Genomic DNA, 72089 nt, shown 5'->3' on the forward strand with positions numbered 1-72089 from the left:
GCATATAGCCCGTATAAACCAGATAATTCAATTCCTAGTACCCAAGAAAAAGCTTCAAATATTTTGTGAGTTTTAACATAGTCCATGGTTGATAAAATCATCATAAGGTATGATCAATCAGTAAGGGAATACCACCTAATCTGCCAAAAAACATGATAAGATTTAGTCGTTGGTGAATATTCTGTGATGGCTATATCAATGGAAGGCCAACCTCCTTTAATAGAGTTATACCATATCCCAGGCCTAAAAACAACCCGTATAGACCATATAGAGGAGACATGAATATAGATATAAGGCTAAAATATCCAAATAGATCAGATAAAAGGCCAAAACCATACCGTATAGAGGGCCAAATACAGTCCATATACCCCAGATAATGCAAATTCCAATAACCAAGATAAAGCTTAAACCAATCTATGAGTTTAACAAAGTCTATTGCGGTAAAACTAGCAACATGAATGATCAACAGCAAAGAACATCTCGTTAGTTGTAGAACTACTAATCCCATCTAAGTTTTCAGTACATCTCGGCCCATCATCTGATCTGAAAAAAACAACCATGATTAGGGTCAGTAGTTGGCATCCCCAACTTGGTATTTATCATCGGAAGGCCAACCTGTGCTAAATAAAGAATACACATAGTACAGGTAAGTAAACCTATACAAGGCCGAAATAGAGCCCGTAATATGAGATACACCCAATTTCCAAGTGTGTATCATTGACAATTAGTTCCTTATGTTGCATCTTATGCATGCCTAAATGGAGTAGCTTGCTTACCCCTTGCTTAGCAATCCTTCCAAACAAAAAGACACTAGCCTTTCTTAGCTTAGAAACACTTGTTCAAGACTTCAATATATGCTAGTGATCCAAACCAGCCTATCGGCGTTTGTAGCAATGGTTTAAGCGAGCGAGAGAGAGGGGGGGGGATAGCATGTGTGCCCAAACAAATACGTTTCCAAGCTTTCACTCTGTTTGGCAAATGTTTAGCCATTTTAGCATACGGGCACCCACCTAGCCGGACACCATATTTTTAAAGTATTTGTACTCTTCAGATTTGAGGGTTTATTGTTTTTTAACGTTTTGATCGTAGGAGAGTGTTAGACCTTGGGGCGATGTGTTTGGTTTGTTATGTTGCAGTTTTTGTGACTTGAGTCATGATGGATTGCGATCCATGTACCTTGTTATAATGCTGTAAGACTTTGTAGACTTGTCTCTTTACGCCTTGTGAAGCTTCCCTTAAAGTTTCGTCACAATCCGAGTCCGTTTAGTCATTGAGATGGTGTGATGACGGAGAGCTGTGAGAAAGGACATAGGCACATTTTTCGATATGTACGCTCAAGCGGCCAAGTAGCTCCATCTTGTAATCAACATATCTTGTGATTGGGTAATCCAATTTCAATTCCAAAACTTGCATTGTGTTTCTCTTTCCTTGCTCTTTCAATCCAGTGTAAGCATTGCAGATTCCGGTGTGGTTCGCAACTATGCATTACGAGCCTAATCTTCAAATTTGAGTGCTTAAATCACTATTTTTTAATGTTTTGATAAAAGGAGAGTGTTATTAGACCTTAGGGCGACCTGTTTGGGCTAAGCTTTTAGATTTTTTGTGACTTGGGTCATGATGGATTGCGATCCATGTACCTTGTCAGACTTTGTAGACTTGTCCCTTTAGGCCTATGAAGCTTCCCTTAAAGGTTCGTGGACGATCCGGGTCCATTTAGTCACTGAAATGGAGTGATGAACAAGAGCGGTGAGAAAGGATGTAGACAGATTTTTCGATCATTGAGTGGTGATTTGCATGTTGAGTAGATTCATTTGCTTGTTAGGTTCACTTATTGAGGACTGACAACCTCAAAGAGTCTCTGTGCCCCATCTGAGTCACTTCCATGAGTATTTACATACTATGTTAGTGTCAGATAGTATGCTACAGATATCTTTCACAATGATCTGCTAACATTGGCACCGTTGTTGGGAAACAATCCTTAGATTGTGAGTGACCTACTGCGTATTTTGAGTTTTGTTTTCTAGAGGCTAGTCTTTCCATTCTGTTTACACTTTAGCAAAAAAGTAGCTAAACGGGGGTTTAGTACTTGATAAAGTCTAGAAATCGGGGACTTACGATATCTATTCTTGAGAGGTAAAGAGAGTTGTGAGTGAGATAGGTAAAAGCATTTCATTCTTTGATTTTTTCATTACTTTCAAAGTGCTATACCAATTTCGTTATGACTTTAATTTGCATTGTTTTGTTTGTTTTTGTTCATAGATTTGTTTTAGTACATAGGAGTAGGGTATGTAGAAACTATCACCATCAAATTGGGCTAAAAAGATCACAACAAAAGGGATTGAAAACCATATTTTTGCCATAACCACCATAACTTTGAAATTTTGAAAATTTGATGGTAGAGACGTAAAACCTGAACAAAACACAAAAAGTTGGTGATCAAGGGCCTTAGAAACTCACCAGGTGCAATCTGGAATGTTTCATTAGAATCTATAGTCAAACATGGATCGCGATCCATGCACCTGAAAAGCCATTTTTGCATAAAAGTTATTAGTGGTACTATGTATCAATAGGACATTGCTTTGATAAAGTTTTGTTGCAAGAAAACTTCAAAATTCACATCAAAATTGGCTGATAGGACAATAATCACAAAAACAGGGATTTCAAACATAAAATTGGGCATATTTTGATATTCTGAGATCAAATTCAAAAAGTTTTGGGGAATAGTTTCAACAGGGCATAGACAACCAACTAACCAAGTTTCATATCAAAATGAGATCAAGCATGGATCGCGATCGATGTACCTCATTATAATTTTTTATTGAGATTTGAGCGATGAGTAGCTGAGACTATTTGAAACACTTTTCCGAAAATGCATATTGAGAAAAAGGTTGAAAAAAGTGGTCAAAAGAGCCAAAAACAGAAGATTGTCAAAAATTGCAAAACAGAGACAGAAATTCACTTTTGATTGGCAAAAAGTGATCCAAATTCAAAAAGATTTTGGGGATAGGCTACAAACATCATAGTCTACCTGCTCACTAGATTTCAAGTCCAGAAGTGATGCAACATGGATCACGATCCATGTTCCTCATTTGAGTTTTTGGACATAAACTATGTCAGTATGTAACAGAGACCATTGTGAGCAATATTTCCCAAAGCAAGGTAGCAATTTTTTTCAAAAAGTGGGTCAAAAGGGCAAAAAAAACTCCGAGGGGCTAAAAACCGCTAAGACAGACCTAGGTTTTCACTTTTGGTTGACCAAAACTTGTCCAAATCCAAAAAGATTTTGGGGATAGCTTAGAAATATCTTCGTTTATAAGTGGTTGAAATTTGGTGACAAAAGCTCTTCCCACATGGATCACGATCTAGTACCTTTCTTGAATTTTTAAGCCAAAACCTAGCCACCTTGTTCTACATGCTATTTCTAGCCTAATTCAAAAGTTTAATCTCATTTGGATATTAAAACCCAAGTCAAAATCCCCAATTTGTCCAACTTGTCCAAGTTCTATGAGCAAGTACAAGAATTGACCTAATTTCCAATCTAGAGGTCCAAACCCAAGAAGTTTGATACCATAGCATCTAGTAACGTGTTGATCCTAATGGTACCAAGAAAAGCCAATTTTGTCTTCAAACATGGATCGCAATCCATCTACCCATGGTGACAGCTTGGCCTAAAACTTTCCCAAAATGTACTGCATATACAAGGAAACCATATCTCCAAATCCAATTATGAAAAAAAATCAGCAAATTTGAGTTAAAGGGGCATCAAATTAGAAGACAAACTAAAACCCCAGAACAAACCTAGGAATGGGCATTTGACCTACCAAAACAATTTCATATTCAAAAATATTTGAGATATAGCTTGTAGACATAGAGTGTAACAAGCTCTCCAGAGGTCAAGTCTAGATGTAGTGGAACATGGATAGTGATCCATGTACCCAACCTCAAAATTTGGTGAAATTTGATACAGAGTCTATGCACGACCTTATCTAGCTACTGTCAAAATTTGACAAAGGAACATGGATTGCGATCCACGTACTTCTTCATAGTGAGAGAATCTGAGTTGATGAGCTTGTAGACATACTTGAGTACATCCTATATCTCAAGTTTGAGCTAAAAATACCCTCTCAAGACAAAGATACAAGCAAAAGTTCCTGTGTCATGGTCTTGAGAGTGTTTTGAGTGCTATTTCAAGTGCAGGTCACCAAAAATGCTCTAACTTTTGATACACAAATCCAATTTGAGTTAGGTAAAGCCAAGATAAAAGCTTGCAAGCAATAGGACACATTTTTAGGATACCCAATATTAATTTTCCATAGATCAAAGGGTCATAAAGACATGACTTTTGAGATACCTCACCAGGGACAAAAAGAATAAGTTACACTAAGCTAAGGTGGACTTGTCAAAGACTATATTGAGAGTGTTGAGTGACCCTTAACCATGAAAAATCATCCACCACCAAGGTTTTCTACTCACCTGGAAGAGAAGCATTTACTGATCAACAAACCCAACGTGAGATTTATCAAAACCAACAAAACCATGAGAGTTCCAATGGATTATGCTGATGAGGGCTTGTATAGGCTCTTAAATGGGGGTCAACATAATTTTTACAAGTGTGTAGAACCCAATGTTGCAGAGTTGAAAAACCAAAAGAACCTCTATGCATTCACGTATACAAATGCCCAAGACGTGCAAGTTTTGATGGTAAATAAATATGGACAAGAGTACAAACTTGTTGATCCAATTGACCTAGAAAGGTATACATACAAGGGTACTCCGATCTATACTTACTTTCAGCCAAGTGCGAGTGCAGTAGTGATGTTTGAGACCAAAACACAAGGATCTAGACCTAGAATTCCAAAAATGACAATAGAGCATATGTCGGAGAGGATATTCCTAGGATTTTCTCGAAGATGAGAAGAGAGAGCCAGAGACATCTTTGCAAGAGACCCCAAATTGATCAAATAGGTGACTGAACTTCTCAAGTGGCCAAATGTGTCAAGACCAAGTACAATGGGTCAAGGGATCCATATGTTCATGTTTCACTCTTCAAACAAGTTTTGAGAGTTGAACATATTGCAAATTTCCACACTCAATACGAGGGGTTTGGACTTACATTAAAAGGAACGGCCTTGCTGTGGTTTCAATCATTGAATAAATATGATTTTTCACACATATCACAACTCTTGCGCGAATTTGCTGAGGAGTTCTCAAAAAGGGGGATCGAGCACAACACAGTGTGGAAAATCTACGCTTTCAAACAAAGAGAGATTGAGAAAGTGAACGAAGCTTTGCTTCGCTTTAAAACAATATCTTGAGAGATGTCCAAAGAACGTGTTGCATCATATAAGCCCACATAGGGTAATTGTCCCCATCCAACCTGTCCTCAGCAGCAAACATCTTGAAGACATTTGTGTTGTTGTCAGCCATGGTAAATGTTGCACCTGATGTGAAAACTGCCCGAAAATAGGAGAAACGGAGCGGGAACAACATGTGCCACCATGGTAAATGTTGCACCTAATGTGAAAACTACCCAAAAATAGGAGAAACGGAGCGGGAACAACACGTGCTATATAGCACAAACCGTAGAAGACTATAAGGCACCTGTTATGCAAAAATTGGCATTGATAGAAATTCTGCACAAAATGACGAAATAGCCTATGCAGACCTGCCTGTAGTGGAAACGGAGGCCGAAATGAGCCCAAAATATTTGTTGACTTGCGACGAACGCTTGCCAAACCTCACTATAATCGGAGAAAGTGAGCAGGCGTGTGCTGGAGCAGCTAGCGACTAAGCCCGAGAGGACGTAAGCTGCTCTGATACCAATTGTTGGAATTAGGGTTGCAAAGAAACGCACACAGCTTGGAGAAGACGAAGGAGGCTCAAGGCACATAATAGAGAGTGTGTTACTTAGTGTGCAATGGAAATATAGATAGCCCTAGAGTGATGGGCGTATATACAATGCTCGGGAGAAAAAACCTCATAAAGAGGGAAAAATGCCCCGGCGGTCCTAGTGTGTTCACACACATCACTACCACATGTATATGGTAACAACAATGAATGTTGTGGGAGTGATAACTTTCTCAAGCAAATTTGAGGTAGAACCCACGGTTCCTATAAATCTAGAGCTCAATTTGAGCTCAAGAGGCTACCAGAAACGCACCCGTTAGAGAGGAAAGCAAAATACTTATTCAAACAGAAATTGAGAGTATAGCGATGAGGACTCAAAGAAAACCTTGGAAGGCCAAATGAGACAAAATGAAATTAAAAAAGGCAAAAAGGAAAAACCGCCCTAGAAACCGAGCTGCAACAAACCAAAGAGCAGTTGAAACAAGAAAGAGAAAATAAGAATCAAATGGAAGGAGCGGTATCTTCCAAGATATCATCAGGTGGTTCAGGCTTAGTGGACAAGGTGCTAGACCCTTTATAGGCTCTATTGTGGGTGTATGAGGCCAAAGTGAAGACCAACTAGACTTTGGAGCAAAGATGGTTGATATATTTGCATATAAATTTGAAGTACAAGGATTGAAAATGTGCGAACGGTCATAGAGACAGCTCAAGCTTTAATGGAACCAAAGAAACTAAACATCCCTAAACAAGAAGTTTTAATCCACAAAAGGGACGAGAAAATTGAGCACAAAAAAGACAAAATGAATGATCATTTAAATGAAGCCCAAAACAGAAACACCAGTGGACAATAGAGTAGTCACCAACACCACTGATGATGCAAGATCTCAATTTGTGGCACCTATCCTAGAAGTGGAAAAGCCATGGCCACAAGCCTTGTGCGAGGTGGTTAGGAGTGCAAACGATGGTAGTATGACTTTTAAGTATGGACATATCACTAAAATCAACATGGAACACGAGTTCTGTCGTGAAGATATACAATCTCTATATGGTGATGTTAGGTCTATAGCATCAAAAGAGAGCAAACCACACTCTCTATGGACTCTACCATCATATGCCAGAGAACATAAAGCCAAGTTTGAGGTTAGAGTGGTACCATCTCAGTGGAAAGCCACACCAAAAATGATGGATACTAAAATCTTGCATTAACTCATGTCTTCTCCTATACAATACACAACTACTCTCTCAGAGTTGCTAAAAATTAGACCGCATCTATAGGGAGAAGTGGTAAAGATATACAGAATATGGGATTGAAACTTCCTCTTCAAGATATTCCCTTAGATAATAAAAAGGGTAGAATGACACAAGATAATCCAAAGACAAAACCGATACATGTAAACAAGGTGAGAGACTACTGTGAAGGAGAAGAAGGGAACACTACCTTACCAATGAGCACAAAGGAGTCAAAACAATTTTCATATTTGATAGTGGGGCTAGAGTAGCCATAGCAACAAAAAGAAATATGGGAAAATGGGGGAGACTAGCTCTCAGAAAAACACAAATGAAACTGTAACTTGCAGATGGATTTGTAGAGAGACCTGTGGGTATACTAGAACATATTATAGTATCCTCATGCGGAATTGAGTATGAGCATACCTTTGCCATAGTGGACTTTGGAAAGGGCAACAAGTTTGATATCATTTTGGGATGACCATTCATGTGTCAACTTAAAATGGTGTAAGACTGGGGCTATGACCATCTCTACCTGCTACATAAGGATGTTACCACGAGGATTAGCATCAACGACCATAGTTACAAGGATGTTAGTCAAACTCTTATAGAGAAATTTGACTCAATTGCGGTCCATAAAAAGCAAACACCTGCCTAGTTGCTCACAACAAAATACATATTTGGATGTGTGGAGCGTTCGAATGCGGGAGTCTGATGAAAGAAGATTGCACTCTAGATAGATCAGTAGAGGATAAGGGCTACATTTGAGAGCCATTTCCTGAAGATTCATTTTAGTCTTTTGGATGGGACCAGATATTGGCTACTCTCTATGTGTGTGTAAATGAAACAACGCCTACAAAATTTAATGATGAGGAAGGCTATGGCATAGCTCCCTATTTTATGATAAAGTCATCGAAGGAAGCTAATGAAAATTGTGCATATGGAAGCAAAACATGTGAGACAAACAACTATGTCATGAACCATGGTACAAAAGCACAAACAAAGAAAGAAAAACAACCACGAGGATATGTCATCATTGACATACCTGAGGAGTCGACAAACATTGTTTCAAAGAAGCCGAATTCTAAAAAAGCACAATTGAAAGCAGAGTTTCCAAGTTCCACATCAGATTTTCAACAAACTCAAGATCATGAGAAGAACAAGATAAAGCCGAAGATCGGTTGTTGCCTACAATTATCAAATTTAGCATATGTGGAGAAACATGACTCAAAATTACATGTTTAGCTATGATAGATCCTTATGCTACAAAGAACCTAATGTCTTATGGCACATGGATAATGATGGAAAATTTCCCAATCAAAGAACTGGAAGAAACAATGTACTCAAGCTCTAAAATGCCTATTCCTAGCTTTGGCATGGAAAAAGTTGTACTCAAGCTGAGTACCTAGGAGTTCGAGGACACTTTCTACATAATTGCCTCCCATCGTATAAAAAAGAGTCTGGTTCTGATGAAAATTTGGATGAACATCTTCTTTCAACAAAAACAAAAAGGTTCAACAACAAAAAGTGAAATAGTCCCAAAAGCGCCTCAAATGCAGGCAAAAAAAGGAACAACCAGCCATAGCAAAAAAAGAGCAAACACGAAAGCAGCTCAACCTTGCAATTCAACTTTACCTGCAATGAGTCTCCATTAAACTCTTACATATCCTCTACATCAAAAGCCAAATCATCAACAATGCAATGGAAAGCCAAGAAAAAAGTTTATTAACCAAAGTTTCCATCACACCAACGACTCCAGAAAAAGCCAAAAGGAATTAACCAACTGTTAGTATCCAAAGAGCACATCAAAGTGAAAGACCCAGTTTGGATACACAAATCATAAGTTCAATCTCAACAACCAAATTTCATAGGGTAGGTACCATCAAATGAGTCAATCACTGCTCAAGGCTGCTCTCAAAGAAACACTAATGTTTTGACCAAATAGACTAATAGCTTGGACCTACTCACCTCAAGAAACAAATTCTACAAAGCCAAAGCCAAGCTTTCAATGGAAGACAAACACCTCAACTAGGAGAAAGAACAACAACAAAGAACAAAAGAAAAGACCTTCAAAGAAACAAGCAATGCAACAAGTATGGGTACCAAAGTCAGACGTCTACCAAGCTACCCAACAAAGACATGTGAAGCAACAGACGATTCTAATCAAGCTACTCAAAGCACAAGGATTTTATGAAGGTAACTCTCAAATATGTTTACCAAATTTAGTAGCTCAACTTGGACAAACTAAAATCATTCATGTAGCACAAGGCTCCACCCAAAGGCAAGCAATCACTTGTAATTGGGTAATTCGATTACAATTCCAAAACTTGCATTGTGTTTCTCTTTCCTTGCTCTTTCAATTAAGTGTAAGCATTGCAAATTTTGTTGTAGTTCATGAATACGCGTCTACAAGCCCATCTTCATATTTGAGTGCTTAAATCATTAGTTTTTGACTTTTTGATCACAAGAGAGTGTTATTAGACCTTAAGGCAGCCTGTTTGGGTTGTTTTGTTACAGTTTTTGTGACTTGGGTCATGATGGATCGCGATCCATGTACCTTGTCAAAATGCTATCAGACTTTGCAAACTTGTCCCTTTAGGCCTATGAAGCTTTCCTTAAAGTTTCGTGACAATCTAGGTCCGTTTAGACACTGAATGGCATGATGACCAAGAGTGGTGAGAAAGGACATAGGCAAAATTTCCAATTTATTGAGTGGTGATTTGCATGTTGAGTTGATGTGTTTGCTTGTTAGGTTCACTCTCGGTTCACTTCTTGAGGACTGACAACCCCAAAGAGTCTCCGTGCCGCATCCGAGTCACTTCCCTAAGTATTGACATATTATGTTAGTGCCAGATAACTATGCTGCAGATGTTGGTCACGGTGATATGCTAACACACTACTAAATACTCAAGATAATATAAACTATGTGGTAAAATGCATAGAAGCAACTATGAAGAGAGGTCAATTTTAGTCTTCTCCCTTGAAAACTTCGCTTATCGGTTAAACATGTTCTCCTTCAGTAGGAAATTCTTGTGTAGAGATTTACATTGTCTCACATGCTTTCATGCCCTAAATCCGAACTTTTTATGAGCTATGTGGATCATGTAATACCCTTTTGAATTAGTATGGATGATAGCTTGAAGAGGTCTTCAACTCTAGACTTGATGGGCAACACCTAGTATGTGATCAACCTTTTGATCAAGGGACTCATAATATGGATAAGAATATACATCATTGCTTGCCCCATGCATATATGGTTTGGTGAGAGATCTGTGCTTTACTCTCTCAAGCTAGCCCTCAATTTGGTTTTGGAAAATGAACGGCCATTGGTTGTCAATCTTGAGGTTCCCACCTTATGCAAGAGAGGGAGTGGACCTCGTTTGTATGCTAATAGAGGTTGCATTTGTGCGACCTTGTATATGTTGTGCAAAATCTATGCATGATTTTGTCTTGTATCTTATTGAGATTGTGTTTGTTACAATGTCTACTATTGCATTATGGCTGATATGAAAAGCTACATGCATGCACAATTTCATTGCGTGTTTCAACGGAGAGCCTTCCACATTAGCAAATACATTTAGTTGCATATAGGCATTAAACATTCTCTTAGGAGCTAATGGGAAAAATCAACCAAATTTGAAGATTGAGAGAAGCATTGTCAGTATTTTTCAAGCGAACGAAAGTCTTGCATTATGCAGTACACACATACACATACTCTGTCTATGTGTGTGTGTGTGTGTGTGTGTGTAGCTGTTTAACTTAAATAAATAACACACCAATGAACAAGATGTTCAAAAAGACAACTGGCTAAAGATGTCAAGGCAAAGATAAGTACATAAACAATACAGTTTTGAATCATAATTGTACAATATAATAAGAACGAAGCTTCATTCCAAAGGAATTTGTACAAAGGTATCAAAAACTATCCCAATTGCATCATTAAATGTTTCCAAAGTCAGATTGCAGCAAGCTAAACCTCTTTAAGCCGAGATAGAATTCTCACCTGCATCCATATAGTCAAGACAACAGATATGTTAGACTTGGCTACATATGGCAGGCTTCAAAGAATCTATCAGTTGTTATCCATGTCAAACTTAAAAAAATTTAGACTAGCTACTGTCGTGCATATTAAAAGTCTCCATCATATTTTTGCTAGAGTTACTCATATTTTAGCTTCTCTTTTATTATCTAATATCTATTAATGTAAAAAATGTCGACTAATCCATATTATTGTAAAAAATCTTGCAGGCAAAGCTTAGTTAAGTAATTTTATCCTTAAAATGTGTTTCGGTGTCAAGCCCTTCAAAGCCAAAAACAACTAGGATTATCATTTGACCAAGCTAGCCCTATCCAGAGACTCAATAAAAACCAGAAGAATGTATTGTAGATCACTTATCCTTAGCAGAATCCGTAATAGGCATATTTATCCAACAACATATACTTAAGTATCAAAACCAAAATAATCATCAGTAGCAGTTGGGTTAAATCACCAAGTTTTCCCAACACTATCATATATTAATATGATGCTATCCTGAGAAGTAATCTATCCAAGCAAAACAAGCTAGGACCAAACAACTATCATTATCAGTTGAGAGAAGCTATATAACTGCTATCTTGAGTCATTTCCCAAAGTAACTCATTTAACTCGGTGTCGGTTTAAGAAAAAAATCCACCAGAAAGTGACCCATAACATTTCGGTAGCATAACCAGTAGTGCCACCAAGCTTTCAAGATTAGATTAACTAGGGTTATTATTCCATCGAACATAAACCTGATGTTACTAAGTTAATCAATAATATGCAGCAGGTAATGCAATTTTTTCATAATACATTCCTATAATGAGTTTCCTTTGAAACTACAGTAAGAGCTGAACCATCAGTTCAAAAAAACTAAAAGCCAAAGAAGTAACAGCCAGAGCCACAGTAACATTATACACATACTGGTTAGAATCATATTTTATGCCAAAATTCAAGTGAGGTTTTTAAGGCAGTATCATCACCAAGAACTAGATGGTGTATAAAGACCATAACTAAACCAGGCAACCAAATGACGGTCAGTTAAGTCAAAACACTTTTCTCAAGTCATAATACCATAAGAAACTTAGGTATTTACAGCACCAGATCCTTATCCATGAGTGGAGAGCAGTTTTTAGAAGACCATGAGTAGAAAAGGATCAGTACCTCCTGCTAAATATAGGGATTTTTGTATTTACAGTTTTATCAAACCTGGACTAGAGCAAAGCCAGGCATCCAGGCAACAAGCAGAAGGTTCCATTTGTATTAAGTCAGAGCAAGTAGAAAAAACCAAAATCTATTTTATGTTAGCATCATCACTAGAAGTAAGTGAAGAACCAGACCTATGCCATATATCCAAGCAACAGGTGAAGTTTAGAAGTTTTGTAAGTCACAATGGTCTTCTCCCAAAAAATACCATAACAAAATAAGGTAGCAAAGCACAAAAAAACCCAGATATTTATCCATTTGTAAAGACCAATTAGATCATACCAGATCTGTATTATGGAAAACCAGATCCGGCTAATATCCAATCACACCCAAGATCAAGCCGAAGATAAAAAGTCTGTCTATAACCAGTAAGATCAGGCTAGATTATCAAGTGTTAACTCCATTTTTTCACAATTTTGAATGTAACATAAACAACTACAACTATCAGAATATGGCAGCATAACCAGTATACCACATTCCAGTAACCTATAGAATTGATGCCATTTATATGTCAAGCCACAAAAAAAAACTAGAGTGAGTGTATGTAATCAATACCAGGCAGAAAGAAACCCTTTATTGATGTGTATCTATTAGTGCTGAGGTTTATCAAACCATTTGCATTTAGCTAAGGAAAATCCCAAAAAGTACAGATTTGCTACATAATGTAAATACTCCATGGTAGTAAAACCAGCACCACCACCAGGCATTCGGCCTTATACTCACCATCAGTATCAAATACCAGAATAGTAACCATATGTATGACAGCTTTGATGTCATTTTCTATCAAAGTAGCAGAGGATTAGTATGTAAGCATTCAATACCAGGCAAGACGCCAAAAAATCCTTTACTGATGTGTAAAAAAACATTGTACCCAGTTCCTCCTTTCAAAAAATCCCAAAAGAACAGTTCTTCCAATAGTCTAAATGTTTAAAATTTTTTTGTTTATAATCAGATAACAGAGCATGAGTTCTATTCTAAGCATTGAGATAAAAAACCTATGAGCAGACGCAATCCCAAGTCATTCTCCAAGTTCCCAAGGGAGACCAAGCCTAAGTGAAGGGAAGAACCCCTCACCTTTATGTATTAGAAGAGGCGGGGAAGATTTCCAAAATATGTACTTGGTTGTGGAGGTGCTGCAACAGCCTGGCGTCGATCACAGACAATGAATGCAAGAGGTAGTACAACTAAGACAGATTCCATGAGTGGCAGGCAGAGAATCCGTGCCAATCCACCCCTCATAACGCGAGGTCATCAGAACGAGGCCGAGACTCAGTATGAGTGCCGCGATAGAGTGTAAAAAAAACCTAGTAGAAACAATCAAGTATGAAGCTGCTCGGTTAAGAGGCCAAATGTTGGGCACCTAGTAAGAGAGATGTTAGGGGGTTGTACCCACAAGCTAGCCCAAATTCCACTATAGTGGCTACTATCAACCCAAGTAGACCAAGTGAGGTTTAATTCATACCCACCATGCTAATTGTCTCTGTGGTATTCAATCAGCCATGCAAATGGCATAGTAGGCTAGCAATAAGTATCATTTCCAAGTTATTTTTTCGTGAAAATCTTTAGGCTATGGTCAGCTGCTGTGACAAAGTGTGTGTGTGTGTGTGTGTGTGTGTGTGTGTGTGTGTGTGAGAGAGAGAGAGAGAGAGAGAGAGAGAGAGAGAGAGAGAGAGAGAGAGAGAGACCTTGATTATTGAGCATATCAAGCTAAGCTATGCAACTTGTTTGAACTAATTCGATGCACTTCTGCTTGAGGTTGTAAATCAATGAAACTATAACGTGCTTGATATTCACTTTTGAAAACGCTATTATGTAGTCCCGATCCAAATTCCACAACCCAAGATTTTAGAGTCATCATATGGAAATTTCCAAGTTTATTTAAAAACCCTTTGTGAAAAATTACACCTGCCAAAACTTATAAGTCCACATACAAATCCTCATACATCAAAGAAGCTTGAAAAAAACTAAGACCAAGCACATTGACGTTTCTTGTTGATGGTAAAATCTTTGTGCCAAATTAAGAGACGGACTTCTAAGGTTCAAGTTAGACGTTCAAATTGTTGGGGTATAGGTGTCTGTGCCTTGCCCGACCGCCTAGAGTCTGGGCGCCCACTGACTTCTATACCTTATACATAGCATAAGTGTATAGGGGGCTGCTCACTCTTTGAGTCTCCCCACCCATATCTGTGTGTCGTGTCTCTCCTTCTCTCTCTCTCACTCTCCGTCTATGGTGCTCCCCGATCCCCTTCAATTGGTATCAAAGCTATGGTGACCGCGGAGAGCACGACGGCTTTGAGAGCTTCGAGGCGATAGCTCGCTCGCTCTCGACGGTAGAGAGATTAAGAAAGCTTGGAAGCTTTGTGAGAATGCAATGGGAGCTTGTGAGCTCAGTTGAGAGTGATGTATGCTCTTGTGGAAGCTCAGAAAGGAGTGTGGAAGATTGTGTGTAAGTGAAGGTGCTACCCTAAAACTGTGTGCGCAGCAGCACTGTTTTCAGATTTGTTTTTCTCCTTGTAGAATGCAAATCTGAGAATTCTGTTTCGAGCGCCCATCCGTTTCGACGTGGTCTACAACTTTGCAGAAGAAACTTTTTGCAAATTCCTCACCGTTTTGATGATATTCAGCTCAGACTGACTGTATACAGAAATTCCATATTTTCTGTTGTCGCATTGTGTGCGAGTTTGATGCACTTTTGGAACCACGGGAGATGCTTGAAGTTGAGTGCATAAATTCTGAGCTGAAGATGCAATTGCAGCTTGTGTTAAGCTTGTGGTTTGAGGGTTTTTTGGTAGATTTGGGCAACGAAGTACGGAGGCGTTTACACACCACCGAAGCAGTCTCTTGAGAGACGCAGGTTTTTGGAGCACACAGGTGGAGCTTCTTTCACTGGTTTTCACAGGATACTTTGGCATTGATTTTGTGCTTGGATTCATGGTCTTTGCGGATGGTTTGCATATGGTTATGGCACATGGTTGATGCCCATTATGTATGTATTTTGGCGAGCACTTTCAAGTGCCGGTAAGCTCTCTTGAGAGCATTGTTTTCACATTGATCAAGTTTCCGGATTGCAAATCTTTTGGCGTTTGCTTATGCGCAGTCACTCCGTTGATGTACGTTGAGCGCGGATTGCCATTGTATGTGAAAATGTGGAGCCATTTTGGCATTTCTACTCATTGGCATTGAGTAGTGTTATGGTTTATGGTAGAGATTGTACTTGAGTTTTTTGCTCAGTTTTCAGGGGAAATTCTGTCGGATTTTTCCCAGATTCTCGCCATAGTTTGTGATCGAGTGTTTACTCTCACTTTGACAGGTTTTGTCACTTTGGACATAGTTTTGTGTTTTTGTATCCACTCTCGCAAGAGTGAGGAGTTGTGTATCTTTCTTTGCTTGAGACAGTGGTTTGCTCTCGGGTGGGAGAGTCTTGTGATCTCGAGCATTGTTTGCCATAGTTTTGCAGAGCTTATGCATGTATATTGAGTGTAGTTTGATGCGCATTGATTGCTCATTGTATTGAGCTTGCAGGACAATGGTTATTTTGTGTTGATAGCCATTGTGCGTCAAAACTCTGGCGAAATTTTCCCAGGAGTTTTATGCGTATCATTTATGCGATCTAGGTAGAGATTGCGGGTTGCACTCAGCATTTGTGTGCGGTGTTCTCTACAGGTGGGAGATTTGTGCGTGTGTATGCATCGATACCGCACATTGTGGGCTTGGTGATTAGCTCACAGATTGCAGTGTGATACTAGAGCATGCGAGGCTTGTATTGACATTGCGGGAGCTCTATTTTGGAGTGTGTCTCACAGGTTTTACATTGTGTTTCTGGCCATATTTGTAGACAGTTTCCAAGTGTTGTTGGTGAGGTGGTTTTGCTATCTAGCTTGCTACTTGTGCTCATGGCAGAGACAGGTGATCGATCAGATTGTGACCTCTCACAGATGCGCGTGTTTGATGGGTTAGACTTTGCGGCATGGAGAGAGTGTATGCTTGATGCATTGACACAGCGAGGGTTGCATCGACCATTGAGTGGTGATGTAGGTAGACCTTCAAACATGTCTGACGATCAGTGGCAGGAGCTAGAGGAGATGGCACTATCTACACTCTCTTTGCACCTTGTGGAATCTGTATATGCTCTTGTTATGTATGAGACTACTTCGAGAGCACTTTGGCGCAGATTACATGATATGTATGATAGATCTGAGTCATCACGGACTCGTGTGAGACATGTACATTCACGAGCACGCCGACAGGTGACATGTTGGTATTGTGGTCATTCTGGACACGTTAGACAGCGTTGTTTTCGTCGTATGCGACATCGTAGGAGACATGGCAGTCTCAGAGATGTATGTAATGATGCCATGGACTCAGTTGCTTTGACAGTTGAGGCACATGTAGTGTCGGAGTATACTAGTGACGGGGATGTCACTTTTACCTCGAGCTATGCACGAGATGCTATACATGTGGATAGTGCACTCCCTTCGCAGTGGGTGCTAGACGCAGATGCTATGTTTCATGTCACGCCGCATCGTGCATGGTTTTGTAGCTATTCTAGCGGGATGCTTGGCAGTGTACGTTTGACCGATGGATCGGTGCATGCGATAGCAGGTGCAGGAGATGTGAGACTGTCATTACCGAGTGGTGCATCTTACTTATTACGACATGTGCGCTATGTACCAGATTTGACAGTGAGTTTGATCTCGATTGGTCAGCTTAGAGATTGTGGATGTCAGATTTCGCTACGAGAGCGAGATTTTGTGATGCATTTGGGTTCGCTAGTGATTGCGAGAGGTGCCAGGAGTGGTACAGGTTACCCATTGCATGTGGATCATGGGAGAGTGTCTCTGTGATCATGCAACCAGGTAGAGAGCGAGAGAGCAAGCGAGTCTCTTTTGCTCATGGGTTGCAGAGTACTTTGCATGGAGTGCAGAGTAGTGAGCTCGTTGTGCACACAGTTAGGGCACGACTTGAGCAGTCACATAGAGAGGTGACAGAGTCAGACATGCATGCTTTGCTAGTGACTGAGCAAAGCAGAGAGTCAGTTGTGCGAGATACTTCTATGCAGGATAGACAGGTAGAGCGGTCTTGCTCTAGTGAGTCACAACAGGAGGACGTTGTGCAAGAGTCTTTGCATACGGAGTTAGAGCATGAGAGCTCTAGTGAGTCACAACAGATTGAGTGGTCATGTTTGCAGTGGATGATTGCAGAGGAGGCTAAGACTTCAGCGATTATGCAATCATTCCTTTCTATGCTCGAAAGTGAGCATGGGGATATAGTTGTGCAGGATATGTCTTCCTGCAGACACCTAAAGCAGCTGGTTTGCTCTGAGGTTGCACGACAGGTTGATGCGTCTTTTGTGGACAGTCAGGAGATGCATGTGGCTGACACGCCTTGTCAGTCAGAGATGCCTATTGCCAGGGATATATATGTTGATGCATGCTCCGTAGAGCTAGCAGGGCCCGCTAGATTGCATCGGCATTCGGTGGTCTCATGTATGAGATGTTGATCTTGAGACCGGATATCGCAGCTGTAGTGGGAGCATTTGCAGTTGGGGTTGTCAGTCGTTTGTTGACTGATGATGGCATAGTGCACGAGGGAGATATGCAGGTATTGCGTACATACTTGCAGTACGTGTGTGGTACGTCTGGTGGTGTATGGACTTACACAGGAGCAGGACAGCCGGATGCACACGATCACAGCCAGCCAATGGGCATCGGTTGAGAGCGGTTTTCTCTCACCTTTTGTAGTCTTTAGACTAGGTTCTCTTGCTTAAAGGCACAGTCGCCTTTAAGTGGGAGGTTGTTGGGGTATAGGTGTCTGTGCCTTGCCCGACCGCCCAGAGTCTGGGCGCCCACTGACTTCTATACCTTATACATAGCATAAGTGTATAGGGGGCTACTCACTCTTTGAGTCTCCCCACCCATATCTGTGTGTCGTGTCTCTCCTTCTCTCTCTCTCTCACTCTTCGTCTGTGGTGCTCCCCAATCCCCTTCACAAATGACAAGTTGTACGTTAATTTGTTCCAATCAAAACACTTGCTCAAAGCTACCTCTATATACATAAGTTGATGGACATGGTATTGGTGATTGGAAGTCCACCGGGATCCCCTTTATTGCATTCGATTGGTAACCTTCCACTATCATGTCCAAACATATTGTCTCCTCTCCCTCATATTGTCCGGCATTCGTAAAAATCAGCCACCTTTGCATGGCAGCCATTACGTAAATTCTTATTCTCTCTCTCTCTCTCTCTCTCTCTCTCTCTCTCTCTCTCTCTCTCTCTCTCTCTCTCTCTCTCTCTCTCTCTCTCTCTCTCTCTCTCTTTGTGGTTGATAAGTATTTCGTAAGTAGAGGCAAATCCACAGATATGGTAGAAGTAGATGTGAAGGAAGGTCCTTTCTCTAGATGCCCTCACGTAAGATTTCACATGGAAGGCCTATGGCAGTATGCAAGATGATGACATCAATGAGAGAACTCTCAAGGACATTGCTAGTTGAGGGTTGTTTGAGAATGATGACATGCTTGACGGCGCTTTGGTCAAACGATGGAAGAAGGAGATGCGAGCAACGGGAGAAGGGGGAAGGGGAGGTGTTGGGGGTGAAGGGATATCAAGGCTATGAGGGACAAGGCGACAAGGGTAGGAGGAGGACTCTCTTCACGTATTCCCCATAATGGCTTCCCTTTGCCACCTTGTTACCCTTTATGCTCATCACCTTGCCTTTGCCTTAGAAACTAATGTATTTTATTTCAAATGAGCCTATATGTATGTGTGTGCCCACTGCCTTGAATGACTGGAGGATTGGTGGACATTTGTCCTCTAAGGCAACGTTCGGACTGTCAGGAACAAGGACTTGAGTAGGGGTTTGCTAAATACGCTTTGTTTGTGGATGGTACAACCTGTAACCTTTGCTTTCAACACTATAGCCAACAAAAATACATTTGACAACCTTATCATCCAATTTTCTGCGTTGCGTTTGTGTCACCAAAGCATATGCCAAACAACAAAAACACGCATGTGCTCAATAGAAGGCTTTCTATCATGCCATGCTTCATATGGAGTCATAGAGTGCAAAGCTTCCATGGGACACCTGTTAAGTACATAAGTGGAAACATGATGGCCTTAAGCCAAAATGAATGCGACAAAGCTTGACTTTTGACCATATATCGTGCCATTTCCCCAAGTGATCTATTCCTCCTCTCAACTACACAATTTTGATGAGGTGTATACGGCATTGTACATAGTGTTTTATCCCACGACTAGCCAAAGACATATACTCCCCCTTGATCGAAATGGAGGGTGCGTGCCCATAGTACCTTTTGAGACATTTTTAGTCATAGCTAGATATTGTTTGAAGCACATAAACACTTCAGAATTAGCTTTAAGCGGATATACCCATGCATGCCTTGAGTAATCATCAATGAAAGTCACAAAGTACATGTAATTGCCCAAGGAAGGAGTTTGCATGGCCCCACAAATATCACTATGCACAAGCTGCAACTTGCATGTAGCCCTAACTAAACCATCCGTGTGAAACTCTGGACGCTGCATCTTACCCAAAACATAGCCTTCACAAACATGTTTACCATGTGCTTCAAGAGGCGGCAAAGAAGCAACCATATCAGATTTTTGCAAATGCAGCAAACTGGCCAAATTCAGATGCCCAAAACGTGCATGCCAAAGTTTTGCATCTGAAATAGCCTTAGAATCCACAATTGCATTTGCAAAATTATGCCTGCACTTGTCATACAAAGTGAGCTTATACAGTCCACGGCATAAAATGTTAGATGCAATAATTTCATCACCGAAATTGAGATCATGTATTGTACGTTTGTCATCCATAAATTTGACCACAAGTCCAAGTCTAGCAAGTGTAGATATAGACAAAATATTCTTATGGATCCCAGGTACATACAATGCATCAACAAGTGTGAAAGAGCTTCCATTTGCAGCAGTAAGCACAATCTTTCCAACTCCCTAAATCGATAAGAGGCATTGTTGGCACAAGTGACAGTATTCCCACATGGGACAGACTTAAGAGAGGTAAATAAATCACGATGTGAGGTAATGTGCTTAATACCACACATGTGAATCTGCAGCAACTAACATACATGCATCATGGAAAACATGATCATAAGTATACTCTGCACTTAAAGCCCACTTTGCATCTACATCAACATCACGATCTCCTTTCACAGAAGACTTTACAATAACTGCACTTGTATTGGACCATGTAGTTGATCTAGCCTCTTTCTTCTTAGCCTCTTTTGCCTTCAGTTTTGGACATTGCTTGATCAAGTGATCATTGGCTTTATAATAATGGCAACACATCTTATTTTTGCCCTTATCACCAATATTTTGTGCTGCCAATAGAAGCATTAGGAACATAAGATTTCCACTCACAGAAGAACCATGAGAAGTGGTTACATTGCTGTTACCACCTTTTCTTTGAGCATCAATAAAAGCCTATTCAACTACACACTGTTTAGCCTACCTTGCAGCAGCAATGTGCATAATGCATCAAACTTGACAACTTTAGGATTTCCTTGGGTCATAAGTCTCCAAGTACTAGCAAAAGTCTGGTAAGAATATGACAAAGCATCAAGAATAGTATGCATAAGGGAACCGTCAGATATGATCACCTGCAGAAATAAGTTGTTCATTTATATCCTTGACACCACCAAGGAAAATATCCATTTCATCTTCCTCGTGCATAATCTTCGACTCCAGCTCTTTACGTAGCAATGCAATTTTTGCCTCATTGCGACTTGCATAAAGACTAGCCAGAATATCCCAATTGTTTTGTAGATTTTGTTGAGCGAATGTGAGGAGTAATAGTGCTCTTCACAGACAATGCGATCAATGCATGAGCATGCGCATCTCTTACATCCCAATGAGCTTGCTTAGCCGTAGGCAAAACAATTATAACAACAACAATTCTTGAAGCATCCTCAACATCACTTATATCCATAGAACCAGGAGGTACATCAAATGCCTTGCACAATGTTCCAAATGCCCTTTGACACAAGGACATGTTGCATCACGTAAGCCCACATAGGGTAATCGTCCCCTTCCAGTCTGTCCTCACTAGCATCAAACATCTTGAACACATCTATGTTGTTGTCAGCCATGGCAAGTGCCTGAACCTAATGTGAAAACTGCACAAAAAGAGGAGAAACAAAGCGGGAACAACACGTGATATGTAGCACAAGTTGTAGAAGACTCTAAGGGACCTGCTATGCAGAAAATGGCACTGACAGAAAACGTGCACAAAATGATGAAGTAGCATGCGTCAATAGTAGAAACGGAGGTCTGAATGAGTCCAAATGAAAATTTTGAGCAGACCGAGCTCTGCGACCTTGCCCAAAGTATTTGTCGACCTGCTAACGCTCGCCAAAGCTCACAAAAATTGGAGAAAGTGAGCAAGCGTGTGTTAGAGCTGCTGGTGACTAAGCTCGGGAGGACGCAACATACGCTGACACCAATTGTTGGAATTAGGGTTGCAAGGAAACACACATAGCTTGGAGAAGACGAAGGAAGCTCAAGGCACACGACAAAGAGTATATTACTTAGTGTGCAATGGAAAAGATAAGATAGCCCTAGAGTGATGGGTTTATATACAATGCACGGTGGAAAATGCCTCCTAGTGAGGGGAAAAATACCCAGATTGTCCTAAGTGCGTTCACACACATCACTACCACATGTATATGGTAACAACAATGACTTCAATAACCACGCGGGCTCCCTCTAACCAAAACTCCTTGACTATAACTACCCATAATAGTTTCTTTGCACATGAGCTCAACAAGCGACATGGCTTAATAAGGATAGAAGGAAAGGGAGGTGGAATTCACTATGCTATGGGTCAAACCTCTAATTCCAAAACAATATTCTCTTCTTTGGCTCATTCTCCACACATGCTACATACCAAAGATTGTTTGCATACACATAGAAAAGAGAAATAAGTTGGGGCTTAATACGGACAAAAGGCAATGGAGGTGAAAGCATGAAATCATTGGCTCCAAAGTCGGGTTTAAGTAATGGCATTTGCTAGCAATGCAACTCTGCAAAAAAATATATTTTTAACTTATTTATAAATAGGAGATACAAATTTTGAATCATGTTACAAGTATTAAATGCTCTGAGTTGATGTGGCAACTTATTCGTTTGGCAGATTTTATGGAATTCCCTACTACTCTTTGGGATGTTGTGCGTGCTGAATACTTATGGCACATTTGGATCAAAAGATGTAATAAAATATTTACCAAGAAACAACCAATAGGCAACGATTGGTTTTCTATTGTGGTGTTGCAGGCTTCTGAGATAAAAAGCAACCTTTGCAACTAGACCATTGTACGTCTCCACCACCTTGAGAGGAACATCAAAGCCGAAGAAAAGAGATGCAATGAGGAGTTGGCGGAGCACATGGATGTTTTTTGAAGCTTGCGCTTATGATTGGGAAAGCAAGTCGATGGAAGTAGCTGGTTGAAGTTGATATTATCTATACTAGTATAAAAGGGGGAGGGATTCCGGTCCCCCCTGCCACATGGCAGCTTCTCCTTGCTTCGTCAAGTGCATTCTGAAGACGCCCGGTGGCACAGGGATACACACACACACACACAGATATATATATATACATATATATATAGATAGATAGAGAGAGAGAGGTGTGCTCCAGTCCTGAGTCCTACAGGCTACCAGTTTCGGGTTGCGGGTCCTCCGTTCCGCTTGACTAACTCCAACTTGGGCTGCCCTCAACACGTACGGGCCTGCGAGCCACCTCCCACTGGCCACCAATTCTCTCTCCAAGTCCAAGTGGACAACGATATGAATGGATGGGTCTTCATGGCCTCCTCAGTCTGCACGCCGGCATGGTGATCAGAGGTGACTGCAGGCGATTCTCTCTCTCTCTCTCTCTCTCTCTCTCTCTCTAATATAATTGGAATTTGGTTCCAGCCATAACTGCACGCACCCTTTCAGGCTGCGCCGCTGCATGATATGAAGCTGAGACACATCTTCATGACCTCCTTAACCGGCATGGTGACGAGCTGTTCGGGAAATTTCATTTTACCAAACATACATTTCCAAGAGAAAATTTTAGAAAATTAGGTGATTCTCTCTCTCTCTCTCTCTCTCTCTCTCTTCAATATTGGTTCCAGTCATATAAATTGCACATACCCTTTCAGACTATGCCGCTGCTTATTAATGTCACTCTCAGTGTGGCTATGGCTACACGTGTTCTATTGAGTTGCTATAGCATGCGAACCAGTGTGCGGGAAAAATCATTTTTCCAAATATACCCTTTCAGACTCCGCCGCTGCTTATTATATGTCACTCTCACTGCGGCTATGGCTACACGTGTTCTATTGAGCTGCTATAACCTGCGACCTAGTGTTCGGGAAAAATCATTTTCCCAAACATTCTATTGAGCTGCTCTAACCTTTGGAATATGTGAGGCTCTTACATCGAGCAAGTCATGGATCTAAAAATAGAGGAGGTCGCACGCAAGTGGCCGATACCCAACGCCCGTTCGTTGGTGCATATTGCCGTTCCGAGGGCTCTTTTTCAATGATGCCCAATGTGTGCTTTGACTCGGCTGCAAGCTGACCCTAGGACCGCCAATTGTGTATTCTGCTTCCTATCTGCAATGTTGTCTCATGGAGAGCATTGATTATGTCGAACATGGTCAAGGTTAGGAAGCTCGACGCTATTTTCAGGAGATGCAGAGAGACGGCATTTGATGTTGATATGGGGAAAATTTTCACAATGATATTGTTAGGCAGGGGTTGAGAGAAAATATCATGCTTGGCATTGACTTGGTTGACATGTATGCCAAATATGTCAAATATGGTCGACTTCATAAAGCACAAAAAGTGCTTGAGGAGCTTCCTGTTTGGGATGTTGTCTCTTGGAATACCAACGGAGGGTGTCTTTCTAGATGCAATCAGCAGAGCAGCAATATCACTACACAAGCAAACATGGAGAGGAAGAGCACATTGCCTTGGTCCACATGTATGCCAAATGTGGTGCACTTTCGATAAAGCACAAAAAGTGCTTGAGGAGCTTCCTATTCGGGATGTTGTCTCTTGGAATGCACTGGCTGTGGGATATGCCCAACTTGGCCAAGAAGCTATGGGCTATTGGGCTATTTTTTGGTGGATGCCAAGTGAGGGTGTCTCTCTAGATGCAATCAATAAAGCAGTCCCAAGAAAGCAACAATATCCACTAGATATGCAAACATGGAGGGGAAGAGCGCAAGAAGTCATTGGCCAAGAAGCTCTGGGTTGTTTTTGGTGGAAGCCAAGTGAGGGTGTCTCTCCAAATGCAATCAACAAAGCAGTGCCAAGAAAGTAGTAATATCCACTACACAAGTGAACATGGAGGGGAAGAGCGCAGTGCCTTGGTCGATATGTATGCCAAATACGGTGTGCTTTGTAAAACACAAAAAGTGCTTGAGGAGCTTCCTATCTAGGATGTTGTCTCTTGGAATGCATTGGTTATAGGATATGCCCAACTTGGCCAAGTAGCTCTGGGCTATTTTTGGCGAATGCCAAGCGAGGGTATCTCTCCAAATGTAATTAGCAGCGGATCCCTAAGAAAGCTGTAATATCCACTACACAAGCAAACATGGAGGGAAAGATCGCAGTAGGTTCTCGACAAGATTTCTATCCAGGGGTACACAACCCATCGATGGAAACAGAGAGGTGAGAGGGAGCAAGGTCCATCCCTCAACTCCTAAACTACATGTAGTCCTTACACACTTGCAATACCCGGTGCTTGGATCATTTTGCAACCTTATTCCATGCAATGGACAATTGCCACGTGCTATTGTAAGGGACATCGACAACAACCACATAGTACTGCAAAACCACATTTGGTTGGTCTTCATGTTATGTGCCATTACAGTGAGGACATGGACCTTGCTTGCATTGATCCAATAATTGAATCATTGCTTGCAATCTGTATCCATAGTGAAGTGTGCTATGTGTACCTTCTCTATCATCAAAAACTAAGGATAGTCTGTGTGTGTGTGTGCGCGCGCACAGATGGGTGCATGTCAAGCTGCAGTGATTCTTTTAGTGGAAGAAGAGCATGGAGCGGACAAACAAAATCTTCTCAAGAAATTAAAAGGCCAACAACTTGATGTGATTTCAAGGTGATCTATGTGTGTTTGTCTGTGCACACGCATATATAGATTCACATTTTCGTGTAAATGCATGTGTCAAAGGTCCACTTGCAACCAAAGCTTGAATTTCTCTAGGGGAAATCAAGGACAAGGTAATGGACCCTCCGCGTCGGCTACAACTTTGGCTCAACAACAACTATTGGGGCGGCTGTAATTTGTGCCTCCTATATCCGAGAGAGAGAGAGAGAGAGAGAGAGAGAGAGAGAGAGAGAGAGAGAGAGAGAGAGAGAGAGAGAGAGAGAGATTATTTTCCTTGATTTGTTTTTAAGAAAAATTTCAAGAGCAAGAGGCTTGAAGGTAAGAGGGGCCATGCCGCCGCCAAAGGCAGCGCCGTTTTACTAGTATCCATAAAGCGTCTGATGCTTATGTTCAATTGTTCGCAAGTGTCCATGCAGACCACAATTAAACAAATCTGTATCTGTTTTTTGTCAACTTAGAGCCACCTAAGCGACCTGACAACGTGCGACCTGCATAGTGCACTGTTTTCATCTCTGAGTGGCGCATCACGTTGGTGAGAGCAGCATCTACCACCCGTAAAAGCCGTAGCTTGAGCGGTGATGCAGAGGTGACGAACGACACGACGAAAACTTTGCAGTGTAACAAAATCGGGATCGAATAATGAGACACTCCCGAGGCGAGTAAGTAGCCGACGCGCCGGTGGAAATGGAACTCAAGATCCAAGGGTGAAGATATAATCCCGCTTGCCGTAGCCACGACAACACTCAAGCTTTGTTGTCCTTGCATTGGGGCTTTTCTTTACTTGAATTAGGGGTTGCTGGGTCCTTCTACAGGACCTGGTTTTTTATTGGGTGTTTTACCCTATGCGTGTTCAAATGTATTAGCCCCTCTCCATCGGATCGAGCTTCTATTTGTCACGAACATGGAGCTCGTAAACATGTAAACTTTTTCTCTTTCTAATATTTAACGCATATTTTCCAAGAAAATGTTTACATTGGCGGTGCATTCAAGTTACACATTTGCTACACAAGGTCCCTCTCTCTTCTCTCTGCTGACAATACATACCAGGCCTAGGCTACATACCGCCTAGATTTGAATTTCTCTGCTGCTGATGGCTTTCCTGTTTCGACGAGCTCAGCAACATGCGCCTTCCCCGCCTCCTCCTCCTCCTCCTCCTCATTCGTTTCCTCAAGCACCTGTATCTGATCGTCTCATCCAGCCCGCCCTTGCAGCCTACGTTTCTGGTAAGTGGTCCTAGATCGCTTCCTTATATCATGTGTAGCAGTGTTTGCTATAATGAAGCAGAGAAGGGCGAGAGGTGCAGCTTGATTGCGTTGTGCTCGGTTTTGGAGTGAGTTCTAGTGCTGTCAGCTTGGTTGCAGTGCTGTTTTAAGTTGACGATCTTTTAAGTTTGTTTGCTCTCTGTCAATACGTCTAAGCGATACTGAATTGCGTCTGAAAGTTACGGGCTTTGCTGATGCCATCCTGTCAGATTGTTTGCTTGATTTTGTACATACTTCATCGTAGACTGTAATTTGAAAAGAATAAAAGCTTTGTGGCCATTTGATCTTCATCCTTGAGAGGAGCAAGAATATTGAAAAAGAACCAGCAGGTTGCTCTTCATATTGAATGCAAAAATTGACCACATGTCTCTATAAATGGCCTTGTAGATCTTACCTTGAGATGAGCAGAATAAAAGAACGATGCATATAAAGCAGTTCACTCTGTGTATTGGCTGCAAAAATAGCCAGATAGGCATGATAATGGAATGCATTGCTTGGTTGCTTTTGGCACTAAATTATGTTTGGATGGTTTGAGATCTTAACAAATCATTGAGCTTACCTTTTGAACATCATGCTGGGGTTATCAGACTGGGCTTAATTTTTGCATGTCATTTGTACAGTACATCTGAAACTCATACATTTCTCTTGAATACGTTTTGTCTGTGTTTGTTACATTAGTACCAAAATCCAATGAGAGGTTTTGCATCAGCGAGGTTGATTTCTGAATCTCTTTGTTCCTTACTTGGCAGGAGACAAGGTTTTTGACAGTACTGCGTCAGCTGGTGATCAGGTGGTGCAAAAAGGCACACTTGTTACAGTTGCAAGGAGTATCAGGCACTGTGTCTCAGGAATGAGCCCTTGGGACATTTCTGATTTGACCTTAGGTCTTTACAAGATAGCCACACGCCATGCTCTAGAGGGTGTATCTGATTCTATCGATGGTTCTGTGGTTTCAGATAAGTGAGTATGATATTTACACATTTGTTTTTGTATGTATGTGAAGTAAACATCTATCATGAGTGGTGGAGCACAATGAGAATGCATTGGTTCAAGTGGATCACAGTCCCTGTAAGAATTTTCCTCCTCATGAAAGCAAAGAGTTAAAACATGTGACTGTCTGCATTGATTCCTACAGAGATTAGAATCTCATTTTGTAATTCAATGCTTGACGTATCTGCCTGATTTATGTTTATAACTACTCTTTCAGGAGGGGAATGCTAACTTCCTTTCCACTCAGAAACTCTTTTGATCTAAAATAATGATCTTCAAACGTGCTCGTCAACAAATTAACAAATCAGCACATATTGTTGGGTGTGCCTCTTCAATGGGATTAAGACAAAAGACGAGATGGTAATCAATGGATCTGAGCTTTTGTAGAAGACCACTGTATGCTAGCATATAACATTCTTTGTTTCTTTTTTGTGCTATCTGTAGTTTTTAGATGCTAAATTCATGTGTGAGAAGCTAAACGTACACACGTTGTATTCCAAGTATTCTGTCAATACCTTCAGGGACATGGTAGCTCAACCAAAGTGGCTAATGTTATCTCTATATTTTGAAGTTGGCACGTAAGTTGATACTTAATTTGTCCTCAAGAAGTAAGTGGTGTAAAATAAAGCCATAGAGACCGAACAACTTTCCGATTGCTGTATTCTTCTGTATGTCTCCTGTTGTCACCATGTACCATATTAGGAAATTTGTATTCTTATGGGGAGATACAATCTTCCTCTTGTTTGTTTGCATAGGAATGCTATTGAAATGCCTTTGTTGCAGACAGGAGCTGGAAGAAATTTTGTATTGGTTGGATTGGGCGTGGGCCTCTTACCTTGCTGATGAAAAGGCAATTACCGAGTTTTTACATGTAATGGAAATTCGGAATAATGTTTACTGCTTGTAGATCTCAGTTAGCTGTATCATTTAGCAGTTCTTTTTTGTTGGAAGTGCAGATTGAGGGACAACAATTAAAGAAACATGTAAATACATCTGCGATTTTAAAACCAGCGTACTGTATTGCAATTGATGATGCCAAAAAGTGCGTCGTGTTGAGCATTCGTGGAACTTATGCTGCTACGGATGTTTTAACTGATCTTCAGCCACATAGCGAGAAATTTGAAGGAGGGTAATGCTTTTAAAAAAAAAAACTGTCGTGATAATAATAGTGTGTAACTAATAGGTAAACAAGGCTTTAATAATAAGCACTCTTAGTTACAAAAGAGGAGAAACTGAACATTTTAAACGTGTAAGTGCATAAAGAGCCAAAACAGGAAGGGTTGGATGTCTTAAATCTCAGAGGTTTATAATTTCTGTTGTTGATAGGGTTCTTAACAGTAGTGGTTTCTGTGTCTAGCCCTCAAATATTGGCTCATTTCTGGATATCAATTTGGCATCTGGAAGGTCACTATGGAGTCTATCGTGGAGCTATGATTTGTCAAAGATGTTGACAAAGCCTATTTCTAGTGCATTATACAGAAAGGTTGCAGTGATTACTACATATGAGAAGCTGTGATATATTTACAGAAAATTATAAATCAAAATATACACACATAGACACACACAACCACACACAGATATATGTACATTGTGAGATTTATGTACATTGTGAAGTAGTCAAATCTAAACCTCTTTGCTAATTGTGATTGAGCAGCTTCTCGATATAAGATCAATTGAATCTATGCTGTTGTGTTTCATCTCCATATGTTCTGATTGTTGACGTTCTGCAGGTATGCACATTCTGGTATATTGTCTGCTGCTCGTTGGATATTGGAAAATGAGAATGATAATCTCCAGATTTTAATGAGTGAAAATCTGGTAATGAAATTCTTTGAGCTAGTTTAAGGTGCAGTATGGTCCTCATTGTTTTTGTCGTGTAGGATTTCTCTACCCAATGGGCCAAGTTTCTTTAAAAGAGGCATTTGTAGTCTTTAGAAGAGGCACTAGATGTCCAAGTTTCTCTCACTCAACAGGCAATGGCTTTAAGGGGACGTGTGCTGAAATATCTTTAATTCCTGAAATTGCACTTTGCATTAGGATCATGTTGCCAATTAGTCATGATATGTGAAAGTAATTTTTGGTTTTCAAGTTAGAATTTCAGAATTTCACTTCCGCAGACTTAGACTTTTACTGTTTTTGATGGGATTGCTGTCGTAAACAGGGCTACAAGTTGGTTCTTACAGGTCATTCCTTAGGTGCTGGGGCTGCATGTTTGCTTTCGTATCTTCTTCGCGAATCAGTGGGTTCTGGAAATACAAGAATTTCCTTGAGGCTGGGAATATCTAGCTCTATGATTGAGTGCTGGGGTTTTGGTTGCCCACCCTGTGTTGACAGGCAGCTTTGTGAAGGTGCTCCATTCATAAAGAATATTGTTCTTCAGGTATGCTATAATGACGTGCTTCAACTCTTTACTTGAACCGTTTTTTGAAGTTCATACTTGTGGTATAGTCTTGAGGAATCAATTGTAGTAGCAGAGTATGGCTCTGGATGTGTTTTCAAGATTGCCCTCGAAAATGGAAAGTTAAAGGCTTTCACTGTCTGAGTTCTCTATGCCTAATTACAAAATGGTTGTTTCAAATTTTTTGTAAATGTGGTATCTATGGACATGGGTTGCTTAGGTAGCGAATCTAGCTGACCATTTTCAATTGAAGACATGTCAGTTTATACGTTCTCTTCTCAAATCTCTTGTGGTACTGCAGGATGATATTGTTGCTCGGGCTAGCGTAGCAGCTTTGGAAGACCTGCGCTCAGAAATCTTGCAGACAAACTGGTACATTAATATCCTATATGATGTATAGTTTGTGGAGTATACTTTTATATAGCCATGATTCTTGCTGGACCTGTTTATGGTTTTGAGCAGCCTTCTACAGGAACTTGCTGGTATCTTCTATTGGTCCTAAAATGTATCCCACATTTTCAGGAAGCAATGAAAGAGTATTGCAATATTTATTTAGCAATCTCATCGGATCAGAAAGCTTCTCAGATACCCAACGAGTGCAGCAAAAGAAATGGACAATTCACACTTTCAAGAAAATTTTGTTTGCTTTCTATGATACAAGTGGTATTTTTGTAAGAATTTTGGACTTTCTTGCCTGGAACATGACAAGAACCATCAAAGCAAGCACCTGACAAAAATGTCAATGGGCGTTGAAGCTGAGAGAAAGCTGTTAGAAGTCTAAGAAAATGATGCACGAAATGTTTTGTGTGGTGCAGGAGAGAGGAAAAGGAGTAGATAAAGTCTAGAGGAGCGATGGCACTAGTTTAAAACCTTATAGAACATCGCAGGAAGTAGCTCTGAAAAGGGTGAAACGAGAAAGAAAAAAATGTTGGAAACTTTGGAAGATTTGTTTGGGGACCCTTGACCGTATGCAAACAAACATCCAAAGGTTCTAAAAGTTCTTTGAAGAATGTCCTCACAATGGAGAGATGCATGGAAATCTAGCTTAAGACGGTAAGATTAACGAGAGACTCTGGGGCAGCTCTGACCGCATGCAGGAGCGCAGAGAGGCTTTCCTGCGACTCTGGTGCCCAGGGCCTTTCTTCACCATGGTCCAGGGGTCACCCAGATGGCATTGCTGTCCACCTGTGTGGCTCTTTCCTCCTCCCATCTTGTGATTTAGCCCCCATTGTACATATTTTGTTTTCTCACTGGGAGAGTCTCCCCTTGTTTTTGATGTAGCCCTCTCTAGTAGAGGTGGTTGTAGCCCTATGGGTAGTTCTGTTAACTAATGGAAGGATCTTTTTCTGGGGAAGAAATTAAGATGGTAAGATTATGGGCTAAGAAACCTCAGAGACTCAAGGAACACATTTTGAGACTTTTGAGGAACTACTTTTTTTTTGTGGTTATTTTTGTCCAGAAAAAAATTGATATTGTAATTTTTAGTTTTGGTTTCGCCATCTGGCCATAGAAAGGTTTCTTTTGTTTATGATACTTATGCTAACGTATTAGTTTTCTTATCTAAAACAACTCTTTTTTTTTTTGGCCATGAGGTTCTATGTTGGCATGATCTCTTGGAGAGTGGGCTGTCCTCTGAATAAGGCCTCATATCTGCCTCTGATCTCAGTATATGCCCTGCATCGACATACAAAATGCTCCTCACTCTCCACCTCCTTTGTACATGCTCTACAGACTCGCTCCTCCCTAGGAACACCAGTATGTCTCCCGGTCTCAATCTCTAGCCTGTGTGATGCCACCCTCAGCTGACCAATCGCCACTTGTGAGCTATGTGGCATGTATGTGTCCATGCAGCGTGGTCTCTGTATGAAACTGTTCGGCAATATAGTGAGGAACTGGTATCTGTAGTATGACATCCTCGTCCCCAAGTCCTGTGACTCCCACACTCGCCTGATGTATAACTGCCAAAGATCCTGCCTCAAAACCAAGTTCCTCTCGTTGCGAGAGAGGTGAACATAGGGTGAGTCAGGGTCGTACTGGAAGGGTGGTAAGCGCTCCATATCAAGGCCGTGTGCCTCAAACCATGCTCTGACCTGTGCGTACCATGCTCTCTCATGCCCACTCTCTGATAATTGTATAGCTGCCTCAAATGCTCTACGGGTAAGTCTGTCTGGGGTAGCTCTCTCTTCCTCTGGATGAAGCAGACTGTTTTGAATAGTGCCTCTACGACCATAGGTGGTGTGGCGAGCTTTGCTCTGATAATGTCATGTGGCACTGTCCGCTTGCTGCGGAACAAGCGTGAGATCATACATACCTGTGGCCTCTCAGTCTATGCCCACTGGTCAGCTATCAATCCAGGTGCCCATACTGTCGCTGAGTACATCAAGGCCGGGGTGACTAGGGTGTCAAAGAGCCACCCCTTCGTGCGGGGCTCCTGAAAGTGTGCCTGGTGGCATCTCCGCTCTAGCATGTCCAGGGCTGCATATCCTCGGGTCAGCTTGTCATCAGTAGTTGCCTGCCTCATAGTGAAGGGTCCTGGTAAGCTGGTGAATGTGACTCCAAGGTATACGTATGAGGTGACCACATCACCTGTCCTCCTGATGCTGTGAAGGTGGCAACGCTCCTCACTGCACTAGATGTGTGAAAGATCATAACCTTGGTTTTGCCAAGGTTCACAGCTAATCCCTTGTGTGTGCAGAAATTGTCCAAGGGCCCAAGATGGCGCTGCAAGCCCTCGGGTGACTCTGAAATCAACACGATATCATCAACATATAACATGATGTGTTTGGAGTACCTGCAAGTCGCTCCTCTCTCCTCCTGCTCACAATATGTAGTCGGGGGTCTGCCCGAAGAGTGTCGGGGAGAGTGGGCATCCTTGCTTAACACCAATGGTGCTAGCAATGGTCTCTGATAGACCACCTGGGCATCGGACTCGAGCTGTCACCCTCTCGAGCATATATGGTGCCCAAATCATCTCTGCTGGTACCCCAAGACTCTGAAGGCGCTGGAAGGGTCTCTCGTGTGGGATTGTATCAAAAGCCTTGCGGAAATGACAAAACAATGTGTCTTGAGAAGTGTACTTTTGCCATAAATAACTCACTCTTCTTTCCGTTGATTATCAATCTAGGGTCTTGTAGCGCTTTGAACGCTCATGTTAGATGCTCTCTATGATCTTCTTCAAACAAGGAGAAAGCGATGATATCATCAAAGAATCTATCTGCATATATGTCTATGCTCGCAAAACATCATGGCTATCATTGTGTTGAACATTGCTGGAGCTTTAGCAAGTCCAAACGACATCACCAAAAACTGGTGCGATCGATGTTTTGAACGCGGTCTTGTATACATCTTGAGGAGCGATCCTAATATGATGATAGCCACTTTAAAGATGGATTCGACTGAAACAAGTTGAATGTTGTAATGGATCAAGTATATCAGCCATCATGGGCATTGGAAACTCGTTCTTGATGATACTCTTATTAAGAGTTGTGTAGTCGATATATATATCCTCCAAGGTCCATGTTTCTTCTGTTCAAGTAGCTCTGGTGAACAAAAGGTGAAGAGCTTGGTTGGATCAGGCCCTCTTCTATTAAGTCATTGACGTGGCTTATGATTTCTTCATGTTGAGCTCTACTCACTTAATACGGTAGTCAATTCGTGGGAGTACGCCGTAGTATCAAGTCAATGGTATGATATTTTGGCTACTTAGGAGGTAACTTATTGGGTAAGCTCTTTGAGAAACAATCCGCATGATATCGAAGGAACTAGAGACACCCTGATTTTGAAATTTGACGAATTTGAAACCTTAGATTTTCCGATCGGTTTGACAAGGAATTGATGAATTTTAAAATGACCGAATGTTAGGTGCACCGGAAGTATTTAGGGATTTAGCTCATATGTAGTACTGTGTACAAACACAAGGGACACTCTACTACACTTGAAAGATTGAAGTGAACTGAAAGAAAGAGAGAGACAAGAGAGAGGAAAGAGACGACACAGGGATGTCAGGTCCCAATCCTCAAGGGCCTCCCTTGCTTTGGTGCTAGAGCAAGTACTTTCTTTATTTTTGCACAAATGCTCATAGAGGACTGGATGCTGAGATGCTAATGCTAATGGGTACAGATGTCAGATGCTATACTACTTGATGACGATGACCATGACGGACGACGATGATGTCGACGACGACGACGACGTCAAGATTGAAATTGAAAACGCTAGATGTTCTCTTGTGGATCTGCAATTTGTGGCGGTATTGCGGTGAGGATCTGCAATGGCCAATGCATGCAATGTTGGAATGTAAAAATGCTAGTTGATGTGGGCTGAATCTACAAAGCGTTGGCTGCTTTGGGCTGAAAACGCTAGGCTGATCTGGGTGCTGATGGGAAACCCGGCGAGGATCTGCAACCGGATGGTGCGGGTACTTGCGAGGTTTAGGGCTGACCTGAAAACGCAGGTTTTATGGGTTGAAAACGCTGGTCTTCTGCTGCTGAAAACACTCGGCTGAATCTAAGAAAAATGCTAGAGCTCTTGAGGTGCTACCGATCGTGTGCTTGTCTCCTTGTGTGTCTGCATTTATCTGCCTCTACTGGCGGCCCATGCTTGCTTTTATAGTTCCTTTAGCCATTTGCCCTACCTACACTCCAACAAGGGTAAATGAACAGTCACTTATTAATAAATGACCTATAAGAGGTGTTTCATAAATGAACAGTCACTTATTAATAAATGACCTATAAGAGGTGTTTCACGCAGTAAAATGCCCGCGTGATGAAATGTTGTCTTGTGCAAGAGAGGGTATGCAATTATGACTGGCCTGGACATGCACGTCTTGCTAGAGGCTCACATAGGTGCCATGCTTAGTCCTAAGCTAATGACTTATGTTAGACTGTGGTAGAAGCATGTCAAGGTGGCTGTGGATGTGCTTCTCTATTGCACTGAGTGGAAAAGAACTCTTTAAAGTCTCATGGATTAAAATGCATAGGCATGGTTTTGGTAAACTATCGATGTTTGTGTCTGCGAGTAATCTGGTCAACAAGCAAAAGTTTTCTTCCCTTTCGCAACCTTAAATCCAATTTTACGAAGCAAAGTTTGGGGTCTTTTGAATTCTGGTTATAGGTTCCTATCTAACAAAGTGGGAGATGTCCTATAGGGTTGCCAAAAACAGTAATGGGAATGAAGCCCTTGTAAGGGTAGTGTTTAGAATTTTAACAGATGCCCAAGAAGTTTAAAGAGGTGGCTGTGTTGTCCTAAAGCCCTTGTAAGGGTAGTGCTCAGAATTTTAACAGATTCCCAAGAAGCTTGAAGAGGTGGCTGTGTTGTCCTCATGTCATGCAAGGATTTTGTGCATGCTTTTGACTCCAATGTTTAGTTCAATTTGCAATGAAGTCGTAGGCAGGAGCATGGTTTGTAATTGTGTTTTTCTTTTTTGGATGCTGATATCTAACACCTCATTGTTTGAACAAAGATTATAGTTGTGTTTTACTTGTAGACTCAAATTGTATTCTCAGTTTCTGTTGATGCTGAATATTTTCTGACTCCAGCATTTTTTTCAAAAGGGAGGATGTTTTGGAGGATGGTGGCGTTGCCAAGAAAATGCTCGGCCTGGTAAACAGTACAAATGCTGCACTAGGGAATGTTGAGCAAGCTCTTGGTTATGCCCGGGGGACTTTCTTCCAGCAAGCTAAGAGCTTGAGTTATGCTTCAATGATGGAGTCATTTAGGGCCAGTGTAGCCAGAGGGCGACAAGGGCCTCCAGTCTACTTTAGTGGGCCACCTGGGCATTATGGCACTGTCGGGCATTATGGTCCACCGGGGCATACTGGGCCACCAGGAGTCCATGGTCCTCCCTTGCCCTATGGTTATCCTGGGCACTATGGTCCTCTTGGTTCGTCAGGTTATCCTGATGTAGGGAATCCTTACAGTACAACTAGCCTTCAACCCTATGGTGTAGGCAGTCCTCGACCCCAGAATCTCACACAATGGATCTCATACGGAGCATCAGCCCTCAGCTCTTATTTAAATACACCAGGTATTATTGAAGCTAGTAATCTTGATAGAATTGAAGGGCCTGTCCCAAATTCACCGTAAAAGTTGTTGTGTATCATCTCGTCTTATTGTTTGTGCACTTTGTTATTTTGACATGTCTGGTGAATTGAGAAAAGCCTGCATAATTAATTCACTGCTGTGGCAGGAAATTCAGATACTAGTGGTGCAGCCGCCAGTAGAGAGTTCATGGAGGGGGGGCGCCTTTTTGTGCCAGGTATTCTGTACCATATAAAGCGTAGCCCACTAGAAACAAGCATGGCAATAGAGGTGAACAGATTGACGGCTGCTGAGGGTGTCAGTCGAGAAGTTGCAAGCCGAAGTACTGAAGAAAACAGCAGCTCTAATACACCAGCTCCTATTCCAGTTAGACATAGTGTCGTCAAAGGCTTGAATCCAAAATCAAGATTCATGAAGATTGTATTATCTAAGTCCTTGCTATCAGATCATAGCCTGGTTTTATACAAAGATGGCATCAAAGATGCGATCAGGTGGACTCAAGACACAATAATGTAGTTCAGTGGACTTGTGAATGCCAAAAACGGCATACAGACTTGCAAGATATGCATCAGAGTCTAGGCAATATGAAGCTGATTGCGAAAGTCAAATGGCAGATATCTTTGCAGGATCTGGTGCATGGGGCATGCCCCCAATTAAATTTATCAACAGAGATGACTGCTTTCTCTAGCTTTTATTACAGACATGCTCCATTCTGCCTGCAGCTGTGTTCATTTTCAGAGAGGAATGCATTGCAGGAAAAAAAAACATTGGCTTCCTCTGACTTTCTGTTCTCCTTGATTTCAATATTGGACATCAATATTGAAGTGGATGCATGTATTACAACTTGGTACCTATGGCTTGTAATATTTCCCTTTTTTTTAATAATCTGACATCAATTTGTATATTACAGTTGGCCACTTGTGGACTTTGATACTTCATTTATTGACATGAATAAGTGTAGGTGTGGTCCAGCATATGGATCAGAGCTTGTGCAATGTCCATCACAATGCCGTGGATTTTTGATACTATGTATATTGAACTGCAGCACAACAGTAATGGTGTTGATTCTTTATTAGATTCAACATTTGCAATGTGTGGCACATGGGCGCATGTGGCTAAGGGAATTACCCACGGTGCACTGTCTAATGGCTAAAGAGATGGTTAAAGCAAGCAGTGATGAGTCAATGTAAAATGCCGGCAAATGTTGGGGTACTGAACAGTGAAGACAGTCAGGTAATGGCAATGACTGAATGGAAAACAGTCATTTATTAAGGTGCATAATGCCATCTTGCTCACTGTTTGTCATCTGTACATGATAGTTATTTTGTGCAGAATAAGTCCCTGATATTGGTCATGACAGTTGGATATTTTGTAGGACGGAGTTTGTGACATGTCAAGTGTGTTAGACCTCGTTGACCCGGAAGATAAATAAGCTCCAAAAGGGTAATGCCAGTAAATCTCTTGGTGTCATAGGCGCCATCAATTTTTTACTGTGGAATATCTATTGAATATAATTGTGGGTGCTGCAAACATTGAGCAAATGGGAATGAGCTAAAAAAGTGAAGCTCAACAAGATTAGACAAGCATGTGCAAGCAATATCTTCTCTCTCTCTCTCTCTCTCTCTCTCTCTCTCTCTCTGCATAGCCCCTTACTATTACTCTGAGGGTGACACAAGCACAATTTGGGGCAGCTTGTGCAGGCATCTCACAGTTGCGTCTTGCTGTTGCTCATAAGCCAGCTTCGCACAGGTTCGACCCTGGAGCCGTACGCATTATGATTGGAAAAGTTAATCATTATGATTATCAAATCATGCCTTATTAGCTTCTGAGGTAGAGGGCTTGTTTATTTGCTTCTCCTTGTAAGCAAGAGGCTAGCTTGAACCAATGCGGAAAATGTGTGAAGTCAAGATGTATTGAGTTATGGAACAAGAGTCGTGAGATTGGGAGCAGGGATATGTAGAACACCTAGGATGCAAAGCTTAGAAGGAAGGATGATGTCATTATGCTTCTCAAACGGCGCCAATCGAATTACAAAGTGATGAAACAAAGATGATCGAGAAATCTACAGCCATTCAAAACTCAATTGTTACGCATGCAGATCGGAGGTAGATTGGGTTACCAAAAATGAGCGACCTATGGGGGGGAAAAAGATTAGAACATCCTATGGTACGAGGCGACAAAGAAAGCGAAGGCTGTTCTATATCTACATGTCGCAAATCAATCTCTTTCATCATTAGTGAGGTTTTGGAAGAGGAACAAAAGAGGTAGAAAATGGAAAGGCTATAGACAATTGTTGGAAACCTTATGGATTTGCTCTCCTGAATGAACTACAGCTAATATCACGCGACATGACCATGATGACCACATATGCTACACAAACAACTATTGAGACACTGTTTCTCTTGACACACTCAAAATTTCACCTGAAATATTCCAATGAACAATTGTTCATATGTAACAATCATATTGCTTGCTTTTGCGGCCTCCCATAGTGCCAAATGCGCCAAACTCTTTAGACTAGTTCTCGTAAGATAGATCTACGACGTTAAAATTCTCTTCTTCCTTTTCTTCTTCTAATTGGACATCAAAATGTTGTGTTCTCTTCTTGAAGTGTCTCATCAAAGAGAGCTTATGAGCCAATAAAAATTGAGGATTTTTTTCCGTGTCAAAATGAGCACTATACTAAGGGATTGATTATTAATAAATTTTCACCGAAAATTTTAAGTCGGTTTCCCAAAAAACTCAGAAAGGCTTACAAAATTTTAACAAAAAACTATTTCTCACTTTGTAAAGGTTTGGCAATGGATAATTATTGTGAAAATAAAAGAATCAACTTAAAAAGTTTGGTTTCATACGTACTACACTAAGCAAAAAAATCCATAAGGGAGTTTTTTTGGGATCTCAAAGCTTTGCATCAAAGAATTGATGTAATCTTAGTGCAAAGCTATGACCCATAGTGAATTTAAAGGTCAACATCAAGATTATACATATATTTTCGACATCCACTTTTACACAAATATCATAAATCAAGTTGCATTTGAAATTTTGTCATCCACAATCGATCAAGAATGTAAACTTGTTACCAAAAAGCCATGTAAATAAAATGATAGAGGCTCTTTTTGTGTTCTAATTGAGAAATTAGCTCTTCTTTATTGAAAATTCTTATTTTTCAAAGTAATGTCTATTTTAGTAGTTTATATCTCTAACATGAAAAATGAAAATTTGCCGCAAGTGCAATTTTGATTATTCTACACATAAACAACTATGATTTTTGGGTGATGTATTACTGGGGTAGTGTACACATCTACGTAACAAAAAGACTCTTTAAATTATACAAACAAATTTTTTTACTTCATATATAATCTTATGCATGAAATTTGTGTATTGGATCCACATAACTGAATATAGAAATTTTTAATGAGTAAAACGTAGAAAAACATAAGGAGCTAGTATAAATAAGCTACTCACAAATTTTTCCTTGGTCTTTAGATGTTTTTTAGCATGACAAGCTCATAAGTATAAAAGGAATTTTAATTTAAAACCTCTATGACTATCAATGTAAGAAGATAAATTGCATCAAATGAAGACCTATCGAGCCTCATTGCATGCCTTGTTGGGCTATACAAGTAATCCCATCCGCCTTATCTATTGATCTCTTATGATAATAATAATAATGCTATTTGACATCTCTCAAACATTTTGTTAACATGAAGAGTGAGGGAATTGTAAATCGCATGAGCATGCATTCTAAACCCTTGGACGTTGGGCATGACAATCAAATATTGTATATGGAACAGACTATCATTAAGGCTAGTCATTATTAGAGAAGCTTCACAAGCTATCCATCCCTAAGAACATGGGCTATAAATATCAACAAGAGCAAAACCCTAAACAACAAAACACAAGCGCATTTGCAACGAAAAGGCTCTAAACCAATTTTAAAGACCATATGCATGCTAAGTGATTTCACACAACTCATCTTTGCCCAATTTTATGCTTAGAGTCGATTCTAGCTCCTTTGGGCCAAACAAATTTTCAACGTTTCTCAGCACAGATCTGCAACTATTATTAAGCCAAGCCAAAGAAAGATTCAAGTTGCATCCAACAGAAACGAATTTGCTTTTATGAACCCTATAACCCTAATAAAACAAGGTCGATAGTAAGGCGTAGAAGACGACACTGCCTGCTATGTGTGTGTGTGAGAAAGAGAGAGAGAGCCAGCAAGAGAGAGTTGATCGGGAGAGCAGAGCAAAGAAACACACACACACACACACAAATGAGAGAGAGAGAGAGAGAGAGAGAGAGAGTCTACTTTGAACGGAAGAGAGAAAGATAATATGTTTTTACTAGGGACCTAAAAAATAACCTAAAGAAGTCTAAAATAAAGTCTAAAAAATGTGTGCACAATTTGATAGGCACCGTGCCTATATCACTACCTGCAAGGAGGCAGTGCCAACAAAAGAAAACTAGAAGAGATAGAAATTGGTTTACGGTAGAGGTAAGAGTGACCTATGATATATGTCTATGCTTATAATGTGCAAGAAAAAAACCCCACAAAGTTTGTTTGATAGCCTATATCCATAAGATAGGCCCATTTTATACCTACAAGAAAGCCTTGTAAAAGCCTCAACAATATTGTATGTCGAAAATTGAGGGGGGTAACTTGGAAGGTTTTTACACTAGTTTCCTCGTGGGCTGTCTCACCTCTCGATCCAAACTTTAGCGGCAAATGAGAACTTTCTTTAGGTGGGAACATTACAATACATGTAGGTTTTCCCGGGCTCTAATTGCCGTATTGTGTTACAAATGGATGGTTTTATTTGGAGATAGAGAAGAAAAGAGCGGTGAGGTTTCCTGGGATGAAATCAAGGAGGGGTTTGTGGCAAATATTACAATTTACAACTTGGAGAGCAGCGTATCATTTCCGTCTAATATGATCAAAAGGAAATGCCATCTGTGGCGGAGCTTTCCATGGACTTGTACACTTGGTGAGCTGAGTCCGGAGTGTAGTGGGTACTACTCGATCTAGGTAGTCTGATGAGCCTGGGGAGATAAATTACACTGCAGGCGGCCGGAGGCTGATCATGAGCTGAGCTGATTATAAAGCTACCTCCAATTCCTTCATCATGGTGAGCACGTGCTGCATGGAGGGGCGTCGGTGGGGGAGATCCTCAACACAGTCACAGGCCAAGCGAAGGTATTGCAGCATTTGGAGATGGTCAGCAGAAGTCGAGGCGCGGAGGAGGCGGGCGTCCAAGACGTGCAGGGCGCGCTTGGCGGCCACATGGGAGCGCACCCACCCCACCAAGTTCGACACGTCCGCCTGCAGGGCCTGGGCGGTTGCGTCCTGCTGCTGCTGCTCACCGGCAGCCGTATAAGTAATAGACGTAGTGTTGGAGCTGAGTAACAAATTGGTAGGGCGCCTGCCCGTGAGCAGCTCCAGCAGCACGACGCCAAAGGAGTAAACGTCGCCCTTGCTTGTGCAGCGAAAGCTCTGGCAATACTCGGGGGGCACATACCCCGGCGTTCCTGCTAGCGTGCTCACACTCAAATGCGTGTCCAAGGCACTTATCAGCCTTGCCATCCCGAAGTCCGACACCCTGGCCTCCAGATTCTTGTCCAGCAGCACATTGCTGGACTTCATGTCTCTATGTATTATGTGCGGTATACAGTTGTGATGCAAGAAAGCCAGCCCCCGGGCTGCCCCTTTGGCAATCTGCTTTCTCTTCTCCCATGTCAGCTTCTCTTTCTGCGCCTGCTGGCTGCCCCCCGGCCCAATACTATTGTCGTCCCCATGAAGCATGTCCTCCAAGCTTCCGCCGTCCATGTACTCGTACACCAGCAGCCTTTCCTCCCCTACCTTACAATACCCCAGGAGTGGCACCAGATTCTTATGCTTGATTTTGCCCAAGGTCTCCATTTCTGCTATGAATTCCCTGTCCCCCTGGTAGCTGGATTGCAGCAGCTTCTTGATGGCCACAACCGATCCATCTTGTAGCTCTGCCTTGTACACCTCCCCGAACCCACCCACCCCAATCAAGCTCTCTTGGCTGAATCCATTTGTTGCCTCTATGAGTTGCGCAAACGTTAGCTTCCTGAGGGGCCTTTCGAAAGTAGCCACATTTATGCTGAGAGGCTCCCTCTCTCCCCCTAGATTCCAGGTGGTGCTGCTGTTCATTCCATGGCAAGAAGATAATTGAAGACGGCTTGCATCTTTGTCCTTTCCAGCCCTTTTGGACCTCATCATGAGGCCCCATACGATCAGCATGCACATGAAAGCAACAGCAATGAGGATGCCCAACACAATGCTGTTGGCCCATGACAAGACACCCATGCGGTCGTGGGCAGAACACGAGGCACTGTGCCTGCAATGATCTGATGCGGAGATGCTCGATGATCGACAAGGTGGTAAGGGCTCACCACACAGGCCGCTGTTGTTTAGGAATCCAGCTACAGGAGCAGTGCTAAGCTGGCCTGTGGTTGGAATATTGCCAGAGAGATTATTGTTAGAAACATCTATTTGCACCAGAAAGCTGCAGTTGGCCAAGGGCCACACTCCTCCCTCAAGCTTGTTGTATGAGAGGTCTAAAACACCGATGCTTTTGAGATGGCCAAAACTAGCTGGAATGGGACCAACAAGTTGGTTATGGCCCAAGCTTAGCATCTGCAAGGCAGTGAGGTAGCCCATGTCTTCTGGAATGTTACCCTCTAGCATGTTGAAAGAAAGGTCTAGGTACTGTATGGAGCTGAAATCTGAGTCACCATTCAGACTGTCTTCCACATAGAGCCTAGTTAGATTACATGCAGACCTCAAGGGTGTAGAAGCAAGTGCTGCTTCATTGATTCCACCAAATTCTAGTAAGATCCCGAGACCTCTGCATTTATAGCCCAAATTCCTCACAAATGCAAACTCGTAATGGAGGCGGGTGACATTGCCATAGGGATGCTGACCGAGGCCAGATGGTATGGGACCATCCAGGAAGTTACTGTTGAGATCAATCCAGATGAACTTGGTTCCATTAGCAAGCTCCGGTGGAATGGGCCCAGAGAGGCTGTTGTTTCCCAGCTCCAGAATTGTGAGGTGCTGCATGGCTCCGAGGAATGCTGGGATAGTCCCACTCAATCTGTTACTAGAGAGACACAGCCATTCCATGACTGAACAATTCGACAGCTCCAGAGGTATAGGCCCAGATAGAAGATTGTTATTAAGGACTAAGCTTTTGAGCTGCGACAAAGCTCCCAGCTCTTTTGGGATTTCTCCTGTCAGCTTGTTAGACCACATCAGCAAGCTCTCCAAGCCAGAGATTGACCCAAGCTCACGCGGTATAGCACCATCTAGTCGATTGAAGCTGAGATCTAGCACAATGAGCTTGCGACAATTTGCAAGGGCGGATGGCACTTCACCCAAAAGCCCATTGTTGGCCAAGAGCAAATTCTGCAAAGAAGACGTCAGTGGGCACAATTGAGGAACAAGATTCCCTGTCAGCTTGTTAGAGCTCAGATCCAGAACCTTCAAGTTGCTGCAATTTGTAATTTGAGACGTCAAAGGTCCAGTAAAGAAATTAAACCCGAGGGCTAGTACCTCAAGCCCCTGCAGATGGCTGACGACATCACCCGGAAAACGGCCTGAAAGCTGATTTTTGGCTAAGTTGAGGGTCTGAAGCGACGCACATGCCCTGAGAGTGGAAGGGATGGTGCCAGAGAGGTTGTTAGCAGAGAGTTGCAAGTGATTCAAGGTGGCGCATGTATAGCCAAGCTCGTTTGGGATTACCCCACTCAAGTGATTGCATGAAGCATCAAGGGTTCTGATGCTCCTAAGCCCCCCCAAGGAAGCTGACAAGCGGCCTTCAAATCGATTGTTAGAGAGATTGAGCTCTTCCAAAGCGGCACACCTCTGTATAGAGCTAGGGATCACTCCAGAGAAGCTATTGTGAGATAAATTGAGGGAAACCACAGGCCCGCAGTCTTGGAATACTGCGTCCGAGATGGGACCCGTTAGATTGTTGGACGTGAGGTCGAGCACCTGCAAACTAGAAGGCAAGATCATGCTGCATGACTGGTCATGATCAGTACATGATGTTGCCAGAATGTCCAAGGGCAGTTCACCATTTAGCGAGTTGAATGAAAGATTGAGCTTTTGGAGGTGAGCACAACGGCCGATAGCGTCGGGCAATCTGCCCGTCAGGTGATTGTTAGAGAGATCGAGCACCTCCAAGCTACCACATTTGAGAAAGAATGTTGGAGGGACGGTACCTGTTAGATTAGCGTGCGAGAGGTCCAGTTTCTGAATGTTGCCACATGCTAGCAGGTCAGAGGGGATGGCCCCATGGATCATGTTGTTCGCCAGAAGGATGGTTTGGAGATTGCCACAGCCTCCCTCAGGAGTCTTGAAGGCGCCAGAAGTAAGGTTGCCATGAAAATGGTTTCCTGACAGATCCACAAGCTCTAGCATGTCCATGACCATCAGTGTTGAGAGCATGAGGGGGCCTTCGAGATGTGCATCCCCGAGCTCTACTTTCACCACTCGTTGGGATGGGGAGCAAGTGACCCCATGCCAAGAGCATGCACCTGCTGCGTTGCCGCTGCCTGCCATCCATGTTGCCAGAATCCCATGCGGATCTTGCTGAACTTGCTGCTTAAATTCTAGCAAAACCTGCATGTCTGCAAGATGTGCTAGCATTCTCGACCGGTCAGGGTGGTGGCCAAGTGACCACGCTGTGGGGTTGGGACGTAGTGACGCGTTGACAGAGTAGAAGAACGCAGCAAGGATGAAGAGCCTGAAGACCCTGATTTCCATGGCACACGCTGACGAGCTTATGTGCTCATATGGGCACCTGGATGTGGATAATATTGATTAGCGGAGAACGGCGCAGAAGAGACGATGGAGTGGGCACTTCAAATGGGCCTTGCAGGAGTCTATGGGGCTCTGCTCCAGCTGGCTGCTGGCCATGGAGAGAGGCAGACTACCATGTCGCATCGTTCACATGCTATGGGGTAAGGGAGCTGTGTGCGCGTGTGCGTGAGAGAGGAAGTATGAGCTACATGCATGGTGCGTATGATCAAGTGTGGAGCGTCGTCGTATGTGCAGCGCACGTGCGTTGGTGTGAAAAGTAAAGGCCACTGGGGAAGTTGCAAGCTGGTGAGGTGGGGAAGGGAGGGGCGGGTACGAAGGGTCTCGTGGGCGCATGGCACAAAAGTTGGGATCGATGGGAAATGGACTGCGATGGCAAATATTGCGCCTGGGAAGGTGGAACAGGCCAGCTGCATATCATGCCATGTTCCATTAGATTATTGGGGATGGAGCGAAAAGTTTGTAACCGATGATACGACCAACAAGAAAGGAGGAAAGCGCCTACTAAACCATTTCTTTTCGTCAAAAGCAAACAGAAAGGATATGAGCGTGCATCGAGTGCTGTGTGCGCACGAACGAAAGCGAGGCTTTTGATCGGCGATCGCTGATGAAGGTTTAATAATATTGCTTTTTAATTACGTGGGAGCGACCTTATTAAGGTGGAACTTGGAAGGGAAATTGCCCGGGCCCCTGCAGCAGCGATCGCCGATCACTAGGAAGGAGAAGGGGATATGATTGTGGCTGTAGGTAGGTAGGTAATTTGTAACAAGAAAGAACAAGCAAAGGCCGAGGGTCAAATCAGTCGCATTTCAGTTCAGCAAAGCAAAAGTGGTGCAGCAGAGAGAGCGTAGTACCCACCCACCCTATCTCATCATCTGGCGACACCAGCTTCAACGGGGGACTCAAGACTCATGGGAAGGCAAGGAAGGAAGAGGGTCTCGAAAACACCCCCCCCCCCCCCCCCCCCCCCCTCTTCTCTCTCTCTCTCTCTCACACACACACACACACACACCCCCTCTAATTACACGAGCAATAGGCCCATATTTTGCATTGCAGGGCGCCTTGGCAGTGACAGCACAACAGCCAGCTCTCTGTGTGGCGTGAGCGTGCATTGACATTGCAGATGATGTGGTGGATGAGAGGGCGAGGGCATGTGCATGTGCATGTGCATTTGGTTCTCCTTTCTCCACCAGTGTAGCTAGGCTGTATACGTAGTCGTAATGTTGTCTCCTGTGGCTCACCTCATTGCGTCGTACTCCCGTTACAAAAAGCGCAACAGGCACCCGGCCACTGCCCACTGGCCAGTGTTCCGGAGACAACATTTTTCCAACCATACACAATTCTTTTTACGACAAAATATTGTCCTCATTTCCATTGTCTTTACACTATTTTCAAAGGGAGTCCGCCTAGTAAGGGGCTTTTAGCGCACCCACTATGGTTCAACTCTTGAGACTTATGGGTGTGGGCGAGTGGGTGCAATCTCGTAAAACTAGTCGCTTCGATCGACTCAAAAAAATAAAAGATACAAGTTGCACTTTTTCTTTTCCTCTTCCTTTAAATATCATTTTTGGTTTTCATAACATCACAATTGTAAGTTGAGACATGCACCCGGGTGTGCAAATTGCGATACATAAGTAGTAGAAGATACCAAATATCAAGTTAGAACTACTCATGCTTAATTGGGGTGATTGGTTTTTTATTTCTTGATTGTATCAGCTTAGGGTCTTCATTTGTAGAAACTAGTTGGCTATCCTTCTAAACAAATGGAAAAATTACTGGGACTACTCATCACACAAATAGTCCTTGTAGATGCTCCCATAGTGAAGTTGCAAATTTTACAGTTTAAGTTTGTTGGGGCACAAAGGGAAAGAGATCAAGATTATTAAATAAATAAATAGGAGTTAGGTACAATGGCAGTTACGTTCCATCCCTCTATGCCTCTCCATGTTGCCTTATCTAACATGGAACATGTTAAAGGGCTATTTGTTGAAATACTTTATAGAAAGTTAATTGTCGGAATAATTAGCTGCCCAGAAGTCGAGAGTCCACCTCAATAATCTCCAAGGAGCAAGGCAATGAAACCCCATAAATTGGACCTCTAAAAAGCAAGCTTTTGCAGGAGCATACACCTCCAAGGATCAACAACAATCTTCACACTAGCTCGCAGACTCTTATTAGATAGGTTAAAGGGTGGTAATGGTGATTGTGCATAGAGGAGTGTACATAACCTACGTCATTCACGTCTAGGCCATGGGCCATGATTGTTCACAAAAATCGTCCATTTGATATTGATGTCCTCCCTAAGTCGTTGGAGCTGTTTCTTTTCCATTATCCCAATCCATGCTCGATGAGCATTTTCTATACAAGAGGCTCCAAGGAAAACTCAACCATCTTCATTCCCACCTTTGTCAGAAGCCCTTCCTCACTCGGGGCTCTTGAAGTATTCAGTCGTTCCATGGCTGATATTCGAGCATGTGGAGGTGGTGGGTCCATAAAATGAAAGGCCAATAAATCATTAATGCCCATAACCTTCAACTACAAGTTGTATTGCCCATATTTATGCTTTGAATTTCAGGTATAGTTGTTGGTAACATTTCATTCTTGTACATGCTCTCGGTGTACAAGCAATAGCACTTTTTTGGTCCAGTTTTGCTTGCTCACTTTGCTCTTTGATGTGTGGAAGCTTGAGAAACGGGTGTGATGACAAGTGAATTTAAGCCAAGCTTTGGATTATAGACATTTGGCTTAGCAAGACCGGGATCTACTACATACTTGATTCCATCAATCCTTAAAGATGCATCTCCAATGTTGGTTGCAACCAGCACTTTCCTTGTCTGTGGTGGTGCCAAGTCAAAAGTTCTTCTCTACATTTCACTAGGAAGGGCACTATAAAGGGGGAGTGTAATCAGCTCCATTGGGACCCAACATCTTCATTCTCTAATACAAGATTTGGTACGTTGTATCAATTCCTTCGTGTCATGTTGAAAAGAGGAGTATATCACCTTCGAGATCAGTAAATGTATCTGCATAACAATAATAAGTGTAACATCTAGATAATCACTCTCTGGTTGCTTCTAGAAGCTCGATAGGAGATATTCTTTCAAGAATAGTGAAAATGTTATAGTCAAAATTGTATTCGGCTATCGTCTCAACATTAAGTGTAGTTGAGCTGACTTATACAAGATGCAAATCTTTTCGTTGCCTTACTAGGTCCTTTAGTAGCCCAAAAGAGGACATTTATGTATATTGTGCTTTCATGTTCTTCATCAAGCATGATGAACAAATATGTAGAGAGTTGGCTACCCACAAGCACTTCTCTTAAAAGCATTCCATATTTCATACACTGTCTCAAGCCCTGTGCAATGCCCAAACAACCTCTTCACCAAGCTTGCAACCAATTTTTTTAAACAACCCTCAAGGTTATAGATATTGTGGCCATTCTTCAAGAATGTGTTCAACCAATCTTTCCTTTTATTGTGTACCCTTGCTTCTACGAGATATTGTGTAGCCTGTGCTGTTTTCCCTAAACAAGTTTCTTTAATCACAACTAAAACTTGGTTCTCTTGGACGACTATAACCATCTCATTTTTCAGCTTGTAAATGAGAAGAAATTGTATTTGCTTGTGTATTGATAGCTTTGACCGCTGGGCAAATGTGGGTGTCTTACCAAATCTTTCTTCTTCCACTTTGGCATGTCATACACAAAGAGTCCTACACCACAATGTTTCTGAGTGAGATGCCGCTCTCTTGTTTTTGGAATGGAATCTTGTTGGGGGTCTATCATGACAACAAGGGTCCTGTGTGAATTGTTGAGGGGATTAGCAACCATAACATTCATGTTAACATACTTAGTTAGCACACTTATTACTCAAATGCACTTGAGAGATAGATGTGTAGACTCAAAGATAACTTGATTGATAGATGTGTAGACTCAAAGATAACTTGATAATGAACGAACAATAACACTTGAAGCATACAAGAAGTAGCCACTTATATAGTAGCCACATATGTCTAGTTGCACCTCTCAAGGTCACATAAGGATCTTTCCCAAGGGTCAAGTGGCAAGTCCCAAATTGCAAGGTTGACTTCACAGAATGGGAAGAGCTAGGGTGACTAGGATTAGCTTTGGAACTCGCCATTCCATGTGTGCTAGGCCATTGCCCGCACATGCTTATATGATGACTAGACTGTTGGCTATAGAAGAGATGATTCACAGACTAGTTGTTAATATAGGCCAAAGGCCACAATCCTGACAAAAACTCTCCTTTGACTTTGGACTAGACTAGTGATCCACTACAAAGAGGCCATACTACCACAAAGGTTATAGTGAATCAGTGGGCTATCATGCCACAAAGGCCAAAGACACCTCCCTCAAACCACGAGTCTCTTAGGACCAAGCTATCCACATAGATCGAACTGTTGTCAAAGACGACCCAAAAAATGAGATTGAGTTTCACCTATATTTTACCCGTAAGTTTCCACTGTCATTACCAAGTCACAGGACACTGGCTTCATGTTCATCCCTCCTACTATGCTTCTCTCTGGATGCTACTGCTTCTTCGACATTTGGTAGAGGGATGTCCCATCTTTGCACAATGTGTATACTGTTTAAGTCTTCAACAATCCTTTTCTATATATCCGGTCTTTCTACATTCGTAGCATTTGTTGATACCTTTATTGGATGAAAAACTAGATGCATGACACGGTAATGAAAAAGTATATGCAGGGTTGGATGATGATGATGTTGCTCCTCCCCTAAAAAATGGATTTTTCTTTTCTCGCATGGTGCCAGATGGAGTGTTCTTACCTCTTGAAGAGCGTTACAGGGAAATGTCCATCTTCTCACAATAGCACACTTTCAAATCATCCCCATAAACAAGAATGACTACATACATTGCAAAAGCCGTGCCTTGAATGCAAAGTTTTAGCTATGATTTACAAGAAATTAGAGAGAGAATATATTGTTTGAAGCTTTTCCTTGGATTCCTTGATCTTGAAGCATGATTGAAGAAGCCTTTGAAGCCCCTTTGTAGCTTTCGAAGTTTGCTCTGGCTCCCCTTTGAATGCTCAAAATTGAAAAGGACGAGGAATTGCCTTGAAAATCCAAGGGCTTTTGAGGCCCTGAAGAAAAATAGCTTTAGAGATTTTCTTTTGTTGCATTTAAACCTACCTTGAGGCTCTTTCTATAGCAGGAACAACCCCTAATGGAGTATGGGTGTGAGACTGTTCTCCTAAAGTAGGGTCGGTGGTAAGGGGAGGTAGAAGCGTGCACACAGGAAGGCACCCTTGTGGGGCTTGGGGCTTTGGGAGGCCCGTGGGAGGCTTGGATATTATGGGGTGTGGAATCTCCTAGCTTCAAAAGTGATTTTAAAAGTTGCTTGGCATCCGGCAATGAGCAAAACGCGTGTGAATGCAGCCCTATTGACACAACAAGAAAATAAACTCAATTAATTATGCAAATTGACGTCCGCCCATAAGGCGCTTTTTCGAGAATAGGCTTTGAATTGTGAGCTCATTCACCAAACCCATAAGAAAAGTCAAATGTCCTAAACCACTACGACCTTTAGCCTTTGTTGTTATAGGCCTTTTAAAAATAAAATTTTAATCCTGAGTACGCAATGGCTCACACACATAAACTCACACAGACACCCTAATGTAGCGTAAAATGGGGATCAAGTTTAGACCTCAAAATTCAAGGCTTGAAGGCTCTATGAAAAGCCCTTGATGAGCACTCCCTCCATACACAATCAATGTGATGGTTTAAGGCTTAAGGAGAGAGCGATTAGGGGATTAAAACATGCAAAATTATGATCAATAATGCAAACTTAAATTAAGGGAATTTGATTAAATAATTCATTGAGTAAAAAGGAGAGGTGTCCCAATCAATCTAGCAAAGAGGAGATTCCCTAATTGCATGTTGATGAAATTTAATGCTCCGTAATTGAGCCCCCCTAATCCATGGAGGGTAGTAGCCTCTTGGGTCTATCAAGGATGTGCCCACACATAGATAGATTGGTTAGAACTTGATTATGGATAAGTGCAATTAGCTAGGAGAGAATGCCAGGGGATCTTAATGATGATTAAGAGATATTGATCACCCCAATGGCTCCGATACCAATTGAAAGATTAGTGGGGATTAGCAAGCATAGCATTCATGCTAATATACTTACTGAACACATTTATTACTCAAACGCAAGAGAGAGAGACTATGTAGACTAAAAAATAAGTTGATTAATCATGAGCTAACAACAACACTTCAAGTGTACAAGAAGTAGCCACTTATATAGTATCTACATATATCTTGATGCACCTCTCAATGCTCACATAAGCATGTTCCCAAAGGGTCAAGGGGAAACTCCCAAAGGGCAAGGTTATCTCCACAGAATAGGGAAATCTAGGGTGACTAGGAATAGCTTTGGGACTCTTGTGCAACTCACCATGCCATGTGTGTAAGGCCATGTGTTCTCACATGCTCATATGATGACTAGACTACTGAATGTAGAAGAAATGATTCACACACTAGTTCTCAGTATAGGCCAAAGGCCAAAATCCTAATAGTGTGATAGTGCCTGACTAGTGGCTATGTAGGATTCTCTAGGTTTGAATGGTCCTTAGGGTAGTACCCTACCACTTGGATATCATACAAAGTTTAGAGGGTTTATGTAGAAGGCTATTTAAATAGTGGTAGTGAGGTAAATGGTATGTCATAACCCACATATTTCACATGGGTATTGGAGCCTAGGTCTCTCTTGCTCTACATTTTTTTTCCAAAAGGACTTGGGGGAGGAAGAGTGGGTGCATGAAATTGGGCCACTAAGGGCACATGAAAGATGTTGGCCAGCTACTAGGCCTCATCATATCAATTGTAAGAACTAGGGGAAACTAGACTGAAGATCCTCCTCCCAACCTCCCATTATATAGGCGGGCTCCTAGCCCCTTGCCCTAGACGGATCCCCTGTCCACATTGTCTAGCCCGACCCTTGGCCGTAGTCCATGACCATCCTAGTTCTTAGGTTACATGACCCTTGTCCTGACATTACTCCCCCCTTAAGAAGAGTTTTCGTCCTCGAAAAAAAAAGTGGGAAACTTCTTCTTAAGAACACTAATGTTTTCCCAAGTGGCACCTTCTTCAGGTCGACCTTTCCACTTGATTAAGGCTTGTTGTCGTACGTGATGTCGTGTACGCAACTCATGATAATCCATAACACGTTTAGGTTCATGTGGTAAGGTAGGAGGTTCAATGTGATTAACCAAAACCTGTTGGTCAATGACATTGTCATCCCTATGTAACCGCTTTCGTAGACGACTTATATGAAACACCGGATGAATGCGAGAATATGATGGTAGTAATAGTTTGTAGGCACGATCACCGACTCACTTGAGTATTTTGAAAGGCCCACAATATCGGGGAGATAATTTAGGTGTCGGTCCAGTTTTCAGACTTTCTGAATGTTATGGTACACGTAAAAATACTTCCTCCCTTCTTCGAAGGTAACTTGCCGACGTTTCTCATCAGCGTATTTCTTATACCGATCCTGTGCTTGCCGGACATTTTGACGAGCAAGTTTCAGCATATCCATGTGGTCTTGGAGAAAATCCTTAACGTGTTGGAGTTTTTCGGTTGCCAACCCCATCGTAACTGGTGACCTGGGTTGAAAGCCGTACATGAGCATGAAAGGACTAAAACCTGTTGTGACATGCTTAGAACTGTTGTAGGCAAACTCAAAAATAGGTAAGTATTCTTCCCAGTCTCACTGTTTTTTGCTGACGTATGCTCTTAGCATATCCTCTAGCCCCTGGTTAACCCGTTCCGTTTGACCATCCGTTTTTGGATGATCAGCTGTACCGAGGTTGAGTTGTGTACCCAATCGTTTAAATATAGCTCTCTGAAAGTGGCTGTTAAACTTGGGATCACGGTCACTAACGATGTTACTTGGCAACCCATACAATTTGTAGAGATTGTACACAAATAACTTGGCTAGCTCCCGTGTCTTAACCGTTGATTTGGTCGGAATAAACTTGCATAGTTTAGTCAACCTGTCTACGACCACCCATACTGAGTCATGACCTCGTATAGTGGTTGGTAAACCTACAATGAAATCCATAGAGATACTTTCCCATTTTCCATTGGGAATTTCTAAAGGATGTAAGAGTCCTCCTGCTTTCAGGCGCTCTGCCTTGTTAACTTGACATTTTTGGCAATGGAAGACATAAGCTTGAACAAAGCCATGTAGACCTGGCCAATAAAACTGTCGTCGTACAAGAGAATAATTTTTTCTAATCCCCGGGTGCCCTACACTTGGACTATCATGACATTCATAAAGAATTTGGCGTCGAATGTCTGTGTCCATCGGTACACAAACTCTCCCCTTGTGGAGTAGGTACCCATTGTCGATGGTAAAATGCTTCCATCGCTGTAGTTCATCACTTGATAAAGGAAAACTAGGTGTGGAGGTTAACTGTACACTACCTGCATTGGAGTGAGAAGGATCCCTCTTTTGAACATGGATCCATACTTTGGAATATGTTTCATCATGCTCATATTTTCCCTTGAGAGAATCTAGAAATTCACTACGAAGTTCCGTGAACAAGAGCGAATTGATCTCTGGCATTCGACTGAGAGCGTCTGCCACAAATTGTATCGGCCTTTGCGATACCTTAATTTGGCATCATATTCCTGAAGGATCTCGGCCCACCTGGCTTTTCGACCCTTTAAATCTGTTTGTTGTGTAAACCATTTGATGCTTTCATGGTCAAACACAATCTCGAACTGAGCACCATACAGATAGTGCCGCCATGTCTTTAAGGCAGACACTATTGCATAGAGTTCGCGTTCGTAAGTAGAATAGTTCTGCTGAGCTGCATCAAGATTCTTACTTTCAAATGCAATCGGCCGTCCGCCTTGTAAAAGGACTGCTCCAATAGCACGATCACTGACATCCGTTTTCAAAACGAATGGTTTCAAAGGATCTACAATTGCTAGTATAGGAGTTGTAGCTAATGCATCTTTGAGTCTTTCGAAACTGTGATGTTGAGCGGAACCCCACTGAAAAGCTTTACCTTTGCCTTTTAGTTGGTCCGTCATAGGGACATCAATGTGAGCATAGTTTTTAACGATCGAACCTTCGGTAAAAATCGGCAAAGCCTAAAAAGATCTGTAATTCTTCCAGATTTTTAGGAGGTGGCCATTTTCGGATGGTATCCACTTTGGATTGATCCATGTATAGGCCATTAGCTGAAATAACATGCCCTAAATAATGAATTTCCTCCTTGAGAAAATCACATTTAGATTCCTTGGCATATAACTTGTTTGTGCGTAACAACTCAAATACCTGCCTGAGATGTTGTAAGTGTTTTTCTTCAGAAGCACTATAAACTAGAATGTCATCGAGGAACACAATGACAAATTTGCCCAAATATGGATTCAAGACACTATCCATAAGTGTCATGAATGTTGCGGGCTCATTGGTTAACCCAAAGGGCATCACCAAAAACTCGTAATGTCCAAACCGTGTTCGGAATACAGTCTTAGGTATATCGGCAAGCCGAATACGGACTTGGTGATATCTTGACCGCAAGTCGATTTTCGTAAAAATTCGAGCATGAGTTAGCTTATCAAATAACTCATCTACCCTTGGCAATGGGTATTTGTTCTTAACTGTAACCGCATTTAAGCCCCGGTAGTCTACGCACATGCGCATACTGCCGTCCTTTTTCTTCACTAAAAGGATAGGCGAAGCCCATGGTGAAGAACAAGGTTGTATAAACCCTCTGCTAAGGTAGTCAGCAAGCTGACGTTCCACCTCAGCAGCCTTTGAGTAACTCATACGGTAAGGTGGTTTACTAACAGGTTTACAGCCTGCAGTCACGTCAATGCCATGTTGTACTGAGCATGTCGGCGGTAAACCTGATGGAAAATCATTAGGAAAGACATCTTGAAATTCCTTTAATAATTTTTGTAATTGTTTAGCAACGTTTGCTTGTGTAAAATTAGCAATTGGTGGAATAGAGGAGAGAGAAGCATGCGGCGTTGAGGCATGTTTAACAAACTCAACGTTAGAAAGAAAATGAGACAGTGAGTAACACAAGAAAACTTGTTCTATTTCATTATCAGAAACGAGCTGCATAAGCTCAGCAGTACAAATCAGTGGTGATGAAGGTATATCCTTTTCTCCTAACAACAACACGTGTGCCATGGGAATCAAACATCAAGCTGTTGTGCTCATAGCTACGCTTCAGTGATGGTCCTAGGCTATACAACCACTCCCTACCAAGAACCACATCAGCCCTTTCCATGTTCATAACCTGAAAATCCAAACAAGTACAATACCCTTGTACTTCCAATGGAACAACTTGGCATTGAGTATCCCATATTTCAGTATCATGTCCATTCATCATTGCTACCTTGTAACGGTGAGTACTCGGAGTTTGAGGTAGTTTGAGCTTTTTCACCAATCCATAATTGATGAAATTGTGAGTAACACCGTCATCTACCAAGATGCACACCTTGTGCCCTTCCAGATATCCGTGCATACGTACTAACTCATGTGGTCCAAAGGTTTGTTTCCACATGGAAGCTGTGAGACAACATTCATGCACCACCTCAGTGTGTGTTACTTCCACTGTGGAGAATTTTGAGGAAGACTCAAGAGGCAGCAGTTGCACCATGTGCACTGCTTTCTCCTTCCCCTGAGCAGCAGATTTCCCCTTGGGACAATCCTTTTTGCCATGGCCTCTTCCTAAACATTGAAAACATAGCTTCTCTTTCTTGGCTTTATCAAAATCGTCAGGAGAGAGAGGACCCCTGGACCCCTTGGGTTTTTTAGATGCATCTGAATTAGCAACTAGAAATTTTCTTTTATTGTGCGCGTACTGAGTGCGTGTATTACCATGTATACTAGCACGCATGTTACTATTATGTGTTTTCTTATCATCAGGGTCATCATGAATATGTGCTTTCACTATGGCTTCCTTAAGTGTTTTAGGGTCTTGGGTCTTGACATACTTCTTAAGCTCTGGAGTCAGACCTCGTATGACCCTCGTACTTATTGAAAGGTATCCAAGCCTTCCAACTTGATGATGACGTCCCGATAGTGAGAGACATATTCAAGGAGTGATGGATATTGGCGAATGGAACATGCGTCCCACGCGGTCCAATTCCGATTGGCCTCGTTTGTAGGCAAAAATTCCTTGCTAAACATTGCTTCAAAGGCTGCTCAACTCTGTGGTATGATGTTTTTCTCCTTGAGAGACATCCACCATTTGTAGGCCTTGCCTTCCAGAGTTAAGCTCGTTTGCAGAGCTCGGACTGCATCCGGAGTACGCCGTAAGGCGTGACTTCCATCCTATTTACTTAGAAAGATGTTCACTGCATCCTTATTGCGGTCTTGGTCTTCGCCCTTGAAACTGGTGGTTTAAAGTTCTTTAACAAGTAATCTACCTCTTTGGCAGTGAGAGTATGCAATGTTTCATTAATTGGGCCTTGCCCTTGTGTTCCATCGTGCTCATGCATGTGGGTGTCAGCAAGACTCTTAGACTGCTGTTGCATTAATTGAATGACTAATGTGGAAAGTTTAGTAACATTTTCATTTAAAGCTTTAAAATTTTCATCCATGACTGTCATGCGTGACTGAAGTGCATGAAATTTTTGAATATCGAGCAATTCGTAAGTATCTTCTCCTGCCGTAGCGTCGCGGGTACTCTCCTTGAGAGGATTCGCCGTCATTGGTGGGATCATGAGTACTTTGCTCAAAATCGAATGTCATATTGATATCCGAATCCATGGCGACACAGTGCAGTGAAAGAAGTACTCATAAAAAATACTTGACGTTGATAACACTTGCCAAGTATAGCTAAGTCCACTTGTGCGTCGTAGCACCTGACCATCGAAAAAGGAAGAATTTGCACAAGCGGCATAAAAAACGAACTCCGCAAAATCGCCCGTGGTTCACAAGATGACCGAAATCTTATAGTGGGGATGGTCGAATTGTCACCGTTGTGAAGAAGCTTGATTATTGAAAGCTTTCTTAATTGGCGAATGATTATGTTGCACGAACTCCAATCGAAACTGTCACAAAGGTAAAAATATGCAAAAATCTGGAATTTTTTGCAATAACTGAGTTGAACCGTAAGCCGTGAAACTCGAAGGAAAGCCGAGACGGCTTGATGCTTGCCCCGCACACGAAGGCTCTTGCTTGTGGGAAGGGCCACCAAGAATGTCCAAGTCTCAAAATCTTGTGTCAATTGGCCATGCCATATGAAATCAAACGAGTTTTGAGGAAAAAAAACTTGCAGGCAGCATGGAGTAGAAACGCGAGGACGAAAGAGACCGTGTGCGGCTTGCAGTGTGGCAGAATTAGGCCAAGTGCTCTTAGAAGCACAACATCGTGACCAGGGCGCTCCCTTCAAGCTTGAGCGCGTGCCGTTTCGTGCACCACCCACCCACGTCCAAAACGGGCAACATACCCGATTTAGGCAAGCCCCTTTGCTAAATTTGGTAAAATCTGTAAAAAAGCCACGGTTCTCACCTCAAGGCCCTATTTTTAGGAGCCAAAAGTGAGCACGCCTAGAGAGAGAGAGAGAGTGGAAGAGAGACTTCCGAGCTAACCTAAGCTCTGATACCAATGTAAGAACTAGGGGAAACTAGACTGAAGATCCTCCTCCCAACCTCCCATTATATAGGCGGGCTCCTAGCCCCTTGCCCTAGACGGATCCCCTGTCCACATTGTCTAGCCCGACCCTTGGCCGCAGTCCATGACCATCCTAGTTCTTAGGATACAGGACCCTCGTCTTGACATTAATAGTACAAAGCGAGAACCACAGATATCCATATGTGATTTTGTGGGATGTAGTTGACCTGATTAGTGCATAAAGGCTACAAGAGGTTTCAATCCTCATGGAAAACCCTGTCTACTTTTCCAACTTAAGTTGTTAAGTTCAACTATGTATCAAGCACTAAAAGCTAATCTACTGTACAACAAGTCTCAAGTGATAATTTGGGGTAGCTATAGAACTCCAAATGCACTTAAACTTACTACATAAAAACAACATGCTGTATTAAATGTCCTCATGACTTCATATCTTTGTTTTTAAACTTGTGCCTAATAGCAAAAATCTATCCTAGTAGGTTGAATTTGATCCCAAAAGCACTTAATCTCTTCCTCTAAGCGAGCTCTAGCGACTACAGTACTCAAAAATTGATATGTGTTTGTGTTTTATCCAATATGAGAATGGATAGCATGTGAACAGCCACACTTAAGCCACAAAGTTAGCATGATAAACTTACATTAAGCTGAAGATTTTTGACTTGGAAACATGCATCAAGTCTCAAAATTGAAATGCCACAATGTTTGAGGGAGATACAAGCCCCAACATGATGGAAAGATAGACCACCCAATCTACTTCGCCCGTTACAATTTCAATACAACTAAACATGGATACTCAAACAATAGAAATGGAGGCACTAGAAATGGTATTCAATGCAATAAGTTAAGACACTATCCATGAGGAAAGATATTTCAATTTTATGTTGACCATCAAGCACTCCTCTTTTTTGATAATTATGGTTCTTGCATGAAAGAAAATTTGGTTATCTGATCGGGATAGTTTCAGGACAGAGAACTCACTTCATCAATGAAACAATTCAAATCTTGACGGAAATCTTTTTGATCAAGCATAAAAGATCAAACACCCTACTATCCAAGATGCAATGGACAAACTAAAAGTAGTATAACAAGACAATCAAGACCATTCTGACTAAAGTTTTTTAGAAGGAACCAGCCAGAACAAGGACGAGAAGTTTCAGATGGTGCTGTGGGCCTACATGACAGCTCATAAGGTTACAACTAGCGTGACTCCATATTGGATAGTATACAGAACACATGTAGTAGTGAATGGAGTTTGCAATCCCCAACCTGAGGATGGCTACCAAATAGAACATGGATTTTAATTCAACTCAAAAAAATAGGTTGGATGAGCTACTAAAGTTGGATGAGATAAGACAAAGGGCAATCTTGGAATAGGAAGTGGTGTAGCAGAAAAGGAAGTTTTGGCATGATAGTAATCTAAAGGTTGGGGAATTTAGGAAGGGATTTTTCGTCTTGTTATACCAATCAAAGCTAGGCCCTAAGAAACCTAATTTGAAAATAGTCTAGCGAGGACCGTATGAGGTAGATTGGGCATGGTATAGTCAGACTAAAGATTTATCTGGACTAATGTTACTAGGGGTCTATAATGGGCTAAGACCAAGACATATTACTCTAGATCAGATGAACCTCCAACATCAAAAGACAACAAGCCAGATTTTGAGTCTAAAAACTAGCCTTTGGATCTACTCATAATCATACCAAATGTAGTGGGAGTAGCTAAAGGACATGATACTGGTGAGGACCTTTAAGATTGTCATACTTCAAAACCAGATGGGAAAGAATCTGAAGGTGTCTAATTTCTATAATGATCACTAATGATGCATTAAAGACCAAATGTTTTTGGGTATCCTACTAGTCATCATTAGCAGGCCGGACCAATGCATGCAAGACATATAATATATGACATGCTTAAGATTGAGGCACCAAAGCAGTGGGATATTCATGGCCCGAATTAGGATTACTATAAGGAGGGTGCATGACACTATGTTTATTCCTTCACTCGTAATCACCTTGAGCCTTGTCCTGGAGAGCTTTCTCCTACATCACCTGCACAATCTTCAGCCACCCTTGCATCACCTTCACCCTCGCTAGCTACTATTGCACATCTTGACACACCCACCTACTCTTGGTTTACATCGCCATCATCGTCAATTGAATTTTCATTTTCCATGCAAGAAGCTCAGCCATGAAGAAGAAGGGGACAAGTGCTGTGAGAGACCATGCAAGCCAGATGAGCATGGAGTAGAACTTGAAGCACTGCTCTAACCTGTTGATGAGCAACGTTGTACCTCATCATAACATTGGTAAGTACATATTTTAGTTAAATGAAGAATATTTTTTGCAAGTAGTGGTGGAGGCCACTAAAATCTCTTTTGATGATGCTGGTATTATCCAACATGTCCATCAATACCTTTGATTTTGATATCAAATCAATGATAATCAATGGTAGAACACTATGAATGATAATGACAGCATTAGCACATGTTTTTTAATTTATTGTTTGATTAGAAACCACAACCTTGCTTAGCAAATGAGATTAGCAATTTCTTGAGGGAAATACAAATGACCAAGAAGAAACAAAAGGGTGGAGGCCAGGGTATCCCAATGTTAGCGTTGAAGTATAAAGCATCATAAAAGTCTATTGCTAAAGCAATTACTTTGAAAAACAACCCTAAATATGTATCCAAAAAATCATTCAACATGCTACTTTCTTGGACAAAGAACACTCAGGTGTCCATCAATCTAAGATCCATACTGTTTAGCAATGTGATGATCTAGATCAAAAAGGTAAAAAACCAAAATATGTTTAAAGCATGGTGGAATTGGAGCTGATCTCTTTAGATAGGTGATTCCAAAGAATTTATAGCTATCGGAAGTCGTCAGTTTAGTAAGTGAAATTGGAATAGAATATGGAAATTGAACTGGAATAATTAATTGAACTGAAATACTCTACTGGGATTAGAAACAGGCTGAATGACTGGAAAAGTGTTTCAAGTTCAGATTTAGAGTTTATGAAGAACGAATACAAGGTATAACAGACTGAAGCCCAATTGACGACTGTAGTAATGGTTACAAAGTAGAATTACAAGTGAAGAGATTGTAACTCAAGAATAGCTTCGGAGACTAAAACCAAGAGACTAGGAGTAAGAAGTCAAAATACAAGCAGCCCAATTACAATGTATTGGGTCCTATTTATAGCCTCTCGAATCTACTGTGGTAACTGTCGTGGTAATTAATGATTGATCCACTGTTTGGCTTCTAGGAGACAGCTCCCGCCTGTTGAGACTGTCTTTGCCGTCTACATCCTTCCCTCTTTTCTTGAATTTTAGTATGACTCCAAAATTTCTAAAAAAATTCACCTTCTGATTCTTCTGAGGTGTTGAGGAACCTCTTTGCCTGCTTGCTAGGTTGGCCGATGTTCCTCATGAGTTGGCCTATGTTCCTCATGATAGTACTCTTCTGAAGTTGCTAACTCTCCTGATATTGCCAACTTTATACCATACTTCATGCTTGTTGAGTGCTTGACACCCCTATAATTGTAATTCCAAGGGTGTCCAGCCAAAGAAATTCCAGCACCTTACTAGGAAAATCCACCGTCTGATTCTGAAATTGGTTGGAAAAATCTACCGTTTGATTCTAAGAACGACTGGAAAAATCCACCATCGGATTCTGAAATGGAACTACCCAGTATCCTTCCACTGAACCCGCTTCCTCTTGCCCTTCGATCGTGTTGGTGTTTCAGAAGTCCCAGTGCCAGCATTGTCCTTCTGGATAAGTCTGTAAATGACCTCCTACTCAAGCTGATCCCGCCTTTCTGTGGTCATTTCAAATTCATAAGCGTGAGAGGATGATAATGTTTGGTGTCGGGATCATAGAGCGTGCATTTGCCTTTTGTTAGACGAGTTTTGGCCAATTTATGACAATGAGAAACTGTATGGATCCATCCTTCTGAAAGAGGCTGATTTGTTTTAATCCTAGCTTCAAAGAGAATCTCAACCATCTTTCTGTACTGTGGTCCCAAGCTTGGTTTAGCCGTAACATCCTTTTCAGGGATTTTAGAGGACTCCACAGTAAGTTGCAGCAGCTAGTTTGTGATCTTGGTGAGACCTCTAAGCTGGATTTTCCATTGTCCCATACACACTTTAATCCTATGTATCTCCTCCTTTAGTTCCCCAGGATCATTTAATTAAAGAGCATCATTGAGCGGTGTTTTCCAGGTTTTCCATTCTACAGTGGATCGCTCATACCAATCCTGAAGATCATCAGTAATATTATAGTATGTGAGTCGATCTAATGGTTCTGGATGTTGAGGATACAGTGCTGGGAAAAACCTAGGTAGCTCAGCTTCTCTAGCTGGTAAAGCATACAGGAGGACTGGGGAATCGGGTACAAACTCCAAAAAATTGAGGACAGCCTTGTTCTCCTACTGCATCATCTTTCTAGTTACTCTGACAAGCTGAATCAGTCTTCAAAGAGTAGTTGCTTGTTCTCCTACTGTCATTTGAATTGGAGGCCCCTTACTGGTGGTAGCCTGATCTTCAATAATAGCTTGTACCCTCTGATCCAGAACTCCCCTGGAAATTTGCATTTGTAGCAAAACTTCTTTCAATTGACTTCTAGCGTCTTTCATACATTTATATGTTGGCCTATTCCCCAACAGGAGCTCTAATTCGATGGCTAGGGAATGACAGTCTGCAGTAGACTCCCGCTGCTAGTGTGGATTAGCTAGTTTTTCATAAGAAATTAGTACCCATTCAGGTACTCTCTCTAGCAATTGAATTCTGCTAGGATGCTCAGGCAGTTGGCACACCTCTTGGTCATGGAAAGTAGTTGATTTCCAATGTTGGACCATTTCTCTGGCGCCAACATATAGTTGTTGAAATCGTTCAAGATCAGATAGAAGAACATCATCCTCCAGATACATCCTAGTTATAGGAGCTTGCTGATGTCTTAGTCTCTTGTTCAATGTGATGAGCTGTAATGAATGTTGCTCATCACCTTCCAGAATCTCAGTCACAGCTTTACCTTTCCCCTTCTCATCTGAAATGTGCTGTGAGTGGTGCACTGGTGAATTCCCAGTGTTGCTGGTTTGTTGATCTCCAGCCTGCTGATAACCCAACTGCTGACCCCTATACTAGTCTGGCTGGTCTGTATTGGGCTGATTGCCCCTTGTGGCCCACTAGCACCAGATCCTGAAGGTGGTGATGAAGGAGAGTCATCATCATCATGCCTTTCTGCTGGTTCATCCTCCTTCTCTTCCTCCTCTGCTGCTTTATCATCATGCTCATCGAGGTTGTTCTGCTGTTTAATATAGTCCAGGATAGCTTGATTTGCCAAAGCACTGTTGTATTTAGAAAGTTTATCTTTCAAATCACTCTGCATTGTTTCCATGAGCGCCCTCAGATTATCTATATTGGAAACAACATTCCCAGTATCTCAACCAAATTATTATAGATATATCTTTCAATTAAAGTGGATTTCAATGCACTGTGGCTGATCAGCAATGAGTTGAAATCAACTCTCTTCATTTGCAGCATGGTTTCGAATCTGTCAGTAGCTCTTTCAACCTCTAGCTTTTCTTCTCTAAGCATCCTCATCTCAGACTCCATCTTTGACAACTTATTTTCTAAATGCTGAATGGTCCTAGCTGATTGATTTTTAAGGATACTTTGCCACAATGACTGTGCTCCTCTATCCTGCTTCAACTTCTCAACTTGCTACTCAGCCTCCCTCAGTTTGGACTTTAACTTGGTCAATTCATCATGAGACACTGAGGCATCCAACATTTGTCCTATAGCATTCACAATAGTGTTCCAGGACAATTGAATAAGTAATGAACAACCATCATTCACCGTTGCTGGGTCACAGGCAACTGGCTCATAAACTGTGTGACAGGAGCCATTTATGGTAGTGTAGCATAATCAGATTTGTGCATGAGTAGGCGTCCTTTGAGAGGATGAGTCTGCAGCTGTTATAACTGGTCCTTCTTGGTTAAACGCAAATCCACTTCATTGTAAGGGATAGAAACTTTACCAAGTGGACTCGAAGGTGCTGGTCCTTTTTCCTTATTAGTCTGACCCACTGACTGCTCAACACTGGTCCTGTCTGATTGGTCCTTTTCTGCACTGGTGGTCGCTGAACTTTGCCCTACTTGTTGGCTGGTTCCACCAGTGGTCTGGACTGGAGGCTGGTCGGGCTGGTCAACTGAAGTCTGGTCTGTTGGAGTCTTTTCAACAGACACTTTTTTGACATGACTTTCTAGCTGCTTAAGGAGAGCACTGCTTTTGGCCAGTGTAGTTTTTTTGTCTTTTAGAACTGCCAGCTTCCTCTTGCGTAGCTTTCCTCTTTTGTCCAGTGAGAGCTAACTGGTTATCTGGGGCTTCTTCTTCTGATGATAAATCCACATTGCTAGTTACTGGAAAGGGCTTCTGGCTCCAAGCCATCCTTACCTGGTTATGAGCGTCCGGAGAAGTTTCCCAATAAAGGAATTGCCAAGCATACCAAGCTTTGAAAACATTTTGGGACATCAACTTAGCAGTCTGCTGAAGCACATGATGTGACAGAATCTGCTATAGATTTATTGAAACTGTGGTGTCCAATCTTTTTGCCACTAACATAGCAAACATTTTTTCTGACACAAAAGTTGGGTTGTTTTTGAGACTCACAGCTTCAGCTACAAAGGAGTAAGCAGCGGGAATGTCCAGACCCGCTAGTGGAACCCCTTGCGCATTGGCTTTCTGTTTCTTCTTGGAAACATCATCTTCTTTCAGAGCTGCACTGATCAGTTCTGCTGTTGCTACAGATGGCTTTGGCTCATTTGGCATCTTGAATGCAAAAGCAATATTTTCAGGTGTTACCGACACTTTCCTACCATATATCAGAGCACTTCCTTCATCAACATTGAAGGAATCAAGAACCTATCTAATGATAGCTATGTCAAACTCAATTCTTGTGGCTTGCACAACCACATGCAAATCCCACAGTCGGAGTAATGCCTCGGCTTGCTCAGTAAACACATACCGATGTATTTTACTATGAGGGATAAGTGGAAGAGAAGCTTTTGCAGCAACAATAAGTGCTTGGGTTTCCTCTATGTTTCCTACATCTTTTCCGACATTTTCTTCCTACCCATACACCATGAAGATGATGAATTAGTAGAGGAAGAAGAAGAGGACTTATTTGAATCTTCAAACCCGTATCCTGGTGTGGCTGGTAAAGATAGACAGCAATCAACAGTTTCCTCAGACGAAGAAGTTTGTGGTTGCAGTGACGAAACTTTAGAGCGTGGCGATGGCGGATGGATAATAGTAGGCAGACATCACGCAGGAGATTTACGAGGAAAAATACCTACTCGCCTTACTGTTATACGCGTTTGCACCATAATAGCTTCACTACTTATCGTTCCTAGAGTCCCGTGCACTGCAAATGACATGACACACATGTATTGGCTAATACTCTCCATCTTCTCTAAAATGATTACTACTGATAGTCCAACTGACCCTTTTCTCCATAAAAATTGATATTGGTTTTGACACTTTACTGATTCTGGTACTGACATGGTTTCTTGGCAAAGTACACTGGATAATCAGTTCTTCCTTCTGGCTGGGCTAGTTTTGCTCCCATCGCCAGCCCTGAAGCATCGACAGGTACATGAAAAATGACGTCCCTATTTGGTTGTCGAAGGACTGGCTTAAAGATAATAGCATTCTTTAAATTCTGAAACTCTCCTCACATTCATCAGTTCAATTGAACTTGCTAGTCTTCTTTGTAACTTCATACAAAGGTAATGCATGGGAAGCAAACTTGAGCACAAATCATCTATAAAAATTGATATATCCCAAGAAAGAGATTAGATCTGACACATTCTGAGGCACCTTGGCCTGTTGGACACACTGGATCTTGTCATTGGCCATTTCTATACCATTCCTGGACACTACATGTCCCAGTAGCTGTCCTTTCCAGACTAAGAAAACAGATTTGAATGGGTTCAAACATATCCGCTTTTCTTGATAGCACTAGAAAACCATTTCAAGAAAAAGTAAATGCTTCTCCTCTGTTGAATATATAATGAAATCATCCATAAATATGGCAAGGAACCGGTGAAGAAATTCACTGAATATTTCCATCATACATCGTTGAAAAGTGGCTGGTGCATTGCAAAGACCAAATGGCATCACATAAATGCTCCCCACTCAGTAATAAAAGTGGTTTTACTCCAGTCTTCAGGAGCAATGTGTAATTGGTTATAGCCACTATAACCATCCATAAAGCTATACATATCATATCCCACAATTTCATCAAGCAACATATCCGTGAAGGGTAATGGTAAGGGATCCTTAATTGTTTGAGCATTCAACTTGCTATAATCCACACACACTCTAAGCTTTCCATTCTTCTTGGGTACCACCACAATAGGAAACAACCAGTCACTACTAGCTACTTCAGTAATGAACCCAGCCTAAGGTTATCGATCTCTTCCGTGACCTTCTTAGCATAATTTGGATTCATTTGGTATCGCTGCAACCGTACTATTCTGGCATCTAGTTTCAATGGTATTCGATGTTGACATACCTCTGAATCTACTCCTTTAAGATCAGCATGTAACCATGTGAACACATCCTTGTACTGCTGAAACATATGTCAGGCCTTCTCTTTCATCTTAGGATTCATATGTTTGTTGACTTTGATCAATCTAGTATTTTTGTGAGGTCCCCACCCCGCCGTATCAACTAGCGGATGTGATGGTGAACCTAGTGGCCACTAGATCTATTGCGGAAGCAAACAAAATGATTCAGGGTTCGACTAGCGGACGATCTCTCATCACAAAGTGAGTCGGGATCGAGACTACTAGTAGGAAGATCTAGCTCCACCTCGCAGGGGAAGCGTACTTGAACTATCTAGCAATCCTAAGACCCACCTTCCACGAGGAGAGAAAACCTGAGTGCCTTTTTCCCCATGTTTCAGAGGCACGTACTCTCGAGGATTTGCTGCTCTAGGGGCAATGAGTATTACTAATATCGCGTAAGCGCTATGGGGACGGATAGTTCCCGACCAATCGGGAACACCCGTCTCGTAGGCATTGGCAACCCGAGCCAAGCCCCCACTTTCCACCCCCACACTCACACTTCCTTGTGTGACCTAATTACTACCACAAAGGTTGTTCAACATAGATATTCCTTGTTTAATTCCGAATCACATTGTTCGTTAAGACAGCCCTTCAACCAGTATTGCAAACAGCACCAAGACAGAATTCTAGTAAAAATTCTACTCAAACTTATTCATAAAAGTTCCAATGTTCTGGAGGTACAACATCCCCCCTCCAGTGAGAGCACTCCTCCAGTTGTCGCCTAGCTGCCCATACAACTAGGTATGTCCACCGCATAGAAAGCACGTCATGGACACTCCCACTGCATAGAAAGCAAGACGTGGGTTCCCACTGCATAGAAAGCAAGTCGTGGGTATCCACCGCATAGAAAGCAAGTCGTGGATTAAAGAGCCCTTAACGAGGAACTCTGCCCCCTGTGATCAGTAGGGGGGGTCAGGACTGATTCAACATTGGAAATAAAATGAACATGCCGAGCTAAATTTTTCCTAGCAAATATTCTTTCCTCTTTCAAACAGCATACCCATCAAGCATTACCTTCCTACTTTAAAACTTAATGTACAATGAATTCAATGCCGAGGTTTCCGTCGGATTTCTCCAACATGTTTGGGGATATGTGCATTCCTAATTAATGTATGCAATGTTAATTTAAACAACTTGAACGAAAATATGGCCTACCTCTTCCATTTCTTCATCGATGGCCCGTGAGATGGCCGGTATTTGTTCCTCCATGGGAGCTTTCCCCTTCCCGTTGACATTGCTGGTTCCCGCCTCGTGATCATGGGCACCACCAAAGCAAGTTCTCTTAAGCGGGGCCATTTCTCACTACTTTAAAATGATTAGCTTGGAGAAAGAACTAAGGTTTGCAAGCATCATAACAATCCAATGGATAGATTAGCGACATTAATTAATCCCTCCTATAAGAGAGGTCTAGATTTTTCATATAGCAATCATTAAGGATGGCCCATAATCCTATGGGAACCGGCTCTAAAGATAATTATTCGGCTTACATGATTAAAAATAATAGGAGTTCACTAATGGAATTACCACAGAGATGAATTGAGTATGATTGATCTCTTTCCTAGCAAATAGATGATGGAGATTTACCTTATGCATATGTGTGAGGAAAGTCAACTCATAGAGACTTAATAACAGATTAATTTTTCCTTAATTACATCTTAATGCATAAAGGAAATGAATTTAATTTAGTTACAATATTAATGAGAGATAGAAGGAGTGATTCTCTTCAATCTACACAATTACCAGCTTACCGATTAATTACTATACTACCTAGAGAGAGAAAATTCTAATAATCATGCACTAATCATTAATCGAGAGTGATGAATGGCTGATAATTCAGCTATGGAATGATGATTACATAATAGAATATGGTTAAAGAGAATTCAGAGAGTAATTATCGGGAATTACGACTAGGAATAAGCATAATAGGCGAGAAATTTAGATGGTAGAGAAAAGAATTTTCAGGTGGCATTAATTAAACCGTGGTTACCGTGATTAAGAGCTGATAATCTTCTCGATTCTCTGATCTAATCGAGCTTCTTGAGGCAAGAATTCGGCAGCACCTCCCTCCTTGCTTCTCCTTCAAAAGGTGTGTGAATCGGCAGCACCTTCCCAGTGTGTGTAGGTGTGTGTGTATGCACTGTGTGTGTGTGTGAGCATAAGTGTATGTGTGTGTGTGTGTGTGTGTGTGTGTGAGCATAAGTGTATGTGTGTGTGTGTGTATGCAGGCCTTTAAATAGACTCCTGCAGGCTGAAAATCGACCAGCCTTGCTATTAGCATCTGAAGGAGCACTCAGTCTCTGCATTGGCAAGTTCAGTTTCTCTACCCACCAAGTGTCAGGTAGGCTTGGTTAACTGGCTCTGAGACTAAGTTACTGGCTTGGCAGCTTTCCCAAGACTCCCACAAGGCAAGAGGGCACCCCCTAGCTGCTAAAGCTGGTATGGAGTGGGCTCGAACCTGTTCCCACACAGCCTCGGGCCCCCGGTACCTCCCCGGACAATTTTTAGGAAAATTGGTTCTAGGCTAAAACGGGCCATACAAGTCGGATTTTGATGCCGAAAATTGCTATACGAAGCTCTAACTAAGACGTACTGGCCCGAGAACCTACCATATTTAGCAGCCCCCGGGGTCCGAAAATGCATTTTTTCAAATTTGGGGTACGGGTGCAGTTTTTCGAGACGATCAAAACTGGATGGGTCGGGTGACCAAAAACTTACTATTTTTGTAAATTTTTTACAAAAATTATTTTAATTCACATTTCAAAGCTTTAAAACATTCTAAACATCATGGCACTGACAGAATTTGAAAAACTGCTAAAAATAGTAACTTATTCCATTATATTCATTACATGGTATAATGGTGCTCTTTTTGATTGGGGTCAGAGACCTTACAATTTTCCTCAGAACCTAAATTCCATTTCTCTATTTCCTGATCATCTGAAAGTAACCAGTTAGGCCCTCCGCCTTTTCTCTTGGTTGACTTCTCAACGTAATCCCAAGATGGTCCTCAGAGCTCTGAACTGCTATTCTGATTTTCAGTAACTTATTCAGAGTGTATTTGTTCAGAATCCACTGGTGCACTGGAATCAACTGGTTCTTCTGGTCTTCCAGTCAGCTGAACTGGCTGTTCTCCAAATTTCTGCTCAGTGAACTGGACTAGAAATTGCATCTTTTGCTTTTCAGCCTGATCTTTGTCCAGTAACACTGCGTTGAGATCTATCTCGATTAATGGAAAAATATTAATCCATGTGCTTGTGGGCTTCAGGGTTCCTTCTGGGATCACAAAAGGCTCCACTTCTTCTAAGTAGTCTTTTATAGTCATCCTCTTCTTCTTTGCAGGTGATTTTGCGGCTGCCATGGATCCTGTTGCACTCAGTAGTCCAAAGTTAGCATTTGTTACATATTAGCTGATAAATTGAGTTCTGGCTACCCAAATGACTTGAAAATTGAAAATAGAACTTGAAAGGAACTAGGGAAACTCTGCATTTGCCCACAGTAGCTTTCTGGACAAAAAATTATCATGTAGACATCCTACATGTAGGATGTCTACCTTCTCAGTTTTTGGTGAAACTTGGCAGGCTTGTGGCCCTTGACCTGTGCAACATGGCTATGTAATTGGAATTTGGTTTGGCCATCAAAAAGTACAATTTTGGGCAGGTTTAGGCTTTAGGCTCACAAATTGGGTAGGATGTCCTCAACAGGTGGAAAATGATATTCAAATGGGTTGAAAGTTGATATACAAGCTTCTTACACCATGTAAATGGTTTCCATGAAGTTAGATCCTGCACAGTAGGTCAATATCACATTGGAGACATCCTACGCGTAGGATGTCTATTTTATCAAAATGACTTGAAGTTCGTTTTGGGGGTAGCCCTTAGCATATGGAACATGGCCCTGCTCTTAGATTTTGCTTTGGATAAGTATTGGTGTTGTTAAGGGCATGTGTAGTGTTTTTAGGCTCAAAAAGTGCATCTTGGAGGTGTTGGGGGCCAAATGTGATGGGAATGGCTTGAAATTTGATACATGAGCTTATGAAGGTGTTATAAAGAGATCTGAAACTCAAAAATACTAGCTGGAGGTCAGATAGGTCATTTAGACATCCTACGTGTAGGATGTCTATTTCGTCATTTTTCACATCTGACCCCACAGTTAGCTTGGCAATGTGCTCATGAGTATATTATGCAAGTTTCATGTGATTTGGACTAGTTTTGGTAGGTCTATGACCCATTATTGCCTCTATGCTTTGACTTTCTGTTTTCTCATGCATATGAGGTCAACTTTTGTCCAAATGTGATCAAACTTGGTGGCTAGCATGTACAAGCTATGTAGAAACTGTGTATGAGATGAGATGTTGAGTTTGGTTCCCAGATATGGCCTTGAGACATCCTACGCGTAGGATGTCTTTTGATGAAAATTATATGAGAAGTGCTACTGGTGCCTGCCCTGAGCCCCCCTGAGTCCCTTTTAAGCCCTATTTCAACAAAAAAGTCAAATAGATAGATAGAAACTCCCTATGTGGCTTTCAGAGCCTCTGAGCCGTTTTCTGACTCTTGGAGTGCTTTTCGGCGATGAAATTTCTTGACGTTAGTCTCCATAGCTTCACAGTTCCTTGGGAATCCTTGCCATATGGTTTTTGTTGACTTTGGCTTCACCGGAGCTCCGTTTGGCAATTTGTCGCTCCGGAAGCGCCCGTGGTTGCGTTTACATGTCGTCGATGACTGGTGGTGGTCTACCACCATAGGACTTGGTTGTTGATGGTCTAGGAAAGCCGCTCGTGAAGTTTGGTGGCAAACGGACATGTGGTTTGGCCGTGAGAGCTAGTTGACGCTTTGTGTGTCTGATACCGTTTCTTAAGCTTAGTGCCGCTTCGGGTCGCCTTATGGCCATGTGGGCTATATAGACTTGTAGAGCATGTCGAGATGCTCTTACCCATGAGTTTTGGTAGCATTTGGGTGCCTTTCCACCGATTTACCATTTGGTGGCCTCTTGTTGCAGGGCTCTAGAAGTTAGGGTTTTTCCCAATGGTTTTCCGCCGCCTTTGTGCATTCAAAAGTGGTCTCATACGCTAGGGTAAGCCGCTGATGAAGCCTTATTGCTTTTGGGTTAGCCAATGAAGCCTTATTGCTTTTGCGTTAGCCGTTAGGTGGCCACTTCTACCTGTAGGTCTCTATTGCTCGCTTCCCGTGTGAACCCTACGCTAGTTTTCGCGACAAAACATCAAACATACGCGAAAAGCTCAAGGTGGTGAGCCTACCTCTCATGTCTGGAGCCTGTCGGGTGGTCGTGCGCGTCGTAGAAGCCGTTGGAAGTCCGGTTCGCTCTAGGTGGCAAGAGCTCTCTCTCAAGAAGGCAGTAGTAGAAATGAACTTTAAATGAAGTGAAAAATTCTTATAATGGGGGTCCCCGAACCACTTTCCATGAAATTTGACATGTGTTCCCAACTTCTTGCGAGATGCAGTTTAGGGTCGAAATTTTTTTGATTTGAACTCCATTTGCCCAGTTTCCAAAAAATTTGACGTTTCGATCAAAATCTGGCCAAAACACGCTTTCCGCTCCATTCACATAATTGCACCCCCATTGTACCATAGGTTTTCCTATAGTCACTGATTATCCCCATATTTTTTGTTTTTCATTACGACCATTTTTCACATGCTTTTTGTATTTTTGAAGTTTTTTTGCCAATAATTAGTAAAATTAAAAAGAAAATAGCAAAGTAAACCCAAAAAATCCCCAAAAATCATAATAACTCAAAAACATCACCGCAAAACACTATATACACTCACATGAAATTTTTATGGCCGGATTTCTCCGTTTTACCAATATTTTGCCCA

The 72089-nt window shown here is 41.9% G+C and overlaps 2 protein-coding genes and 2 pseudogenes across 5 annotated transcripts; 1 reads left to right on the top strand and 3 right to left on the bottom strand.

The window, feature by feature from the left end:
* The first annotated feature begins 26395 nt into the window (after positions 1–26395).
* LOC147425863 (uncharacterized) lies at positions 26396–37125 on the top strand. 4 transcript variants are annotated; one of them, XM_086497941.1, is made up of 9 exons: positions 26397–26674; positions 27463–27673; positions 28487–28574; positions 28660–28832; positions 29434–29521; positions 29865–30083; positions 30403–30473; positions 35636–36123; positions 36295–37125. In XM_086497941.1, the coding sequence occupies exons 1-9, from the start codon at positions 26542–26544 to the stop codon at positions 36651–36653; spliced, it is 1830 nt and encodes a 609-aa protein (XP_086354067.1). In that variant the 5' UTR covers positions 26397–26541; the 3' UTR covers positions 36654–37125. The 4 variants fall into 4 exon arrangements, with proteins under 4 accessions (XP_086354069.1, XP_086354067.1, XP_086354066.1 ...); XM_086497940.1 differs by having other exon boundaries at positions 26400–26674; positions 36286–37125; XM_086497942.1 differs by having other exon boundaries at positions 26402–26674; positions 35651–36123; positions 36286–37125.
* LOC147425864 (uncharacterized) lies at positions 30480–35629 on the bottom strand (annotated as a pseudogene).
* A 3627-nt stretch (positions 37126–40752) lies between the features above and the next one.
* On the bottom strand, positions 40753–45233 carry LOC147425865 (uncharacterized). The gene has a single exon (XM_086497863.1). It carries the CDS (start codon positions 44932–44934, stop codon positions 41236–41238), a length of 3699 nt encoding a protein of 1232 aa, XP_086353989.1. The 5' UTR covers positions 44935–45233; the 3' UTR covers positions 40753–41235.
* A 2083-nt stretch (positions 45234–47316) lies between these two features.
* LOC147425866 (putative pre-mRNA-splicing factor ATP-dependent RNA helicase DEAH5 pseudogene) lies at positions 47317–48262 on the bottom strand (annotated as a pseudogene).
* Positions 48263–72089: the final 23827 nt, after the last annotated feature.

The sequence above is a fragment of the Adiantum capillus-veneris genome, chromosome 24 (assembly GCF_014529385.1).
Source record: "Adiantum capillus-veneris isolate H3 chromosome 24, ASM1452938v2, whole genome shotgun sequence".
In the NCBI taxonomy this organism is placed as follows: domain Eukaryota; kingdom Viridiplantae; phylum Streptophyta; class Polypodiopsida; order Polypodiales; family Pteridaceae; genus Adiantum; species Adiantum capillus-veneris.

Coding starts and splice junctions, on each gene's coding strand:
- LOC147425863 (XM_086497940.1), top strand. CDS start 26,542: ATGGCTTTCCTGTTTCGACGAGCTCAGCAACATGCGCCTTCCCCGCCT. Junction 28,575..28,659: donor CAATTACCGAGTTTTTACAT/GTAATGGAAATT, acceptor TTGGAAGTGCAG/ATTGAGGGACAACAATTAAA. Junction 28,833..29,433: donor AGCGAGAAATTTGAAGGAGG/GTAATGCTTTTA, acceptor GACGTTCTGCAG/GTATGCACATTCTGGTATAT.
- LOC147425865 (XM_086497863.1), bottom strand. CDS start 44,934: ATGGAAATCAGGGTCTTCAGGCTCTTCATCCTTGCTGCGTTCTTCTAC.